Genomic DNA, 72,089 nt, shown 5'->3' on the forward strand with positions numbered 1-72,089 from the left:
GTTCCCAAATGTAAGCCCCGGGACCATCACACCCTTCCACAGCCCTCGAAGCACCTCGTACCTATTGTATCCCCATAAAGCTCTGTGCTTCATAATTGCAGCATTCCTCTTTCCCTTTGCTACCAATGCTTTCTCTTGCACCTCCATATATCTATCCCCCTCATTTACCCATACTCCGAGGTACTTGTACTCGCTTACCCTCGGTATTTTTTGGCCCTGTATAAAGACCACATGGTCTTCGTGATCATTGAATACCATCAATCCACATTTTGTTGCACTAAATCCTAGTCCTAGAGCCTCACATTCCCTTCCGCATATATCTGCCAGTCGCTGTATATCATCTTGACTGTCCGCAAATAAGACAATATCATCAGCATAAAATAGACCTGGAAGCTTCTGCTCAACCATCGTGCCGACCTGCTTGTGTGACAAATTAAATCCAATGTTGCTACTTTCTAGCGCTTTTTCCATCCTCACCATGTACAGCATGAATAACAGCGGGGACAAAGGACATCCCTGTCTCAGCCCCTTGCTAATTTCAACGCTGTCCTTGCTACTTATTCCTTCCCATTCTATACAAACTGTATTTTCTCGGTATATTTCCCTCAAAAGCTGTATACAGTCGTCACCTATGCCCACTTCTTTCAGTATATCCCACAAAATTTCATACGCCCCGGTAATATCTATATAAGCTACGTATAAGGGCCTGTTTTCTATTTTCGATATTTCTATACACTGGGTAAGAACAAACAGATTATCGTCTAACCGCCTGTCAATTCGAAATCCATTCTGAAGTTCTCCCAAAATATCATTTTGTTCTACCCACGCTTCTATTTTTAATTTTACTGCCTGCATCGCCAACCTGTATAGCACCGATGTAATGGTTAGCGGTCTATACGAGCGAATGTTATCCCTTTCTCCCTTGCCTTTATAGATTAAGTTCATTCTACTTTTTCGCCAACTGTCTGGTATTTCCCTCTCCTGTAAGCACTTTTCTACGGCTTTCAGCAGTGCTTCTTTAGTGTTATGTCCGAATTCGTTAATGAGGCTGACGGGAACCCCATCTAAGCCCGGAGTAGTGCGCTTAGGAATTTTTCCTTCGGCCTTCTTCCAATTGAAATTCTCTAGTACTACATCTTCGTCGGTTGCACTCCTTTGCGTACTTTTACTCACTGGGGGAATCCCCGGGGCGACCTTTTTAAACGAATCAGCTGTTATCTTTCGGATGTAACCTAGCGCTTCATAGCCTTCCAATTGATTTCCTCCTTCATCTACCATATGTTGTTGCATTGTGACAGACTTCCTACCCAGCGCTTTTAGGTGGCTCCAAAACATCCTGGGCGCGGCCTTCTTCTTTTCGCGAATCTCTGTCATCCAGCGTTCACATTCACCTTTAATTTTTGCCTCGACTAATTTCTGCACAATGGATTTTTGCTCTAAATATATTTCCCATATTTGGTTGACTTCGTCCTGTGGCCACTTCTTTTTTTTTTTTTTTTTTGCTTGTCTGTGCTCCCGTGATGCCTCACGTCGCTTCTCGATCGCCTCCCGGATTTCTTTGTTCCACCAACTTTTTGGTTTTCTCTTTCCTTTCCAACAAATAGTTTTCTTCTCTTTTTCCATTTCTTTCGTGATTACATGTAGCAGCTCACTATACTTCCAGTCTTTGCCTGGTAGTTCGTCTACTTTTTCCTCGACTCTTGCGGCTATATTTGTTATTTGTTTGTCATTTAGATACAAGCTGCCAAACTTTGATTCTATGTTCTTATTTTCAGTTTTATATCCCATTTGTAATATTATGCGTTTATGATCACTACCCAAGCTGTTAATGCCTTCCTCGTCTATTCTCATCTCTCTAAGTTTGTCATATATTCCTTCTGTCATGAGACAATAATCAATGCTCGATTGCCGGTTTCCGACTTCCCACGTGATCTGCCCCTCACACTTAGGCCCCACGTTAACTATCTCAAGACTACGTTGCTCGCAGAGATTTAGCAATAACTTGCCATTGGTGTCTGAATATCCGTCATGGTCATGAATGTGAGCGTTCATGTCCCCTAGAAGGATTATTTCGGCATCATGACCAAATTCTTTAATATCGGTGCTTATGCATTTGACTATCTCCAGATTCCTTTCTCTGCAGTTATTGTCTGTCCACAAGTAAGCTACACCTAGCCACGTTTTCTTTCCACCTACTGTTCCCGAAACTCACATGTGCTCTGAACACGTTTGTTTCACTCTATCTAATTTTGTTCTGCTATGAATTAGCATTCCAACACCCCCACCTCTCCTTTCTGAGGTGATCCTGTTACATCCTTGCCAAATATAATTGTCAATATGTGGTGGCTCTTCCAAGTCTCTAAGGTATGTTTCTGTAACCGCATAATCACCTATCTGTTCCTTGCTTAACTGCTGCTCAATCTCTAACCATTTTGCCTTTTTTCTGCCACCCTGCATGTTTATGTAACTAATTGCAACACGCGCCTTCTCCCTTCTTTTACCTTTTCTCTGGTTTTTCGCTATACTGCCTGTCAAAGAGTCCCCCTGGTTGTTTTCCTCATTACAAGCTACCGTGGGCACCGAAGGGCCCGCGTGCCCCCCAAAAAAGCTACTTTTTTGGGACGCTAAGGGAACACTAAGGAAGCGCAGCGCCATCTGGCACCAACAACCGCAACTGTTGTCGCAAGGGTTCTGCAAAATCCCGCTAGGCGGCAAGAGGTACAAACCAGACGCATGCCAGACATGCCAGACGCTACCATTTCATTGCTGCAAAGCATGTCAGAAAATAGCGAATGAGTGCTTTCTTATAGTAGGCTTTTCCTAAATCTACAATAGTCATTAGGTAACGACGGTGCAGGTTACGTATCTGCTAACACATGTAAAGACTAAAAGAGCTCTGCTAGAGACGTCACGTCTTGCTACGAACTCGAACCGCTCACTTTGTTTTTCTTTAGTAAAAGCAAAAATGAGGTTTGGAATAATCGTGAAACCTTATAACGCATTCGCAATGTTTCTATCAGATGATTGTCATGAATAATATACCTAACATGATACCTATTGGGTAACCTGGATAAAATAGAGATAAAATATTTTTAAGTCCCTGCTGCGAACAATGTGTACAACGAGAAGAGATTTAATTCAGAAAATATATTGATACACGTAACGAAGTCGATTATGATAATGTATTAAGCGACGGATTATAAAGCTTCGAACACAAGCTTTAGAACCATGAGTGCTACGGGTGTTGGTAACGTAGAAGTTCGAAAACCAGTTCTCTAGCAGACGCTCCCATAGCAATCGCATTTAGGAATGTCCCATCGCTTGTTAGCAATTAAAAATTGTGTAATTTTAATTTCATTGCTTGATTTGAAACCTTCTTTGTTGATAGTTTGTATAAATAGGGACACCTTTGTGTAGATATCATTAACCAAAAGAAAAGAAGTGAAAAAGAAAGAAGCCGATGGCAAGCCAAACGGATCCAAATCCGGGTGTTTTTCTAGAACACGTCGGAGGCATCCTGTCGCTTCACTTCCCGTGTGTGTCAATGTAGTCGTTGTTTATATTTGTGTCGTTCGTGTCATTAACCTCGGGCGGCGTCGATCGGCGTACGTTACGTGAACTGATTCAGTCCGCACCGATTCCAGCGAATTCAGGTCAACGATTGGATTCGATTGTCGCCGTCAACACTACCAACATCTTGCATCGGTTGCGGAGTGCTTCGTGAGTCATGGCTACGGCTGAGCGTCCCAACGCAATACACGGTAAGCGGCTTCTCGCCCGAGTACGACTGGAGGCCGATCGAGTTTGAAGAGCCCGTGGACGCCGATAAGATCTGCGCGTCATGTCGAGTGTTGTCGAGGGGTACGGCACTGTTGGGATGCTCGCACGCGCTCTGCGAGCCGTGCTACATGGCGTCGCTGGAAAGCGGACAGCGCTGTCCGATCGACGATGCTTCGTACGTCGAAGGTGAGGTCCAGTGGCTCTCCACGGCACCGAGGGAACTTGAGGGCATGCGCGTCAAATGCTGGAACGCCAAGCACGGCTGCCCGTTCGTGGCGACACTGAGCGACCTCCCTGCTCACTACTACCAGAAGTGTCAATTCCACGCAGTCTCCTGCGACCGCTGTCATGCCGAAGTTCCGAGGTCCGGCATGCGCGACCACCGAGACGCTTGCAGGAAGCATGACGTCAAGCTGGAGTCTCAAGAAAACGGCGGAGCCGCCGAGGCGTCCGGCATACTGAAGCCGGCCGGCGACTCTGAGAAGATTCCGTCACTTTCCCTCGCCGAGGTCGCGGACTTCCAGTACAGCCTGGAGACGAAACTCAACTCGCTCGTCGAGCACGTTCACAGCAGGGAGGTCTCCGGCGTCAGCAAGTCCGAACTGGTGACCACTGCGGTCAGTCTCCTGCGTTCAGTCGGCTTGCTGTCCCTCTCGGCGACTTGGCGACCGCGGGGTCTAGCCGTACTGGTCAGCAGGGTTCGCTACTTCACCAGACAGGTTCCAGAGTACGCGGAAGAAGTTTACAGCGCGCCTTCGAACGTCTGCGGCTACTCCCTGAGGCTCGGCGTCCGCTGCGAGCGCAAGCTGGTCTCGCCGGCAAAGTCAGCTAACGACAACGCGGAGAGGAAGGAAGACCTCGTGCTGAGGTTCAAGGTCCAGCTATGTCCGGCCCCCACCAACTCTGCGCTGCAGTGGCCCTTCCGCAAGTCTCTAACCTTCTCGGTAATGCATCCGCAGGATTCGACAAAGGAGGTCCGCTTCTTCCTCAACACGTCCATGATGTCGAGCGAGCCGTCTTTCCAGATGCCCGCCTCCGCTGACAACCCTCCTTTCACGGTCGGCGGTCCTCTTCATGTCAGTGCACTCGCTGGGTGCCAGTTCTGGAGCTACGGTACCTTGCAGCTGCGACTCAGCATGACTCTCTCATCTGGTGGACAGCATGAGGGAAGTGACGAGTGAGACAGTTTACGCAGCAGCTGAGACATGTCCAACTTGTAATGTAATCAGTTGACCTTGTCATAGAGGCCCACTCTTTCCTATATATATATATATATATATATATATATATATATATATATATATATATATATATATATATATATATATATATAATCTATCTCTTGAAACAATGGATCTCACTTTCAGCTGTTGAGGACGGAGCAAGTGCAAGCAGGGAAAGGGTAAAGCTGAGTAAGTGATAAGAGATAAAAAAAAAAGAAAACGACATGCCTCTGAATATGCATGCCTTGCAGGGTGTGTTTGTTTGCAGTCGTTTCCTTTTGGTATCACTTTACTCCAGTGAATCATCTTGCCCTGAAACACATCTTGCTAGTTTCAAATGAATACACAACAATGTAATTATTATGCAGTTCTGTTAGTTGCTTTCGAAAGTTCGCTGGCTCATTTTGAAAAGTTATTTTATACAGTTTCATTTTATGCCGTGAGTGTCGGGGTGCATTGGGCAAGGTATATTGATGAATATTATTTTCTGTTCTGCCCGATATAATTCCCATGCACCAGAGCAGCAGTGAACTACTTATTCAGCAGTGGCCATGCAAGCCGTGCCACTGTGACGAGCATAGAAATGGATGCGCCAAGTTTGACCGTCAATGAAGGAAAAAGGCTGCATTTTAACCTGCTGATAGTCTCAGTGCTATGTTGTCCAAAGTGAATTTCAAGTGTATATGCCCCAGTCGCAGTGCCTGTGAATGCTATCAAATGCTAGACCAGAAAAGAAAGTAGACTTGTGAACTAATTGCGCACGTTCAGTAGACCATGTTACAGAAAAATCTTCACGATGGTAGAAATTCTGTTGGAACAGTGCCACATAGTATTCTTAATTCAAGACAGTGAGCTGAGTGAGTTCACATGTTCAAAGGAACTGTGCGAAGAAAAACGGCTGGGATTTACACAACAAAGGTACTCCTCGTTTTTCAGCGTTGTTCATTGTTGAGCTTTCTATGACAGTTGGGCTACAGATAATGCGATGAGAGGGCATTCAGACGAACTGTGAATTTTTCCATGACACGGAGGTTCATGTTGTGAGCTCATATATTCTACAACAGTTGCGGTGAGATTAGAAAACGACATACAAAATAAATGACACCGATATTACGTGCACAAACCATAAATGCACCCACTGTTGCTTGAAGTGTTTTTTGTACAGCAGGACCATGTTAATTTCAGCAAAAGCACACAGCCAAAAGCATATCGTGCTCTTTGTGACTACATAGGCAGCATTTTTATGACTCGGGTCATAATTGATCATAAACAGCATTTCTGAAGACCAATACATAACATTCCTATGTCTTTTAAGATGGGCATTCTGTCAGAAATGGGAACACATTTTTCAGCAGTACTATGGCAATTTAAGTGAACGTGCAAAGCCAAAATAATCAACTTTTCCAGATGCGCTTCCTACGGCTTTATTTTATTTCGTTTGAAGCATGCATGTTTATTCATGAGAAAAAAAAGGTATGCATTTATAGTGGGAGCACCAAAGAAAGGATTATGATTATAGGTATGCAGATATTTTCTTTTGTAGTGAATGTTTTGTGATGAGTAAATTTCAGTATATTTGCCCGTTTGGTAAAACTAATCTAATTGACGCTTAGGATTTAGTTCTTGAGGTACGGTATTTGTCTGAATGTCTGCACAATATGTTAGCAAGAGGAGTGCAATTCCTTCAGTGCCAATACAACACTGCACGTTGAATTCATGTGTAAGTTTACTGTCTGAAGTCAGATACTCAGCTGGGATTGTCGAAATTAGTCATCACCGTAGGCATTTGAATGGAAGGAACATGCCTTTGAAATATGACTGGGACCTTACCTCTTTAATCATTTAGGGTAAATTTCTAAGGGAATGTCATTGGAAAGTACAGATGAGTAGCTTAAGCTGTGAAGAACTATAGTGACACAAAACGCAAAATAGTGAGTTCTCTATAGCATTCACAATCTATGCAGTAATTATCGGTTGGTTCATACTGCATACAATAACCAACAAATAGGAAACGTAATGTTATCAAGGACCGAATTTGTTAAACACAGAATGCTTTGTCCACCTGACATTTTTAGAAATGTTTTGTTCTTGCTGTGATGTTATATATCGTCAACCAGTTATTCTGTGATTGTGTTTTGCTCAACTTTTCTTTTCTAATGCATGGAATTATACCATTGCAGTCATTTTACGAATTCCACTTTTTATTGGCAATGGCTTTGTTTTATTATATGTGTATGGTGTTGTATCCTGTGGGTCACTGTGAAAAAATAACGGAAAGGATCAATGGAACCTGAACAGGGAACATCTAAAACTATAGTCAAAATTTATTAAGGAAACGTTCTTTTTCCATGGATGCATTCGTGCATCATTCGACTACTTTTATTCTCTTAACTATTTTCTCATCACATCTTTGACATATTTAAATAGCATAACTGAAGCATTTTTAAGGGTGCATTTTTATTTGTTTTTTTTAAGGAAACGTTTTTTTTTCCATGGATGCATTCGTGCATCATTCGACTACTTTTATTCCCTTAACTATTTTCTCATCACATCTTTGACATATTTAAATAGCATAACTGAAGCATTTTTAAGGATGCATTTTTATTTGTTTTTTTTTATGTCCTAGCGTCTTCAGTTTGCTGCAAGCATATCATGAATGTGGCAGCTATGCTGGCAACCACATTGTGTATCTGTATAGCATTCGTGTTCCTAGTAGGCTAGCAGACTTCCACGTGCTTTTGTGGTATATGTTTAGTCGGGCAGATTGCCTGCTAATAAGGCAGTGTACCTCAAGGTGTCCTAGCACAATTGATATGTTCGCTACATATATATCCAAGATAAAATGGGACGCTGTTTTCCGTGAAACTGATGCAGACACAGCGTATAATGTTTTCATCGAACGTTTTAGTGAAGCCTACAACAAGTGCTTTCCTCTCAAAGCAAAACGCAGACCACGCAAGGCAAGAAAGCCTTGGATTACTTCGGAATGCCTTCAAGCTATAAAAGTAAAAAATGCACTTTACCAGAAATTTCTAATATCTAGAGACAAAGAAGACTTGAAGACATTTAGAAAACATAGAAATACTACAAACTCTTTATTAAGGAAAAGCAAACTTGAATATTTAGCAACCTTTTCAGCCCTGAAAAAACCAAAACGTCCGAAGCCATCTGGAAAAAGTTAAACATGTTGCTCCACCCACACTCGGATGATAGCACATACCCGACTAAACTCATTGTAGACAACCGCGTTCTAACTGGTGATGACCTTGCTGAAGCCTTCAATAAATTCTTTACCTCTATTGGAGAGAGCTCGCACGACAATAATTTTGCGCGATTCATGGGTTCGCAAGTAGGCGAAAGTGCATTTCTATTTCCAGTGACTACACAGGAGGTTACGGCAGATTTCATGTCACTGAAGAATAGCAGGTGTTGTGACGTAGACGGCCTAGAAATCCGTCCAGTTAAGCATGTTATTCATGAAATATCTCCTATTTTAAAATACATCATTAACTTAATCTTCTCATTGGGCACGTTTCCTAGTCGTCTTCAAATAGCCAAAGTTTCTATTATTTTCAAAGGTGGTGACAAAAATAGCATGACCAATTACAGACCAATTTCTATTTTACCTGTATTTTCTAAAGTAATTGAAAAGTTGTTACATAAACGAATAGTGTCATTCTTAACCAAGCACCACATTATGACGCCTTTTCAATTTGGTTTCACAAAGCAGCGCTCAACAGAAACTGCCCTACTAATGCAAAAAGAAATCATACTCGATGCATTTGAAAAGGAAATATATACACTTGGAATTTTTGTAGATTTCTCAAAAGCATTTGACAGAATCAACCACATTACATTAATTAAAAAACTAGAACACTATGGTTTTCGGGGGAACTTTATAAATGTCATAAAAACCTATTTGAAATACCGACAGCAAAAAGTAGATATTAATGGCTACGCATCTAGTTTTAAAAAACTGTCACATGGCGTGCCCCAAGGAAGTATTCTGGGTCCCCTGCTTTTTAATCTGTATGTGAACGACTTGACAAACATCGATAACAATACAACATTTATTATTTATGCAGATGATACCAGCTTATTTTTTAAAGACTGCGATTTGCATAAACTAGTTGACAAAGCAAATAGTGTCTTGAAACTGCTGCACATTTGGAGCATAAGAAATTCGCTAATTATAAACACCTCAAAAACGAAATCTGTGCTCTTTCGTCCAATAAATAAGCCCGTAAACTGCGATTTATCATTAGTGATTGGCTCAGAATCTATTAAAATTGAACCGATAGTGAAAACTCTGGGAGTAATTTTTCACGAAAACATGCTATGGAAGGATCAGGCTGAGTTTGTCCATACTAAACTTTCTCGTACTGTAGGTATCTTATCGCGCTTACGTTTTCTCTTGCCACAAAAAATTAAACTCTTACTATATAATTCGCTATTTTTATCTACATTAAGCTATTGCTATCTAGTATGGGGCACCACATCGGAAAAGAACTTAGGCCGAATATATAGATTACAGAAAAAGGCTGTGCGCATAATTACAGGTGTTCCTCGCGATGAACATTCCAAACCCATTTTCGAAGCCCTTAATTTACAACCAATGCCTGAGATATACAATACAATTTTAATGAAGCGATATCGTACTTCCCGAAAGAATCACGACTCTTTTCTTACTGATTTAGCGCGTTTGACACCCTATACCTGCCCCTATAGCACACGAGCCACCGATGACTGGAAAATTCCTTACACACGTACTAACTATGGTCGCCAGATGATGAGCTACTTACTGCCACTAACCTTAAACAGTTTCTTACAGTAAACCATTTATACTGCTCCGTTCTGTAAATGTTTTTCAACGTGTTAATAAAATGCAAATCGGCATGGCCTTGAAGTACATGTTTTGATATTGTATAATAACTGATGATCTCTTGCTGCTGTTGCTATGTTGTCAAATGGTGCGAAAGCCTTCGTCAAGCCTTAATGGCTTTTTGCTTTCGCCCCACAGCATCACTGTTGTGACTTTTGTAATGTCTCCTGTGATGTCGGAATAAACTGAATTGAATTGAATTACTGGTGAACCCTATGACACGTATTACTTGACATAAGCATATCTGGAATTCATAGAGTTCCTATGAGAATAGGTGTATGCTTTGTAACATATGACGTGCATGTGTAGAAGTTACTAAATGCGTAGGTGTCAGAGCATCCTACTCATGTCTTGGCTAGTCGCAGCGTATCAGCAACTTCAAGTAACTAAACCCCTATTGTTTCCTTAACTTTGCGCTTTGCGATTCCTGCGATGTAGCGTGTCACGGATTGAAACCCTAAATTAACTTGAAGGCGAGGTTGTGTAATAGAAAAATAAAGAATACCGCGATTGAGCAAATAACATGACTTGTTCATGTTGCCACATATGAAGCTGCATCATAATAAAGCAAATTTCTTGCATTTGTGCCACTCTGCTATGGAACATTATCGTTGGTTTTTTCCTCTTGTATAGAAATTGTTGAGGACACGCTATGCTTGAAGATATCTGGAGCTTTTTGTTGTACTGAAATTGTCTGTAAAAAATGTAAAAAAGTAAAGTGCAGTCTCAGCTGCATAAGAAGTCGCTTGCTATGCATGTTGTCCATCACACTTGAATATCTTTAGTATTCTTGTTGATGTGAAATACTTGCAGTTTACAAATGACTTGTGAATGCATATTAGTTTCCATTCTACTACGTGTTTACTGTGAGCCACCACCTGAATGTTTATGTGCATTCTGTGCCGGTCCTGGTAATTTCGCAATTATCTAACTTTGAATTGCTGGCTCAGCATGTCTGGGTAAAGCATTACTTTTGCAGCAATCTCTACAGACAGTGTTGCATGAAAACGCAGTCTGAAATACCATCTCAAGTAGAAATGAAGTTATTGTGATAAGATAGTGCTATATGAAAAACCCAAGGCGTAATGAATATATGCAATGCCAGCCATTCCTAGGATGTTATTTTTAGTGCATAGTGATGTACCCCAGTTAAAATGTACGACGTTGTCATGAGAAATAAAATGTTAATTTTGAGAGGATGTGCAGAATGTGATTAAGCATATACATTCCTAGGGAAATATTTGTTCATCTGCGTTGGTTTTCCTATGACTTAACATGATGGCATTATTTTCATGGCTGGACTAGATTGGAAGCTACTCTGCATTATGGAGTAAATTTAGGCTTTAAAACATGGTTCGCAGCTGTCATTATACAGCTGCTCTTTGGGTAAAGATATTGATGAGTTCACTAAAACTTTTTCTAGAGAGAACTGCTGAACTCCACGAGGTAGCAGTGAGTACTCCTTTCCTAATTCCTGCGAAAATTTATTTGAAATAAAATAATGACATCGTGCAGGAGAGTGTGTACGTATATCTGGGATTTAAAATTCCAAAGCCATGATATGATTATGAGAGACGCCGTAGTGCAGGGATCGAGGGGTTCTTCACCTGGGGTTCTTCAACGTGCACCTAAATCTAAGTACACGGGCCTCAAACATTCTCGCCTCCATCGAAAGTGCAACCGCCGCGGCCGGGATTCGATCCCGCGACCTCCGTGTCAGCAGTCGAGCATCATAACCACTAGACCACCGGGGCGGGGCTGCAGAAGAGAGAGCATAGGTGGTGCGAAAAAAAAAAAAAACTGGACAGGAAGGAACTGTGTCTTATAACTGAGTTTGTAATGGAAAACTCTCAGCGACGAGCATTCGTGACGGGGCTGCCACAGGATTTTTCTCTGCTTAAACACGAGAGATATATGTCACAACACGCCAGAAGAAGCGATAACTGAAGCAGAAAGGGAGAACTCTCCTCCCCGGCCATTTCCACCAATTGTTTTTGCGTGTCATTATTGCACATTTTTCGTCTCTGTTATTGCAATTGCTGCTTTAAGTGGAAGTATTTATCTGTTCTTTTCGATAAGAGAGTGCACGATCAGTTTCGAGATATTCGTCTTCGATATGCGCCGTGGGCTTTCATGTTCCATTTAACTGTATAGCTTGCTATAGGCGAGTGGGGCTTCTTGCGCAACACCAACAACCAGTGTGTCGGAACGGAACGAAAACGAAAAAAGGAAAAAAAAAAGATAATTCTGATCGGAACGAAAACGTAACCGAAACTTTATTATTTCGTTCCGGAGTGAAACCGAAATCTATTTTATCGCTTTTCGGTTCAAGGGAAAAGTTGGCAATCGGGAACAACCGAGACATTGCAGCGAGCATTAATGCATATCTCAAGGGACAGTATTACGACGTATCTCATGCAGGGATTCCGAAGTAAACATGCTCTGAAATTTTGCGAAAAACGAGGAAAGTGCTAACTGGGTCTGTTTATATTAGCGCAAGTGGACCTCGGTGTGCCAGTCACACAGAGCAGCGTGGCGTCGTCGGCGTTGACATTTGTTTTATCGTAAGAGCGGTTTCGCATATCAGACTCGATGACGTGCTGATTCTGAGGTCATGTGGACTACCTCGAGGCAAAGCATTCAGCCTGCTGAAAGAATTCGTAACTCACCTATGAGAAAAACACATTTTTTCTATCTACTTTCTGTCGCTACTTTAATTTCAAATTCAAAATTTGCGCACACAAGTAAAAACCGTTACGAACCGTAATGGAACATTTTTTTTTCGTTCTGGAAGAGAAACGGAACGGAACTTTTTTTCAGTGGAACGAAACTAAAACCGAAACGAAAAACATTTCGTTCCGACACCCTATCAAAAGCTACACCTCAACAGAAGCCAGACCGCGAGGCTCTGCTGGGTAATAAAATTGCTAATCATCTCACGTGCAATGCATGCTCCAGACTCCTTGCATTAGCGCGCAGTATCCGGAAGGGGTGGAAGAATTATCAGAAGTAGGGTACCTGAGAACATCTAGGCACATTTTCAGATCAACAACACAATTGCAAAGCATCCCTTAATGCAATATGTTATAAGCAGTGCACTAATAAGCAGCCTAGATGAAGACGCTCCGCGGATTTTGAGACGGAAATACCCACATCTCGTTAGTAATGAGCGGGCCACTGATACTGCACATTCAAGGAAATGATCGACAAACACCACAGTCACTACTCCCACTAAACCCACATAAATCCATCTTCCACATGCATGGCCCAGTTTCAATACTTGCGGAACCTGGACCGAGTTTATTTTTCGTGAAACTGGACAGAGCAGCCGCCAGTACGAATACAAAGTTGCAAACGCAGTAACCAGCTGGTCGGAGAAATTTCAATATATTGAGGCCTTCTCTCGCTTTCTCCTAGAAGGGCCAATCAATAATAAAAGATGTCGCTTCAGAGTCGTTGCATAACATGTAACCCTTTAACGCTGGTGTGTGTTAAAGTGTTTTGCGGAAGTGTCTCCCTTTCAAGATGCCCGACCCGGGATAATGCCTATGCGGCGCCGTAGGCTTCTTGGCCAAACGCCGATCTCGTGTGACAGAAATACTTGCTTCCCTGCACGTGCATCGTTAATCTTCGTAGCGCGTGCCTAATGACTTTCCTTGACTTCATCAAGAGGTTACAGTGTTTGCTAAGCTAGCAAGGGAGGGTAGCTGTTGCCAAAGAGAGTACATAGGCATCCGCCTTTCGTTCTTACACTTCTTCTACAAGCTAGTAACGTGCATTTGTTCTACTTGAGAATGTCTTTCAGGTGTGGGATTCCGCCATAAATGATAAGTTACTGCGTTAACGACAAATCCTGCTCCGAGTGCACAACAGTTTTGGAAACTGCTTGGAAGAAACAACTTTAGCTGCCTCTTCCAGGACACGTGAAGTAACAAACCACTGGCGTAGCCCGGGATGGGGGTGGGGGGCGTTCGAGCACCCTGAAATTTTGCATGTGCATATATACGAGTACAAGCCCACATCCAAACACACGCACGAACACACGTATAGTAATGCGACTCAAGAAGTAGCAATTCAATAAAACATTGATGTCGGCGAGTTGGTTCACTGATGGTGTGGCAGATACTACGCTGTTTCCTCGCCTTTCTTTAAAAGTAATTTTCGAGCTTAGTCTGCCACTTGAAATGAAAATTGAAGTAGGACATTTGTATGTGCATTAATGACAACGCGCACTTCTACGCCTAACGGCGGGCTTTCAAAAACGATATATGTATGTATACAGAGTAGCGGATTTCTACAACATGGCGAAATATCGCATGTCCAGAACTGCGCTCACAGTTGCTACATTTGAATGTAATCCAGCGTTGCTGGTCAACTGCATAACGTTGGTGAGGCCGCAGGGAGACAGACGTCACGTGACGACGACTGATCGCTGTGTGGGATAAAACACACCCTCCAGCCGCTAGGCACGTCTCTTGGATGGGAACCAAAGCGCCTTGTATGGGAACGCGTTGTGCTGCTCTGCTGCCGCCTCAAACTCGCCTTCGCAGGGCGCCCAGGAGGTCTGCCCTCGGCGAAGGGGCGACCGACAAAGACCGCCGGCTTGCTTCGGTTCAATGAACCTTGAGGGACACTGCAGCGCGTGTCACAGCTGTGCAGGCTCGCCCTGACGCAAATGCATAGAGAACACCGGTGCACTTACTGAGGGCATCTCTCTCTCTTCGTGCCTTGGCTATAGAGAAGCTTGAATACAACAGAAGAGCGGAGGAGGAATAGACTTTATCAGCAGAGTGGAGTGGAGAGAATGGATGTTTATTTCATGAACAATAATATAACTGTTCGGGTTTTACGATATGATTATGTGGGGAGCCGTAGTTGTGGGCTCCGGAACATTTCGATCACCTGGGGTTCCTGAATGTGCACAAAAATCTAAGCACGAGGGCTTCTAGCATTTCGCCTCCATCGAAATGCGACCGCCGCGGCAGGGATTCGATCCCGCGGCCTTAGGGGGAGGAGTCGAGCACCGTAACTTATCTCGAACTTCGTTAAAACGCAAAACTGGAAAGAACAAAAGGAACGAAAACAAACCGCTCCTTTTTATCCGTGTCTATAGTGTTGCGCTGTAACGAAGTTCAAGATGAATCCTAACCAACTGGCCCAACTCGCCGTCTTGCGAGCATGGTAACCACTAGACCACCGTGACGGGTGTATTTTATGAGCAATAAAGATCACGAGGAGGGAAATAAAATGCTGCTTTTAGGTAGCATGACAGCGATCTCAACCCCTGTTGAAAGCAAATATAGCGCGAAAAATTAACACACATGGAAGAACAACGACCAGGACGAGCACTACAACCAACTGTTTATTACACTCTGCACACCTCAGCTGCTATATAAAGCGAAACGACGCGCATCATGCGTGTTAATTTTTCGCGCTATATTTATTTGTAAGGATGGTAGACCAACTAGCCCAACAAACTGTCCCTTTCTCACCCCCTGCATCTTGGACTTCGGTCAGCATTTGGCCACGAACCTACTATCAATACAGTACATCAATGCAATAGATACAATGCATACATACAGTTCGTTATTCTTCGATAGTGGTGATATGCGCTAAGGAATGGCTATTCTATGGCAGATTACTCTAGTTGGCAGCTATTGGTGTTCACCACGTGTTCGGAGGCCGCGAGTTGGCGCGAACTCGCGCCAGAATTGAAAAGCAGGTACCTTGACTAAGTACGTTGATTGTGTAAATTCGTTTCTGTTACGATTTGGAGGTGAAATGCATGACCTGATATCTCTTTTTCAACGGTCGTTGTATCTTTTTTGTTCTACATTGAACATTTTCGTTGCGTAAATGTCCTCGGTGGTAGCAAAGTACGGGCAGCATGGTACAGCTTTATGGAAATGCCTAATAAATAACCCTCTCCGAGATATTTCCAGCGCATCGTAATCATTACAGAAAAATGTGATATATTACCACTTTAGTACGACTATGTGCCTACACTTCTAAAAATTACTGCCAACCCTTTGCGTCGAAACTGGCATAATTTTGTGTTTTCTTAAACCGTGGATAAAACAACGCTTGCAAGTTCATGACACAGTGTGTAAGCAGAACAGCGATGAAATATATGTATCCAGTCATGTAGTAGCAGTGATAAGCAATGGTTTCATAAAAAGAACTTTCGGAAATCATAAATTGCCAAAGTATAAGCAACTATGTAGCCTGTTTCCGGGAATCTGTCTGGAAGCAGCAACCATGTCTGTAAGCCTAACAGTGCCCGAGTATTGAACATTGTTTATTTGCAGGAAAAAAATACAAAATTTCCCTGCGGGAGGCAAAGACTAAAGGCTAAATAGCCTGACGAGGTCTTGACCTCCTGATACAGTCTGCGTCAGTGCCACATCATACACATTTGCACATCAGTAACATACACATATACAAATAAGTGACATATTATACACATATTATGCACATTTCAGTAGTATGAGATATTACTTGGTTTTATGCTATCATGTTCAGATTTTTTTTCATACATATACATTCACAAAGATTTATACATTCAGAACGTGCTTACTTCTGCACACATACACAAAAATGTTTTACAAGAAACAGGCTTCTTTTACATAATATACATTCGGAATATAATTTTCATAAAGAGGAAAACAATATTGGAATCAAACGATTCTGTTTTAATATCATTGTTCACAGCAAAGAAAAAAAAAAAGGGAATCAACTAAGTATACCAAGTATTCCTTCAATGTAAATGCCTATCGGATTCCACTATGACGTTAGTTGAAAGAAGAAATGATTTATGATGAGATTTAAATTTTTTTGGTTTTCAGTTGTAAAGTCTATATTCGATTCGTAATTCATTCATCCTCAAATGTCGTGTTTCGTGTTTTGCAAGCTCACCAGTCGTCTCTAAAGTGTGGAACTGCTTTGCAGGATTACTTCTCAATTATTGAAGCGCTTTTTCAACGGCCTTTACGTCAGGTTAACTTAATAATAAGAATATCTGGGTTTAACGTCCCAAAACCAAGATATGATTATGAGAGGACGCCGTAGTGGAGGGACTCCGGAATTTCGAACCACCTGGGTCTCTTTAACGTGCACCTAAATCTAAGTACACGGGCCTCAATTGCGGTAAGCTTGACCAAAAACAAGAATGTTTCGAAATGCTTTAACCAAGTTAGATAATAATGTGATTTAGTGGAAGTGACATATGTACGGTCGTACATGTAGCAGTCAGCTGTGACTGGCGAAGTTTCAATTTCCTGAAGTTTGCGATGACCTTCATCCACGTACGTGACATATAGAAACGTCCTGAACAATGAATACATTCCACTCCTCCTCTTAAATGTTGCTTTGAAGGAGTTCTTTTAGTGTGCATAGTGTGGGGCCACAACAAGCAGTGGCGTCGTACAAAACCTTACTACTTAGAAAGTATAACGGACACGATATCACGAGCATATATATATAAACATTTATGCCGACGTTTCGACCTCGTCTTTAAATTGCCTTTGTCTGTTGTATTCTTGCTAAAAATATTCTCTAGTCATTGCCTTATAGTACTTCTACATAGAGCATGCGAGGTATTTGAAAATACATATTTTAATAGATTAGAAAACAAAGGTATGTTGTAAGATATATGGTGTAACATAGCGGGTAATAATAAAACATGAAATAATAATATACCTAAGTAATACGCGGTTCATGTGTCATATGTGGTCCAAGGTTTCATTAAAACCTTGGTGAATGGGGGTATATGCAGAAAAGATGCATTCGCGAAGAGAACCGCGATCAATCTCTTTATTTTAACGCCTCCGAGAGCCATGTTTGCGCACTTGCGAAAGAGCGACCGGCGCTCTCGTAGAGACCTTGACCCGACCAGAAATGGCTAGAAAAAGGAAGCTTTCCATCAGAAAAAAAAGATACCGAAGTAAACAACACCACACCATCGAAAAAACGAACAACCTCGCTAATGCAGTGCCGTCCGAACGCGCGAGGGGTGGCGGAGTGATGCCACTGGCGGCGGGCGTCGAAACATATCCAGAAAAGCAAGCGCAAGGCCACCACCATCGCTCCAGGAGACCCGCTAGAGCGATGACGAGACCTGACGTCACGCTCACGGGATCTGTGACGCCGTGGTGACGTCGCGGGAGGTCACGTGGCTCGTTAATGTAGCGGTAGCGGCGTCGCGCCAACGTTGGCCGCCGGCGCTAGCAGACGACAACAGAACCGTATCGCATCGAAGGCGAGCGCTCCGCTGCGTAGTCGTGTGTAGTTGTACACGGATTTGCTGTTCCTACCTGGCGTGGGCGACAAATTGAAGCATCTCTACTTTTTCGTTGGTGTTATTGTGGTCCCTTGGCACGTCTGCCTCCTATTTTGGCGAAGTGTCGTGGGTGCGTCTGACGGAACGCGTTTCGAAGCCTGCCTCTGGACCGGTGTTCGCGCAACCCGGAGGTGCTGCGCAGTTTAGGTTTGCTGGAGGTGAGCGTGGGGGGCCTAACCGTCGCCTGCTGATGTCATCCCAAACGCGACCGATGCGGCACGAACGGTAGCGCGCGGTAGTTCTCATCTCAGACCGAAACAGCCGTTTCTGACAGAGCAACGCCAGAAGAGAACTTGCTTCCACGCTTCGTCGCTTCGAGCAACACTACCGCGTTTCTTCGACCAGCCTGGCTTTTGTCTCTGCTAAGTGTTTGAGCGAGTGACGCCTGTCAATTTCGACGTCCGAGTCAAGAACGTCTGCTTAGTGTCGTCTAGTCGCCCGTGAACGGGAGTGTGTGTTCTCTCATCTCGCTTCTGGGGACTTCACGCTCCAAGGGTGAGTCATTTCTCTATCGATCAATATAGACAAGACTGATCCGAAAAAGCGACTGCTAGCGCTACGTTTCTTTCGTGGATGTTTGTTTCGCCATACATGACAGCTTTGGCGCGCGATATCATAGTTTTCTTTGTTTCTTGCATCTTTTTGCGGCATGTGCGCAGCGGGAATCTCCCAACAATAGCGACAGACTCTGCTGGTTTGTGCGTCCGGAAGCATAGAGGACAGGTGCCATGCTACCCCCCCCCCCTTCCCTCGCTCTCTTACCCCCAGCTAGTTGCGCAGCGGGTGTCTATCACGGCGCGAGGAATGCGCCACGCGCGTTTTTAATGCGAGACCGAATTTTCCGGCATGTAACGTGCGTGTTTGCTGAGCGGTGAATGATGACACAGCAGGGATATGTACCTGTCTGTAGCAGGGGAGTTGGAGTGGGTTGGTGTGTACTAATTTTTATTTAGGGGTGGGACCCTGTTGGGGGAGAGGAGTGTTCGGTGGGTGTTAGGGGTTGTGATGATGACGACTGATAAAGTTTTATGGAACAAGGGCATCTAGGCCAAAGAGTGGCATAAATTTCTATTTGTCGTATTTCTATTTTGTCGTATAGAGGCTTAATGAACTTTAAATAAGTGCAAAGAGCCTCGACGGTCATGATGAGATTTAAAACTTACTTAAGATAAGGGTCTCGACGGTCATGGTAAGATTTCTTACGTAAAAACTTGCTTAAGATAAAACGAAAAGTGGTGTATGAATCCATGCTACTCCGAACGAAGAACGGGTGAAGCGGAGACAGACAAGACGAGATTAAAAACGGAGAGTTACGCAGTTCGGTTGGCTACCTTTTTTGGGAGAGAGGGTAACAGCAGTAAATATGAGGAGGAGAGAAGACGAAGTTATGTCTTCACAGTTAAGTCTTTCATTCAGACCCGAAGCTTCTGAAAAACTCACTAGCACTTTCACAGCTTTTCCGGCTGACGAGTCAGCCGGGAGATGCGTCCAAAAGTTCTGATTTCCTTAAAGGGATGATTGTCAGAACTTCCTAGCGTGTTGTTTAAACCTTTTCTTTGGGAACTGAAGTGACGGCAATCGCGAAGAAGTCACGTAATCGTCCATTGAAACGCACATCTGCGATATTTGTGAAGTATAGGGCTTCCTGCTGTATTTACTAGATGAAACTCACCAAAAAGATTTCAAAGGAAATGAAATACTGATGTGATGTATGGTTGTAGAAAGATACACATGGTTTCTGTAGTGGCGAACCTAGTTATGAAACTCCTAAAGACTAGAGAACGTTCAGGTGGTATATTGCCTACGGAAGGCTGCAAGTCTCTGCGATTTAGTAAGTGTCTAACTAGTGTGCAATGCAAGAATTTTCGCCGATGTTCGTTCTTTCAGCTTCAAACGCCCTTGCGACTGCGCAAAATGATCATTTCTGGCAAGGTATTGTCTTTACTGCAACAATGACGCCGGCGCGCATGCAATATTTCTCCTTTGGTCGTTTAAAGTGTGAGTGAGCTTTCGGAAGACGAGGAGCGAGAAATTACGTCACAGAATTAAACGTATGAAACCGCACAAATATCAGTATAAGCCAAACTTGTGGGCTAGCAATCATTCTTATACGACAACACAACAGTCACCCGCCACGGTGCTCTTGTGGTTATGGCGCTCGACTGCTGACCCGAAGGTCGCGGGATCGAATCCCGGCCGTGGCGGCCGCATTTTCGATGTAGGCGAACAAACTTGAGGCCCGTGCACCTAATTTAGGTGCACGTTAAAGAACCCAAGGCGGTCGAAATTTCCGGAGCCCTCCACTACGGCGTTTCTCATAATCATATCGTGGTTTTGGGACATTAAACCCCAACAGTTATTATTATTAGGTAATACAACGATCGCAGAACCAGAGTTCTATGCAGCAAATTTGTGGGTAAATCTCTGGCATGATTTCCAGGAAACCTTCATTTTCAAGGTTCGTTGTAGGGAAAGTCATACAGATGATGCGGCTGGAGCGTTCGCATTATCATTTTTTTTTCCTCACTGCTTGTATGGGTTGACGTTACTTCTTTAGGATGTGCCTTTGCCAGTGTACAGCTGCTTTAGAACTGACAATAATGAAAATTTCGTTCATTCTGCAGACACTGGTGATTATCATGTGTAGACCCATTAGAAAATTTCGTGCTTACGTAAATCTACGAGCTAAAACACTTGACTGGTGTTATCGCTATCGCATTTCTCGTCGCCGACTGCGCATCGGAACGTCGTCCCAGTTTTGGTGTGCAGAGAACTCACGCACCATGCGTGTTATGATTGACGTCATAATGGTGAATGCTTAAACGATTGGGACCCTACAAAATATTTTGTGCCTTATTCATATGCGTATGAAAAGAGTGCGGACTTACAGAATTTCTTACTCCGTGGCAATTATCTTTTTTATTTCAAGGCAAAAAAAAAAAAGAAATACAATAACAATCACAGCCCACTGCTCTGTGGTTACTACACAGCTATTTAATCTCTATGTAAAATGAGTACTACCATTTCCAAGCAGTTCTGATAGGGTATCATACGTGTCATGAAGAAAAAAGCTGAGGGCATCGTCAATTGAAAAAGCAGCAGTACCAAGTTGGAAAGTCGTAAGCAAGTGACAAGCATAAGAAGATTATTAGGCACTACAAAAAACTGCTAGTAGGCATAAAATAGTCAGTCTGTCGACATATACGCCAGTTTATGCCAGGTATTTCGGGTAATTAGTGACCGATGGAAAGGAAATCAACTTGATGAGTTAGAGATTTTGCTGAGATTGAATGTCTGTCGCGTATTGCTTGGTAAAAATAAGAAAGTTCGGATAAATGTATGTCAAGGTTAACACATCGTGGAAGGAAGACGAGCCAGTGACAGAGAATGAAACAAAATCTTCGCTAACAACGTACAGGAAACGTCGACAATCGTTTTAGGGGCGAAGCTCCTTAAGGCGGCACCCGTTCGTCCCTCGTAGTCGTCGTCATCGTAGTAGTGCGTAACAAGTCTTACGCTTTGACCTCCAAGGTGGTGCCGGTGGGAGATTTCTCCTGTGCGTTGTTGAACAATAAAAAATTCGCAGCGTGCGCGTTAACTAAAAGCCGAATTCTTCTGTCTCTCATTCCCCATTAGCAGCCATTGGCATGTTCCAGAAGGAAACGTTAGTAGAAGTAGAAGTGTAAGTGTTAGCTAAAAGCCGACTTCTTCTGTCTCTCATTCCCATTAGCAGCCATTGTTTACCTCCAAGGTAGTGCCTGGTGAGATTTCTCCTGTGCGTGATTAAACAATAAAAATTTTGTTCAAAACGCCGTTGATTGATGAAATAAACCAACGAAAGACGCCAGATGTTTTGTAAAAGCAGAACGAAAGAACGCCAGATGTTTTTCTTAAAGTGTAGTAGTAGTAGTTGTATGTAGCCACCTCGCCCGATCGTCAACGGGCGAGGTGGACCGGCAACGGCGCGAGGACCCTGCCGTACGAGAGTTAAATCACACTAAAAGACATACTTTGCGGGCGATACTCTAGTGAGCTTTCAACTTTTCGTCTTAATGTACATGATAAAGAAATTATTTCTACGAAAAACGCAAGGCACACCTTGAGCAATATATTTGGTTTTGGGACGCTAAATGGAACCATGAGGCGATGCGAAGCCGGAGCACTTGCACGATCGCGTTCCGTTGGCTTTCGTTGGGCATGCTACCGACCTCGCGTCGTGGAACGCGCGTCCTGTCTTCCCTCTAGCCTTGCCTTTAATTCGCACAGGGCGAGCGGGGAATGCGGTCGCTCTTGGCGCTCTTTCGCTCGGGAGCGGACTTCTTCCTTGCATTTCACCGATCACAAGTGATAATGAAGGGACCACGTAAACCAACAGTACAATAAAAGTTTGATGTTTAATATATACACGATGTTTCACACTCTTTATATTATGTACTGGGCGCATTTCACGGAAGAGTTTCACGGTTTACAGATGATTCCCTCCGTAGCTTCGCCCCACTCATCATCATTCACCCCGTGGATATGCTGTGATTTTTTTAAGACATCCCTTTGGGATTCGTTGATGGTTCCTGTACTTCAGCAAATGACATTTTTCTTCCGGTGTTTAGCACCGTTAACATGTACCGATTTTACGAATGGCTTTTTTATCACAAAATATTTCGGAATATTAGAATTTCTTATCAGGGGATATTATGACTTTTTAACCTAAAGTAGTACTCAGCCTTTTACGACACATAGTTATTACAGTATTCAATGCCGAATGCATTGGTACGAATATACCTTGTAGGCTACTGACGGTGGTATATGTTTGTATCCGGTCGATGTTTTCAGGCGATGTCGTTTTGTGGTTGCACGTTGCCTTGATTGCTCTTTTAGGGGCGAAGCTCCTTAAGGCGGCACCCGTTCGTCCCTCGTCGTGCTCGTAGTAGTGAGTAACAAGTCTTACCCTTTGACCTCCAAGGTGGTGCCGGTGGGAGATTTCTCCTGTGCGTTGTTGAACAATAAAAAATTCGCAGCGTGCGCGTTAACCAAAAGCCGAATTCTTCTGTCTCTGTAGAAGTGTAAGTGTTAGCTAAAAGCCGACTTCTTCTGTCTCTCATTCCCATTAGCAGCCATTGTTTACCTCCAAGGTAGTGCCTGGTGAGATTTCTCCTGTGCGTGATTAAACAATAAAAATTTTGTTCAAAACGCCGTTGATTGATGAAATAAACCAACGAAAGACGCCAGATGTTTTGTAAAAACAAAACGAAAGAACGCCAGATGTTTCTAAAGCAAAACGAAAAAGACGCCAGCTGCTTAACGAAAGACGCAAGGTGTTTTCTAAAGCAATGGTTTTCTAAACAATGAAAATTCACAGCGTACATGTAAAATTAAAGTGAGCTGCAAGTCGTCATAACTCATCGAACCTTTAGTATAAACGCGCCCGATCTCACGTCGGTGATGATGTACTGGGCAGAATTCACGGAAGATTCACGGTTTACCGATGAACCTCCGCAGCTTCGCCCACTCATCATCATTCACTCCGTGGATATGCTGTGATTTTTCTGCCTTTCCCATATATATTGATTGCAACGTAGGTACGTTTCGTGTTTGTTCAGCCTACATCTCTCCCAAATTCATTTAGTTACCCAACACGTTATGTGACGCTCAGTCACGTGATGTGATTGAGCATGACATTGAACATGATTGATCGTGTGCAAGGCTGCCCATGATCATCGTGATCCTCGACAACCTTTCTTCATAGAACATTCTATTTATACTAAAATTAGCAGTAGACTGGATTCTGCTGGCTGGGGATGGCTTCTCTGCCTTTCTTCACAAGTTCACACAAACGACCGCGCGCGCGCGCGCGCGCCTTTTCACTTTCTGACACGTGAATTTGTTCTGTATAGCTATTTTTTGCTCCATGTGCGGCACGAAAGGAGTCTATTCGATGGCTGTTTCTATAAAAAGGCCCTTCATTGACGTATTGATCAGTTCATGGGAACGCCTTGGAGCTTTGGCGCGGAAAAAAAAAAAATGAGGTCAGTGGTGTTAGGCATGAGCCCCTACTGCTAGGCAACCTCATTTTATCCATGTCTCGCGAGAAGGCGAGAATGCTATACAGATTATCTATGAACATATGTCTATATCTATACATATAGCTATACATATCTATGTCATACAAATATGTGTACATGAAAGATTAGTGCCGAGGCAATGAAGCAACCCGCGAATGGAATGCCTTAAAGAAAGGTCGCTCGTAGGTTTCGTCATGTTTAGACGCCGTGTCGTTTCGTTCGCAGTCGTTTCACCAACACCCCGCCGTTGATGGTTTAACGGCTAACGTGCTCCTCTGCTAACGTCGAGGACGTGGGTTCGATTCTCAAGGGCGCGATAACGAGTTGACGTTGTGAACGCAGGGCGTACAAGAGGCAAACATACGTTGTTAGTATCGCTTCAGCAGGTAGCTGTGTAAACGAACGCCGGACGTTGGACAACAAGCTCAGGGCTGCTGACATGAAACAGAACCATTTATGCGTTCGTTTTCCTGATTGTTTGCACAGCGTAGTCCCGCAAGTGTTTCCCGGTCAAAACTCTCTTTCTTTCCCTCGCTTTTATAACGAAGGTGTATATGGCTAGCAGGGAAGGCGCCAGAGGGGGGACGGGGGGGGGGGGGCGGCAGCTCTCCGAAATTTCCGCCTCCCCCCCCCTTCCCCCTAGCCCCCCCCCCCCCTTTCAAGAGCAAACATAGTCAAAACACACAACACACGAGATTCCTGTCTTCCTGCTCCCCCCCTTGAAGGGACTCGCTTGTCGTGGTAAAAAAATCCTGGCGCCGCCTCTGACGGCTAGCTTCTGGCGGATCGTGTCCGTGGACAAAGGACGCGTAGAACAACAATGTTCGGCGATCTGATTAAGTCGATTAATCTAGCGATTTTGGGGCGAAAAGAAAAATGGACACTGCCTAAAAGTAAACGTAAAGGTGTATTGCAGGAATGACGTGAACACAGAATCACATTACAGAGTGACGTGAATAATTTTGCCTCAAAGACAATACCACTTGCATAACAAACGAACGCCATGCCATATTTTGTACTTTCTATACAAAGGGCTTTCTTATGTTCCACAGGATTCATGTTGAGGATCTCACTTTGGCCGCCGTTAATGGGATAATATGCGCCAGGCGCAAGAGAAACACCGGGATATTTGCGTGTACGTCCCTTTATTCGCTGAATATAGTCAATAACGATAACATATAAATTCACTATAGCAATATTCACTATACCATATCCTCCATAGTCACAGCTTCGCTGGCCTCCATCTTCACAGTAGTGGAAGGGTTATAAATATTTTTGATATTTATTTTCAGCTAAGATGCATCGAACAAAAATTACTGTGCTACCAGGAAAGCTCCTAAAAAGGGTTACGTTACTATCTTTTATGATCAAGCTTTCGATGCCCGAAATTCACTATCAGATGCGAGATGGAATATCTGTCATTCACGTTCTGCAATACTTGAGTCCGTGTGTGAGCATTTTGCGTACCACGAAACTCTACCAATTTGCCCATGTTCCCGAGTATTAGAGAAGGAAAAGATCACAAAGTGCACTAAATAGTTGTCGGACGCTGGAGCATTTTTGCCAATCATACACGAAGTCTGCGTACCCGCCGTGGTGGTCTAGTGGTTATGGTGCTCTACTGCTGACCCGAAGGGCGCGGGATCGAATCCCGGCCGCGGCGCCCTCATTTAGGCGGAAGCGAAATGCTAGAGGCCCGTCTGCTTAGATTTAGATGCATGTCAGAGAACACGAGATCGTGGAAGTTTCCGGAGCCCTCCAATGCGGCGTCCCTCATAATCATACAGTGGTTTTGGGACGTAAAACCCCAACAAGTATTATTAGTTGCACATACGGAATCCATTGTCAGCAAAATGACGACCCTTGCGGTCACGTCGCCTGTCTTATAGGTTTGAAACAAACAAGCGTTAGAAAACACACTTCTTAATACTGCAACGTGTCACTCAAAGATAAATCCTGCTTTCTATATCGCGCATACCGTCGTCAGTGTAGCGGTGCACTTACGCCAATGAACTATGAAAGCAAAAAAGTAAAAGGCTAACACGGCTGACACTGCCAGCGGACGTCGCTTTCATTGCACAAGCGCACACGTCCGCCGCTGTAGCGTTTGCCCATCTGCCGTTGCTATGGATCTCGTGCCGTCGTTAGGCTGCTGCTGTTGCCTGTGGAATTCGCACAGACACGGCGCGCGTGCGCGCAAGTGCTGCGCCGATGAACGGGCCGTATGCGTGGGAGGCACACCGTATGCCGGGCACTGCGGTATACTCTGTTTAATTAGTTGCGTGCAGCGCGGGTCAGGGCCTCGGGCGCATACCCCTCACAGAGTGACGTTGATGCAGTTCCGCTCTGCGACAGTCGCCCGTGGCGTCGACTGCTCATCTCGCTTATTAGAAGCTGCGAGCAACTATAAAAAAAAGAACAAACAGAAGGAGCAGATAGCCACGTGATGAGTCATGCATGTCAAAGTTGATCTGATCTCGGTCGCGATTGGCCGCAAGGACATTCGCGCAAATGAATTCGAACTACGCCGACGTGCGCTGGCTTAGGGCGCATTATTATCTTGTACTGGGACGCGGAGGTCTCCAACCCATACTGTTTGAAAATCAGCTTGTTGGCTTAAACAGTACACTCTTAATTGATTGATTGATTGATTGATTGATTGATTGATTGATTGATTGATTGATTGATTGATTGATTGACGATGGCGTCTATTGGGGCAAGGGCAATGCGTGGCCAAATAGCGCCATAACTATGAGTGTTAGCAATTATAAGTGGGATGGAAATGAGAAATGGAACGAGGCCGTAAAGAGGCGTAAAGTCATTCCCTCGAAAACATGTAAAATATATAAATAATAATATTATGGCAACGATACATGGAGTATTGTTGCCGTAAAATCCTAGCGCCACCTTCGGATGGACTTCACCTTGCAGTTTTGATTCTTTACGCTCGTAGCTCCAAATAGCAGGTTCCGGTGGTAACCAGTACAGCTGCGGTGTCAGAGCACATTGACTAGAGAGGGTAGAAAAGGCTCAAACATAAAGGAAAAAAAAAACAGATATTTGGCAGCCACGCCGTTTCGCTTTTTATAACATGAGAACTATCCCATGCATGCTGCCCTTGAATAAGGACAGCATGGGGCTGCACGCGTTTGGCAGTGATGGAGCGTCGCCCATCTCATCGAGACACTTCCAAACAGACGAGCCACATGTGCAGCGTACTACTCTACTACTCCACTGCACAGAACTACCGTCACTCGCTATATAAACGTATAGGCTGACGTCACACTACGCCAGTCTATACGTTCATCTCTTTTGTGTTTGGCGTACGTGGTCGCTGTTCACGTTTCCTGTCTAAGCAGTCGCCGGTGGATCTCTTTCTCGTCGCTAGCTCTGCAACGAGTGTTAAGCCTTCTTTTCCGTCAGAAATTTGAAAGCTCCGCTTGGAAGAGGCGTAGTCGTTTCTTTTTGACTCCGGAGTTGCGGCCACCGATTCACGCGAGATGTGACATTTTCAACCGGATGCATCGCACAGTTTAGTTGGTGAGTGTCACACCACTACGAGATAAGTCTTGTGCAGAGTTCTTATTGAACTTTTAGCTTCTGGGGAAAGCACGGGGTCGTGCATAGCAGAGGTATTCCTCGGTATGTGGCATACCGCGGTCGAAAAAAAAAGTGAGTTGAGAAAAGAGTGAAAGGAATAAACAGACGCAGTTAAAAGTTACTAGTGAACGTTACCTGCGTAACAGCACTCTCATGTAGTCACCTTATGGTGTTCAGCACAAAAGGCTAGTTTACACAGAAGGTAAGTGCGTTGATTATTTCGAAGTACCCACGGTTAGAATATTGCGTTTTCGTATCATATTCTGCTTGGCGATATTCCTCTGGTTATCATGAGGTTTCCGACATGATAACAGAATAGGAACTCTAGAATCATAGCGTTCATTCGTGCTGTCTGAGATACACGAAGTTACATTATGAAGGTCATATTGGTCGGCATGTATTCTCCGTTAATATTAATTGAAATATGATTACGTTTGTAAATGCAACTAACCTGAAGCAAATTTAGAACTCTTGATTACTAATATCTTTGCGTTTACGGCTTTCAGAGCAAGCAATTCTACGAAAGTACCATGCATTGGGAGGTGGGCATTGAACCGCGGCCACAATGGGCATAGCGTTCGTTATATTGCCGCGTTTACTTTTCATTGCCAAGGCGTCTGTCACGAACTCGCACGATACACGCTTGCAAAAAAAAAAAAAAGAAACAAAGGGAAAGCGGAAGCGAGGCGGAACCACGGACAATGGAAGCGTTGCGTCAGTGATAACAAGCGCGTCATTGTTCTTTGACGAAGGGGCTGACGATGCTGAGATGAGTAGAGACTGAGAATGAAGCGATTCTATGAATAAGCGTGGGCAACGCCTGTCGCAGTGAAATTGTACTGGTCTTGTGGTAGCTGCTGGACAAATGCAATTTTCTTCGAAGGTCTCAGCCAAAGGTATGTAATTCACCGGTTAATGATGCCGGGTTCCCTGCATAGCAAGAAACAGATCAAACAAAGACTGTGATTTAAGAACCACGGCTTATTGCCTTGAACGATGAGTCGGTCCTTGAACAGGGTGAGTCGGTTGAGCTCACGTTTCGGCAAGTGGTCTTGTCTTTTTTTAAGGAAGTCGCTGCCTTCTTCAGTTGCTGCCTTGAAGACAAGACAACTTTGTCGAAAGGTTGACTCCAGAGACCCCACTTGTTCAAGAATTATTCCTCTCTTCAAACCTCCATCGCCTCCTGAACTTCCGATAGATATTTCGTGAAGACTTTCCTTCATAGGTCACTTAATATATGCGTGGTCTATGAAAGAGTAATACATATTCCAGGGGCACAAGCGCATGTTCTGATAGTAGCGAATGAAGATTAAGAAGAGTTAGTGTTCTTGTATAGTTCGCCAAAATATTTCTGAGCTTCATGAATGCAGGACATGTTATTAATGTGTGATTCCCAGTGAGGTGTATTTTATGCATTGTTTACACTCCAGTATTTCTTTTCCTCTCTAGAAATTGTGAGCCAAGTGTGTGTCCTTTGAGAAAGGACATAAGATCACTTCTATAAAGCGTACTCGCTGGCAACACAGCTTCGATTCTCACAGAATATAGACTTCGTAGAACTAGGGCTTTATCGTCTACCCTTGGGTCCATTCTCTCTTGCCACGAGCCACATAATTCGTCGGGGTGTCATTTATAGTAATTGACGTCGGGTATTATGCAATTGGAATTAAACTCTGATATATACATAGCCCTAGTTTTGCCGCACTTTCGCGAAATAACGTTCATTCTAGAATTTTTCGTGGAATCGAGGACATTTGGGAGACTCAGGACATGATGAAAAACTCTGCCATGGCAGTGACCTTCAACATCTCATATACTGTGGACATGTATCCTTTCTGGTTTCTTCTTGAAAGCGGTGTCGTTCCATGGCAGAAGCATACCCATTGTCCGAAGCGACCATAATCATAAGTTGTAATTAGGCCCATGATTCTGAACAGTCCTGAATACGGGGAACTCTACAACTGAAATGCAGCGGAGCATGGATGAAGAATTATACTGTTGCCATTAGTATCCCAGCTCGAATTGCTTCCACTCATATGTACAGGGAAACACATGAGCCTATTATTTTCAAGGTTTTGTCGAATTAGCTTTTGAGGGCAAACAAATGCTGTTAAAATGAGGAAGCTGTCTCATGCTGTTTGCTTCACTTTGTCTTCACATTAGCTCATCACGCCTCAACGAATATGGAAAATGACACAGCGCGTTGTGTAATGGGAGTTAGGCGTGCACATCGAGTGATAGAGAGAGAATCGTAAAAGAACGACAGGAACGTTAATCAAAGTTCTCCGGTGCTCTACCCTCATCCTGTTCTTGGGAGGTGGAAAGGGGATGTGAAAGAATGAACGAGGAGAGGGGCCAGCGACCACTGTACAAAGGCAAAGACAACACAAAGTCACTACAAAGTTACCAAAGTCAGTATGACTGTGGCACTGTCCAAGTACCACACAACAACCGTGTCAGTGAAGCATCACAATGCGTCATTCACAGACTCTGAAGGGAACTATATAGGGTACCTCGTCCGCATATGAACCAATAGACAAAGATCGACGATGTCGGATACCTTCCATATCCTTTCCGAGTCAAAGTTTACCTCGTCGAGTTGTAAGAACGCGCTCGGCATTCCAAATGAGTGGCCAGCGTAAGGCGGTAAATTGCGCATGACACACACACACACTCAGCGTTCGCGTGGATGGTGCTGATTCACGGCGGTGCGTGGGGCGGCAATAGCTATAGCGTGGTTGTGCTCTGGATGGCCGTTCCAGTCAACAAGGAAATTGCGACATGAGCCCCGAATACAACCGTCGCCGCATAATAATGAGCTTTCCGTACGTGTAGTCGCGCTGCCGTGGCACTCATCTGCCCGACCTTGCTGCCCTGGCATATATACACACAGCACTGCTGCTCGCTTGGGGAGTTGGGTAACGCGCGTGCAGAAGCCGAGAGAAGTAGCTAAAGCGATTTCTCGTCTTTTCATACTGCTTGCTCGGCCGTGTCTGTAGTGGAGGGTGAAGACGATTCGAGTTAACATCAGACGGGTAGCTGTCCAAGGGGCCTGCTGTCCATATTCTAGCCGAGGGAAGTGACGTGTGCTGACACTGTAGCGAGATGAATTCAAGCTGATTAATTGGTGTCGTCGTTGTTAGTAAACGAGGTCAGACTCTTGAGTTCTAGTACACAGCAGAAGCTTAAAAGAAATACAAATAGACAAAACGTTATCTGGAAGTCTGCAGTTTGTACCGTCATGCAGTATTTTGGAACAGGACATCTTTCAGAACAGACATTGTACTGGGAGCGGCCTGCTAGGTCCTCAGCAACAGCAATATATATTTTCACAACAGCAGTATGTATTATCACGGAATAACGGCTGAAATTCAGGGAGAAAAATTCGTAGGCTTCAGCAGTACCCGGGGAATGAATTAGGGCGTAAACTCACTCTAAATAACTTTCCTCTACGCTTCTAAGTACGTGCAATATCTACCTCCGACACTACGCAACAACAACAAAGGAGCTACACAGGCGACAACGGACGGCACGATGGAATTACTAGAATGATGATATTGTTCATGGAAAAATAATTTTAGACGACTAAGCTGACGTCACAAAAAAAAAAAAAAGAGCGTGGCATCAGCCGTAAAGGAATCCGTTAAACTCGAGTACAACAAAATGACGCGGAGAGTGGAGTTGTTGACACGTCTTGATTCACGTTTGTGCCCTTGGAGGGCTGCAGTGAATGATAGAGAGGTAGAGTCAAGTTCACCATGTCTAACAGAGAATCTCAGCAGCAGCTATTGGTTATGCGCGCAAGAACACACCTGAACAACTCTTGTTCTTAATACGTCACATAAAGAAGCGGTCCACAAATTTAGTGCGAGTGTTCCCGGCAAACCTGATCGATATGTGCACTCTATCCATACCTTATCTATCCACATGTGGGATTCGATGAGCAACCTTGGGGACATTCCTATAACATAGGCAGATATGTAGATATATGTATACGTATATTTATGGGTTTCTCCGTTATCGAAACAATGGCTGTGCGAGGATCTCCTGTCAAGTGGGGAGTGGCCCCACATTTCGCACAGCGTACGTAACGCCGATGCAACGCGCTTTCACGGCAGCTGATACCGCCAGTGGTGAACTGATAAATACGTGCTGCTCCACGCGGGTTCCTCTTCGCACTCGCACGCATTATTCGGCTACGGCACTTGAAGCTATAGTCTAGCACATTGTTATCTCGGAAACTATGAGCCTGTCACTTGCTCGCTCTCTTGTCCTCTCAGAGCTGTCGGGTGTTCAAGTACTTTTGACATATTAGTTCGTCGTTCCATGCTGTCGCGTAGCAGTGCCGAAAGGCAGAGGGAGAGTGCCCGCTTATTGAACGATTCTGCTCACCGCAGTAGCCTGAAGGGTACACCACTGGAGAATCTCGTAAAGCCGGGTCGTCTCTAAAGGTGGGTTTTGTTTGCCTCGCGGTCTCGACACGATATATTGTACGCACACTTGCGTACCGGAGGAGGAGAAAGAGGAAGGAAAGGCAGGAAGGTTAACCAGACGCGCGTCCTGTTTGCTATCTTACGCTGAGGAAAGGGGATTAAGGAATGAAACGATAGGGAAATAGAAAAAAAGTGAGCATACAAGGAATTCGCGTGAGCTTAAAGAACACTGCTACGTTCCACAGAACTGTACGCTGGATCTCGGACGTGTCTCGTTCCACTGTAGATAGTCGAGCCAAGGTGCCGTACTGAAGGCTTGCAAGTACTGGACATAGAACATCGACTACCTGTTGCACGGACTGAGCGTATGGGGATTTCAGCTTGCCGACGAACACGCGAAGTGTTTCGAGCAGTGACTGAATCACTATGATGATTGGTTTGTCTTCTTCAGGCAACTGGTACGTCGGAGATACAGTGTTCACTGTTGCCGATGTGCACCGTGAATCTGCATGTTGCGGAGACTTCGGCAATGTAGGCCAAGCTGCGTCAGTTGCGGCCATGCCTTCCTTGGTGTTCTGGTTTGTACCGGCTGTCGCCGATCCGTGTGGCTGTGGCTTTCGCAATGCAGGCCAAGTGCAATGCACAGCAACCGTGCCTTTTGATGCATTTTGTTTTGTACCAGCCGCGTGGAGTTCGGGTGGCAAGGGAGGTAGTGAAGCAGGGCATCCAAGGGCCGCTACAGGATTTTTATATGCCTTACGTGCATATACACACTCTAACTCTGACTTTTCTTTGTGAGTCCTTAATTGGCATGTGTATGACTCATTTTAAAGAGATACGTGAACTCTCCTTGGAGATCACTAGACTCTCTTCGGAGAGTTGTCGGAACCAAAAGAGAGTCAAGATGTCTCTTTAAAGAGAGTCATACACGGGGCATGTGTAAGGACTCACGGAAAAGAGTAACACATGCTCTTGCTTTAGAGTGCACGCCAACACTTACAAACGCACGCACGAACATACATAAAAGGGTGTCAAAAAAACCCCCTCCCCCACCCCCCTTCGTACAAAATTTCTGGCATGCAGCGCAGCGTGATCGAGTGTACAGGGCACACACAGACCTGATTTGGGATGCTTTTGGCCAGTTATAATCTTCAAAAGTTACTACGAAGGAAGGAGCGATCGAGAACAGAATAATCTTATAGCGTTGCTCTGATCAAAAGTATTAATACCCTGGCCTCATGTGAGCCATTCAGTCCGGCGATGTGTTGAAGAAAACCTCTGGGACCTTCACCGTAATCTAAGGACACGGGTGTTTTTGTATTTCGTTACAACGGAAATGCGACCACAGCCGCTTTAAAAAACCACCGTGGGCCAGCGAGGTTCGAAACGAACTCTTGGCATCCGACCGACAGATATCGTGCACATTATTCTGACGCTATTCCTGCTCAGAGTGCAGCGTACGTATTGGAATGGGCCACTTCCCACACGGGTACAAGCGAAGGAGCGGCACATGTACGAAATATCGCAGCACCTGCGTACGTGTGGAGGTTGGAATGCGTTCCACATACACGTAGCGCTGCCAAAGCGTATATTGTTCTCGCAGGGTCAACGGTCGCATAGCCCAGCTCCCAGGTTAATTATGGCGTCCCGCGCGTCAATGTCAGGCTGTCACGTGGAGTGGGGCACGGCAGTCTGTCAGCCCCTTTTGTGGACCGTCGATATACGAGGAATTCTATCCGTTCGATTCTGGATCACCGAACACACTTCATCTCGTGTCGGCTCAAAACAATACGCAAAGAAATGTATTTAGCCGTCACAGCGTTAGTTGTGCTCCTGTCCGGTTATTTGCTTATCGAAGAGGTGACTGGTTGAAATCTGCAATAATTAACTGTCAGGCTGAAAGGGAAAGCGCAAAACACAAAGCCCTAAGGTATTCATTACGAAGCACACTTAGCCGGCCTTGTTTATTTTCTAAAAGATGTAGTATACTGAATTCTAATATACTTTTAACGTATTTATTATAGATTTTTAATCAATTGTTTTGTCCAGTCCGTCTATACGTTCCAAGACGTGAAGTGCAACTTGCGTCGACCAAATATCGCCGTACATTCATGCTATGCTAGCTTCAGTGCCCTTTTGAATTAACTGAATGCGTTATCAGGACATTATTAATGGGTTTGTGCTGCAATATTTGAAGATCTGCGTTTCTGAATAGCATACTGAATGTATGACCTCCGGGATGCCAAGTCAGAGATAGCCAGCGTTGGTGAGGACTTGATGATGTTGGCCAGTGGTGGCTAAATGAAGGCTAATGTTAGCTAAATTTGTGCTAAATGATTAACTGTTAATGTTGGCTATATGGCTATGCTCTGTCATAACGTTTACAACAGCAACAGTGTCTACAGCCATTGCCGGCTTATGTTGGCTAAATGATGGCTAAATGTTTGCCAATGATAGCTAGTTTTTGGCAAAAGTCCGCTTGTGTTACAATATGTCGTTTAGTGCTGGCTATGTTAAAGGGACACTAAAGAGAAACAATGAATCGGCCTAGATCGATGAATTGTGCTCTGAGAACACCAATGTCGTTAATTTCGCCATCATAGGTTTATTAATAAAGGAGAAAATCAAGTTCGAAGCTTCATTTTTAAATTTCACGCCGAAATCTCCCCGCGTGACGTCACGGATTTCAAGGTGTATTTATCGTATTTTGGCGCCATTGGCTCAACTAAATTGCCCCAAACTTGGTATGGTAAGTCTATGGCCACCTCAGAGGACAATGTGCTGAATTTTTACTGATTAGGAACTACGTAGGCCTAGCTAGTATGCGCCTTCAAAATATGACGTCACGGCGAATGGCGCGGAAACTTCAAGGTGGCGACGCCACCCACATTTTCTTTTTGCGCGATTCCTCGCTTACGAAGCGTCTTCTCACAGGAAGCGTGGTGTTTTTGGTATCTTGAAAGAGTACTTTACTAATATGTGAAAAATCGTTTTGCTGTTTAGTGTCCCTTTAAGGTGAGTGTTGGTTAACGTTGCACAATCTAGGTTAACTTTGGCAGTCCGCTCTAACAGCGCCAACATTGTATTCGTTTGATCTCAATCGTATGATTGAGTTGTCTGCCAATTTTTGCTGCACTGTCATTTCGACTTCTTCGTCTCGTTCCTGGTTTAAGTTCGTGCGCCGTCGGCAGACCCCAGCGACGCGGCCTCACGACCAGAGGAAAGCATTCCTGCCGACTCACGCGTCCTCCCGGCACCGATAGGCGTCTCCCGATGGAAGTCGTGAATTGTGTCTTACGCAAAGAAGCTTGCCGCTTGCTAGGCAACACGCGCACGCCTGACCGTGAATCGGCAATGGCCGCGTGGCTGAGCACAACAGACGTCAATAGATAAAACGCCGGCAAGTAAGCAACTGCAAAAGCAAAAGCGTGTTGCGGACAGGGACGAACATAGAGCGATTTTTTTTTCTTTTTTTGGTTCGTCGTGCGCACCCTAGCTGCTGTTCTCTCGTAAATTCGGTTACGAAGAAGTTGCGCGAGCGCTTTTGTTCCGGTTACGTCTTTTGATTTTTTTTTTACTTGCGCCTCTGCTGTATCGCTAAAGGTGGTATTATCGCTGGACGCTTCCTGCTTCGGTGTTATATGTTTTCTGTGTGCGCGTGCGTGTCTGTGTTTGTTTTGAATGTTTCCTTCTGAAGTTCATGAGCGCGGTTCCTGTTTCTCGCTGGAAGATCGAAATGGTTGTTCACCTTTTCGTCTTTCTGGGATACTTTACTGCTATGTCAAAAAGTTGTGGCATCTGCCTTTGCGCTAGCTACTCCTAATGAGAAAATGACTATTGGCTCAAGAAAGAAGGAACATATTTTCCAAGCACAAGAGACAGTCGGATATCACAAACATTTACTCTGTACTACACGCGATCAAAGGAAGGCACCGCTGAGAGTGAACAGTCACTAAGGAACTCGAGCAGTTCCTTGAAGAAGTCAAACTATACAAAAGAGTCTGAAAACAGGCACAATAACTTCCGCGCATGTATGCGTAAGAAAACAATAATACTCAGAAAAGTAATACCATTCAGCAGGTAACGTTTAGCGTGCGCCTAATATGCTTGTGTTCACAGCAAAGGCTCAAAAACAAAAGCGCTCTTTTCTGTAGTTCCATTGTTGGCAATCGGTTGTTTGAAATGCGATTAGCAGCAGCAGGAGGAGATAGATAAGGGGAAATAGAAAGATTAGGTTGGGATATTAGGTTACGTTAGGCAAATCAGACACGTCTGCGGTTTTCGACCCTACCCAAGGCAAGTGCGCTAAGAAAGGAAAAAAAAAAGACAGCAAGATTAGTGTAGAAAGTCCCACCAGTTGCGAACAAGTGAGCATACTGACCATGCCTACACTTGTTCAACGTTGCAAACTTCTTGAGAAGCAGTGCGACCAGGCCGCCCTGCAGAAGCAAATCTTGAGTGCTGCTCTATGGCAGAAGACGTCAAAACGCCCCATTATGCGCCCATCTGAGGATAGGCTGCTCTTCGCCGTCAACGTTATTGAGCTTTTCCGGCGTTTCCTAAGAGGACATTGAGAACAGCGAATTCCTTCGCAATACGCAGCGAGCCCTTGATGTTTTGGACGTTCTAAGTAACCAACCCCTGAATACCTTTGAATTTTAGGCGTCGCAGTGGTCGAGTGCCTCTTACGTTCTGCTGCCGAGTTCGAGGAAAGTGTTACCCGTCATGGTGCATCTCTTTACCGCAAGTTAAAGTGCCCAGTTTGAAGACGTTAAGCCCGGAATTCCCAGAACTTATTTATAAGTTCTTTTCCAGCCTCAGGAGCTCTCTTGCATTCTAGATCATGCGTAGGCCAGTCAGTCGAAAGCAACAGGATTCCGGCTATAAAAAGCAAACATCGCAACGAGCTACACAGGACAAACGCCCTTTGAATACCATGTTAATGAAACAGTGGTATGGTTGTTAAGTGTTATTTTAATAAGAAACTATGCGTCTTCAGGTATCGCCCAGACATTCCGTAGAAGTTCAGGAAAACATGGAGGCTTGAACAGATGAAAAGTCCTTGAACAGGAGTTGACGCTGGAGTCGAAGTTTCTACAGGTGGTCTTGCGCCTTGAAGCCGACAAGACCACTTGTCGAAACTTCGACTCCAGCGTCATCTCCTGTTCAAGAATTCCTCGTACATCCCGTCGGTCTTTTACGTTTATAGCGGTAGTTCAGCGTCACGCAAGTATGCAAATACAATGTTCGGTGGGCAGTCAGTGATGTAAGCTTCTTTCGAGCGCAATTCTTGCAATAATCGTAAAGACAAGGTTGAGAAGAGGAGTTTTGTTCACGCATACCTATTTCTGGCAAGGTATTTTTTAACGCTGGGGCGCGATATCTGTGTGACGGGCGCAATAACTTCACTCCTATCGGCAATCTGCATTTGCACGTCTTTTCTTCCATTACCAGGAAGGAGTTCCCTTATGTGTCCGGTCACGCCCACCGGTTCCAATCTGCACCGCTGCCGCCGCCAGGTGCAAACGGGCACGACGTGGCATTGCTAAGCCGCCGCTGTTACAGCATCTTTCTTTCTTTCTTTCTTTCTTTCTTTCTTTCTTTCTTTCTTTCTTTCTTTCTTTCTTTCTTTCTTTCTTTCTTTCTTTCTTTCTTTCTTTCTTTCTTTCTTTCTTTCTTTCTTTCTTTCTTTCCACTCGGGTACCCTTCGTGGCGTCTATCGGATTCCTTGACGCTTGTTCCGTGTTTACCACCGCTCGCACAGTTCCCTCGTTGCGTGTTTCTATTTTTATTTTTATGTCGCTTTGTCGTAAATCTTTCACTTGCGTCGTTTCCTCGTTCGCCAATTCTTTTTCTACTCAGGCATGAGTTCGCTGTTTATTATTATCCTTTTTTGTAAGTTTAAGCGGTTCCATGCTCATTTAGCTGCAATCTCCCCAATCTTGCCAATTAAAAAAAAACGAGAGGTAAAGAAAAAAAGCTACTTGTGTGCACACAAAGTTGTCTTCTGTTTCACTCCTCGTCAGCTACATGCCTCATTATTATACAGCTAGAACTTATCTAACTCGCTACAATGATTCAACTATCATAGGGCTTGCGAAACTCTTGAGTATCAGGTTGTTTTTGTTCTTCATGTTGTTATACTTCTATCACATGACTCATGTACACTATTGATTATTGGAATCCGGCAGAGATAGCAAGATGATAACGGACGCGCATAATCTAAGGCTGCGTCTTCGTTCTCCATTGAAGGCACGTCCGTTTTTTCGTCTATTTCATTTCGTTTCCACTAACGTCACAATTACTGCACTGGTGTTAGTAAACTATAAATAAGCTCCCATATGCTTTCCTTGCCCTTTCTTGAAAGAGGGAGCGAAAAGCTGACTGGTTTTGTGACGGAAGAACACGTGCGTTAGACCACGTTAGTGTTTCGCAACTAACTTCACCAAGTCACGTCCCTGGTCGTCAGTACAACCGTTTCTTTCACCATCTCTCGTTCATTTTACTGGCCGTGAAGAGAGACGATTTTCGCGCTGCTCGCCCAGCGAACCGTAACACCCCCCCTCCCCCAGCTCTGTTCGACAACGCGTGCCTTTCTTACATTCCGCGAAAAAAAGAAAAAGCGCGGACTCGCACTTCCTCCACGAGTCCGTGTATTTTCGTTTTCCGCGTGCCGGTGTATTTTCGCCTTTGTTTTTCCGTGGCCCTGGCCTTCCTTCAGCTCGTTTGCATACCAGGCGCTTTGGGGCAATACACGGCGAAGTTTGTCAGCGCCGTGCCTTGCTTGAGGTGTTGCTGTCATGCCCTTGAATGCTTTGCAATGCGTTTACGTGCGATAGAATGCAGTAATTACTTTTGAGCGCGTCCGCACAGGAAGAGAAAGGGAGATGAGGGGGGGGGGGGGCATGGGTTCAGCCGACCGCCTTATCATGTAAGGGGCGCCAAGTCTGCACAATAATTTGCTCAGTCGGACCTCTTCCGCCATTGTTGAAGGTGGAGGGTTATGGCCATGCTGGTTTCTGACGAAAATGGAAGCCCAAGACCCTGATTTTTCATTTTAAAAGCAGTTTGCTTCCCACCATCGTGTCCGAATAGCCGTGGACCAAGGGCAGTCCGTTGTGAGAATAACATTATCGGCTCATTTCGATTTATGCATCCATTGCGACCCTTGATTTTTTTTTACACTCGGCCAACCTGGAAGAGGGGGGGGGGAGGGGACGGCAGCGGTGAAACTTCGCCCCCCCCCCCCCCTTTACTTCTCTCCTAATGTAGATTCCTGCACGCGCCCATGCCACTGCTCATGACTAGTCCATGCTTCGTTGTCACGATCACGCTCGTTGTTTTTCCTCCTGGCAACTAAATGTTGCGTTTAGTAGATACCGAAGATTTTAGCAGGAGGCGCCATCTGCATCTTTGTTCTTGTTCTAACGATACCATGCGCTTTCGCGATGCAGTATGGTTGTATAATTGTTTGGAAACATCTTATCAAGTTCGGCCAATAGTGAGTAAGCAATTACATGCTTTGTAACGTTTGTTTCAACGTTATTGTCCTCAGTGCAATCACCGTCCTTCCAGTTGACCATAGCCTATAGTCACACAGCGCTATGTCTCCTTCACTTGCTTGCATTTAGATAATCGCGAAAACATGAAGAGATGCCCGAGTGATTGTAATTAAATATGTGAAGCGAGTATTTCTTTTGCGTCACAATGTCACGAATAATATGTATTATTTTGAAACTTACACTACCACAGTGTGTGTGTGCCCAAATTTGTCGGCAGTATGCTGTTCTTTGTGGGATTTTCGGCAAATGTGCATTTGAACACGTGGAGCTTATGGTGCCAGACGGTTAGTCAGGTGACTTATTTAACCTCAACACCGTAGCAGTCATGCATTCGTGTATTGTGAATTAAACACATTGACATGACATGACATGACATGACAAGACCTTTATTGGAGTCCTGAGGAACTCGAAGTTATTTACGCATTAAGTGTTGTATCGGGCTTAATCAGGAGCTATACCTCATCAGTTAAGCTATTGTAGTTTTGGTTTGTCTGTCGCGCAGAATTTTAAATGTTGAATAACGCTGACTTGTTTTCTGTCCTCCCAGATTGCGGTTTACGGCGCAAGGAGGTGAAACGAACGAAGAGCCATGTCCTCGCTGTTCACGAGCAGCCGGCTGTCGGACGAGCTGGATGACCTTCGTAGTAGGCTTAACGACCAGTACTCGCGGCTGGACCGCGAGTACCGGTGCTACGAGAACAGGTACCACGACATCCGGCGCCGGCTCTTCGACGGCAGTCCCCTGAAGCCCTCCGTCTGGACCTCCCTCACTAACGACTCCGAACGCTTCTGTCTCCGGCTGGATGTTGGCCACTTCGACAGTGAGGACCTCGAGGTAGGCAATGCAGTACAGCAGCAACTCCGTCAAAAGGCGAACATCTTCCTAAAACACTTCTTACGGGACACTGGACTAGATAAGCGCTTCTGATGAACGGCTGTGTGTGGCTAGATACGAAGTGATGTGTCCGTGTACTGTGGGTAGAAATGTGTGCGTGCGAACGTTCTATTGCAAAGTATACTCCTGCAAGCGAACTGTTCATTGCCATGTTAGCTTCTTTATTTGTTTGAGTTTGCTCTGTTTTTTCTTGACTTGTTCATTTTTGTTTTTGAGTGACCACCCCTTTTTCGCGGAGTAGAGCCACAGAAATTGAGTAGCCGATATGGTACGAACCTCAACCTCTTCACGACAGGCCAGTTAGAACAGAAAAGAACAGTACGTCAATGTGCCCAACACGACATATGTGCCCAACACGTCAATGCATAATTCCAAAGTAGGCGTATAAAAAGGAATTCGCTAAATCTAACAGTTGCCTTCTTCCTTCCGAAGTTGTTCTTTACTAGATTTCTTCGTACTATAGATTTAAATCGCTAACACGACAGGGACAAGAAAGGGCACAACACCAGTGGTTTCTCACAACTGAAGGCTTTATTGCATAGTAAAAAAATATATACTCAACCCGCTCCTCGCGTACTACCCGTGCATGCGCACCGTTAGTTAATGCAAACACAGAAAAAACATAGGCTTGCCCCCCCCCCCCCCCACCCCCCTTGAACTATCTTCTCTCCTTGAGCAGTGACACTTTTTTGGCAGATATGGCCAAAAATGGGTAGCTGATGCAGAAGGACGCCCTAGTGTTTATATGGACAGCTTCTGCAAGTTCCCGTGTCGTGCGATCTCGGTGTTTGAACAAAATTTCTGTCACTGCTCAAGGAGGGAGTTATTTCGAATGGAAGAGGGGGGAGGGGGACGCAAGCCTATGTGTCTTCTGTTTTTGCATTAACTAACGGTACGCGTGAGCGGGTAGTACGCGAGGAGCGGGTAGGGGTATATATATTCTTATTATACAATAAAGCCTCCAGTTGTGAGTAAGCGCTCGTATTGTGCTCGTTCTATTCCCGGCCGTGCTACCGCTCTAAATATGTAAGTGTGCACCATTACCAAGTAGCTCGCCTTTCCGTTTTGCTTCACTTTATTCATCCGATTGCGGCACGAGTAAGTACTCAGGAGCATACAGGAGCGCGGGCTAAAACTCGGATACAGGAAAAGGACGGTGCAGCGCTCGTCCTGTCATCTCTTTTCTTGGCGTCCTTGTCTTAGCTCGCGCTCTTCTTCTCTCCTGAGTATGTACCAACACGCCAAGCTACAAGTATAACTAGTACCATGAACAAACTCCGTAGAATTATCGCAGTGAATAGGGAGAAGCACACGAACGCTGCCATCTTACGCAAAAGATAAAGACGTGTGCAGTAATCTTAGCTAAGTGAGTTGGCTAAGCAGCTTCACTTGATCGAGCCTGACGGCGCGAGCAGTTAAGAAGTACAAGGCGCAGGTGAACGTCAAAGCGGATAGCACTGTCGCGCTCAAGACAGCCTTGGCGGTGACTACGTCCTACGGAAGGTACAGAAGGTCATCCCAAAACCACAATGTCATTATGAGCGACGCAGTAGTGGAAGACCCCAGAAATTTCGGCCACCTAGGGTTCTTAACGTGCAGCTAAATCTGAGTACACGGGCCTCTAGCATTTTTCTTCGGATGAAAATGCAGCCGCCTTGGCTAGGATTTGATTCCGCCACCTTGCAGTTAGTAGTCGAGCACCATAACCACTAGACCACCGCTTCGGGCTACCCAACTGAAGGCCCCTAAAACTGTTTAAGGTAATAGTCATCAGACGGCGACCGAAACGAAAAGCAACCGTCGGGGACATGAAAAGATGTAACGCACTGTATTGGCATCGAGTCTTCATAGGCGACTTCTTATCGGTACCGAAACCCGTGATTTTAAAGTAGTCTTACCGAAACATTGGCAAGCAAAACGATGCGAAGAATATAGTCGTTTCGTGTATAAGCTTATAGATCCGCGCAGTCTGGCCAGCTGGCCGCGAGAGAAAGAAGCAGCCACGTGGCTCGAAATGCGCGAGCCCCGATGTAGAGAGAACGCTCTGGCTGATCAGCTGGCTGGACACCGCGGCAGCTGCTTCTCTTATGCCTCCCGCCTTCACCTGCCTCCTCAATGAAGTAACGACGACGGCACGTCTATGACGCACGCCGTCACGTCGCCACAAGCTGTTAAGGTTAATCGGGGTTGATTTCACGTGTTGAAACAGAGTTCATTTTGTAATGGAGTTTTTATGTTGCTTTGCAAATCCTTTAGCGCCTCTGTGGGTGCCTGCCAGAACAGACAATCGTAGAATGCAGACCCGAAATGTCGTTTGAGCGGAAGTCTATGAAGGCTTTATGAATTTTTTGTTAAGTAGTGAGCTGTTAGACAAACTATATTGCTCTCGTTCTTCACCTTCTTTTCTGTATGAGTGTGTTTACGCCGACTTGCAGGAGTGCACTTAACTGGGCTGGCTGTTACATCATTAATACGGGATCAAACAGCGCTGGACATCAGACGGTGAGAACGACGGGCAGTATCCTGGCTGGCGTCCTCTCACCTTCCCGTGTCTATAGTGGTGTTTGTTCCCATCTTCACGCCTACTTCTCTCCCCTTTTAGTTTCCCGTTTACCCTTCCCCTTAGTGTATGGTAGCACACCAGACGTACATAGGGTTAACCTCAACGTCTTTCCCTCTTCTATTTCTCTCGCTCTCTGCCACAAGAACTCCTTCAGCTGCCTTAAGTCTTCTGTAAACGCTGTTGACTGTTCCAGTGCCTCATAAACACCCGGTGTGAATCACGCAGGTCAAGACAGTCGACAACCAGGTGGTGATCCACGGCAAGCATGGAGACCGCACCGACGAGCTTGGGGTAATCTCGCGCGAGTTCACGCGCAAGTGCACCTTGCCCAAGGACGTGCAGCCCGAGGCGGTCAAGTGTTCCATCACCTCGGACGGTTTCCTCATCATCGAGGCGCCCAAGCGCAGTGACAAGCCTCACGGCCAGGAACGGGTGGTGCCCATCACGGTGGTCGACGGCTCCACCAACGCTGCCACCACCAGCACCGGCACCAACCACCACACTAGCGCTCCAGGGCCGTCCGGCAAGAAGACCGTGACGACGACCACGACCATGAGCTCCGGAGGCACGGGAGGGACCGAAAGCCGGACATCATCGAGCACGCACACGGTGACGACCACGTCGTCCAAGTCGTCTTTCCTTAAGAACGGCATGGGACCCGGCGTGAGCACTGGCGCTATCAGCAAGGTCAAGTAGAGGAATACCAACCCCGGTCACGGCAGATCTTGCCAAGGTACCACCGTGGTGATTGAACTGATGCCTGGCTTTTTGATCGGGCTGTTGGATTTCCTAGACGTCGCTTTGTCACTTCGCTGATTTCTGTGTTGTCGAATGCGCCTCTCAAAATTTAGACACGCTGAAGTTTAGGTTCTATTACGGCTTCGCACACGGAATGCTACCTGTCTCCGCTGGTTTTATATTTTGTTCTAGTCTGTAAGAGTTTAACGTTGACCTTACGATTGCCTTTGTTATGAGGCTCCATGTACGCTTGCAGTTTTCCGATGCGTTTGGTTGATCATACTCTCGTGATAGAGTGTCTCACGGAAGAATAACTTTACAAGGCAAAAGAAGACCACCAAAACACAGTCATGATGATTAGTTTCTATAGATAAAATATATTGCCGGAATTAAACTGTAAGAAATTCAACTTCGAAGTGATCCCGATTTGAGGTTGTTGGTAAAGCTCGAGTATAAAAATCAGCGCGAAAAGCGGATACAATAAAGACAGACCGCACAGCACCTGTAGTCTGTCTTTGTTGAGTATTCTGGCGTTATTTGCAGCATTTTAGGAAATCCAAGAACACGCAAGCGGTGATGCTGGCACGACTGCCCATGTGACATGCCAGAAAGGCAGTTATAACACGCGTTAGAGATAAATCAAGGATTGAATTGTTTAAGTTGTGTGTTTGTTGGGCTTAAGTGGTTGTAAGCCACTGCTTCAAAAACCCTGCCCAACATGCGATGAAGCTGTGATCCGTCGTGTTGGAAACCCTTACGGGAGGCATTTATTATTTTATGATTTGAGGCAGACCATGCTAACAGAGAGCACTGGGATAAAGAATAAGCGTTCCGTCGAATCTTATGACACATCATCTCAATGGAAGCACCTCCATTAAATGCCAAAATATGATAGCCATGCGGAGTGTCGCCCTGAGGCACTTGTTTTTCTTGCCTGCAACAGCGTGTGAAATTTTTAGAAGTTGCAGAAAAAGCCTAATCTATAGCAACCAATATATCTATGGAGCTCTTATGTATTGTTGATGATCATTGTAGCTTTGTAGATGTCAAAAATTCGTTCACCTTGCGGGCCTTACACCACAGACTTTCAGTAAGTGTAGACTTCCTGTATCATCAAGGCGACTTCAGAATTTTGACTGATGATAACAGCGATGAAAGCAAAGAAACAAAAAAAAAGAAGTGCTGGCAGAAGCCTACTCCGGAATGTTATCACTGCGTTGTTGTTCACTGCATGCTACTGAGGAAATCTAATAGATTCTCCGTACAACTTTATCTTTATGCATGTTGTTTGTTGTTGAGCGAAAATATCTTAAAAAACTTACGCACATTTTTTAAAATGTTACAGCGTGTCCGTCGAAGCACTACTGTAACAAACCACTTCTTGTTTGTGTGTTTGAACTTGCCATGTTATTTAATTATGCTTTCTTATCACATTATTTTTTCAGCACGTATTCACACAAAGAGGCACGCGCAGGTAATCTAGTTAACTTCGTGAAATAAAATAAATGTGTATATGCGTTGCATGATGATCATTTGAAGCTTCGAAGCACATTCAAATATTACAGAAACCATATGAGCTAGTGTTGAAGACTACACGATATGACAAAGGTGCTAGGCTTACGTAATTGCATGTGTTAAGTTTCATACTGGCGAAGTACATTGAAAGGGAGCATGCTGAGTTGCAACCTGTTCATGTCGTGCGGGGCATCTTCATAAGTGATGTGCATGTAAGTCCTAACAGCCGAAGGTTTAGTACAGCTCTGGATGATGATATATACATTATCTGGCCAGGAAAAGCGGTTAATAGGATATTAGTGGCGTTACTGCTTATAGAAGACGCACTGAATACTTATCACTACATCACGCATAGTGTTTACTAATTAAAACAAGACAACAGACATCTCCACTATGCTACATATTTCACGCATTTTAAAATAAACGCATAAGCTGTAGACTTTTGTAGTAGTATTATAACATGACATGCAGTAAGCTTAGTATATAACAGGGTATGATGCTCGAATGTTTGTTGGCAATGTACAGATTGACCACCGTTAAATATGCAAAGGGGTTATAAGTTGGCATTACATATTTGGGGCATTAATATTTATGTTCAAGCTCGCATTTCTTTGTACTTACATTTTAACATAGAAACAAAGGTAATCATTGCAGACGTTGGTTTATTAACTGAAAGGTAATATGCGTAACTTTTAAAAGTTTATAAAAGCTTCATTGGAGCTTATTGGAGAAAAAGAAATTAACGCTCAATTTCATAAGTACAATAGTTGTATCATGCAGGAGGTGCAGAAATATAATTTGACTACAGGACTTCTGTATATCGAATACCCTTAACATTAATGGAACTTATATTGATAATCCTGGTGCTAACGTTCAATTCCTCATGAACTGGGAAAGAATTCACTTGAATTCGTGCAGTCTAAATAAAATGTAGCACACATTGCTTTTTTTTTTCATAAGCAGTGTTATCCTTCAAACTTGAAATTTCAGTTCACGTGAAGGTAGGCAATCTTAGATGGCTGTTAGACAACCACAGTGTTCGTATAAAACAGATATATTGTACGGATGAAACTAGACGACAACCACGTAAAGAGTTTTGTTCGCAGTTAAAATTTGAGCAGTTCTTTGCCGGCCACCTAAACTTTTCGTCGTGTGGGCGTTACTCATACTTTTTAATATAAAATTGGAGCAGTTCAACTTGCTCGAAAATTTGCCTAGCTATGAAGAGGGCACTAGCCGCATCGTCAACTCAGTAGCTTGTCTCTAAGACGTACAGTCGCCGCAATGCTTAACGCTGACACGCGTCAAGAATCTTCGCTTCTGCTGCAGAGGGCATCGGCAGGACATAGGAAGATTTCGAAGATTTCCAGCTAGAGTGCCTTCAATGTGCTTGAGTAGCGCGTCTTCTCTCTAACGCATTTCATGTTTGGTCTTTACGCCACCTGTTTCCTAAATTAAGCCGCTATAAATCTGTTCTTGATGTTGAGGTCAGCGTTTCTAGAAACGCTGGTTCAGATGAAATCTGAGTGCTCATTTGCGTAGAGATTACCCGCACTGCTAAGAAAACACGTTCATGTATGAGATCGTGTTCTGCGCTAGCTTCACTTTCATACTTACTGTCAGAAATACCTTGCTGCGATGAGCCTCGACTTTCTGTGGTCGGTAACTGTGTCATAGAAGTGCTATCTTATGCTGCAGACTACGCTCTCTACTACATTGTGTGGTTCGTTGATTGAAAACTTGGACAACGTTGTACTTTCACGCTACCTGATCGTGTAATAATACTACGGCTTATGTGACACATGAGCACTGATAGCCAAAAAAATCCAAGCGTTTTTCACCCAGCTTACAGAACATTTTTGTTCTTTTGAATGGTATCGCCACACAAGTGTTCCGACAGATGACTGTGCTGGAGGTACTACTGCTTCATTTATGATGCCAGAAAATGTTGTTATTTCTGTGGAACAGTGCACAAAGATTTGTTGTTCCTAATGACATGAAAAAGCTTACACTACGTTACGGCATTGGTTAAGCGCACCCAACGTCCACAGTGAAAGCAGCTGTTTTCGAAGCACCTTGTATTTATCGCATCGATGTTCAAAAACACGTGCAACCTGAATGCCAAATAAACAACGTTTCGAAAACCTGGCCCGTGGTTTTGGCTGCTGCGATCTCCGCGCAGGTATCGCTGCCACGATATCACGTCGATGCAGCAGGCTTTCAAGCACTTGCTGTTGCGTTATCCAACTTTAGTCTGTAGAACCATAATGTTTCACGATAGTACACAATAGTTCACGTTAGTGCAATAGTACATATTGTTTCGCATAATGTTTCCCAATAGTAATCTGGCTCTAATGTCTACGGATGACGCTTCAGACAGCATGTGAATGATGGGTATAGTACATGGATTTTCCTAAGCGTCGTCCTTCCGGTTCCGTGTGGCTCCATGTGGTTTGCAGCTTATTTGTAACCATAGAGTTTCCTAAAATTAACTAGAGGGGACTCTGGCGCTGCGATCGTTCTGCTACCATGGGAATGATGGGTAGTACACAAATTTGCCTAGTCTTCGTGCTTGCGGCTTCAAACGTACTTGTGGCTTTGTTTATTGCCGTGTTTTGGCATTCGTTTCGGATAAAAGAATAGACCGTTGTGAACTTCGTGACCATGTTTGATTTGGTTAGCCTAAAAAAGTTAAAGTGGTGAAGTGGAACTGCTGACTTTTGCTGAATTTAGTTTTGCGACAAAGCGGATGCAGCCGACGCGGAGCCAAACGGAGCCGAAAGAACGAAGTTTAGAAAAATTTGTGTACTACCCATCATTCCCATGCTGGCTGAAGCGTCATGCGTTGCAGCTCCCATAGACACTAGCGCCAGAGTTCCCTCTAGTAAGTATTGTAGGAAACTCTATGTTTGTAACAAGACGAAGTTAAGCAGTCACACTTCACCACCTTAATCCTTTTAGGGTGACCAATTCAAATAAGCTCGCGAGGTTCACAATGAGCCGTTCGTTTATTCGAAACAAAAAAAAAAATGAAAACGCAACAAGAAACAAAGTCGCAAGTGCGTTCGAAGCCGCAAGCACGAAGACTAGGCAAACGCATGTACTATTCATCATTGCCATGGGGTCTGAACGACCGCAGCGCGCTACACTGCCCCATAGCAAATATTGTAGAAAACCATGTGTACAACTGGTTTTCTCATTGCAAGACAGAAGTGCAGGAGGAGATGCAGATGCAGGATGCTTGAAGCAATTAGAAAATGTCAAACAGGGAATGTCATCGGAGCCAGCGATTAGACACGAGGAATTGCCTTCGTCAGGATTGGCCTGAGGATGACTATAGTCCTCTTTCGCGAAACGTGGACTCCGGCGGCTCTCCTCGTTGGGCAAGTTCTCATCAGTTCTCTCACTACAACACCTCATGGAACGATGCAGCACCACACTACAAGTGTTGCACTACTTCAGGGTAAGTACGTGAGTGGTCTGCACACGTTAGGGTAGTTAAACACACACACACACACACACACACACACACACACACACACACACACACACACACACACACACACACACACACACACACACACACACACACACACACACACACACACACACACACACACACACACACACACGCACGCACGCACGCACGCACGCACGCACACACACACAATAGTAATGGATAGTAACGCACACACGTGACTATCCATAGTTATTTTTATGAAGAAATGTTTTCTTGATTCACAGCTCAAAAACATATTGACAGCTTCGCACTATTGGTGCCAAGCCTGAAGGAAGAGCGGAGCTGGGTGGCCCTTCTTGTTTCCTTTTTTTCCCTCTTTCTTCCCTCTCCTATTTCTTTGTTTCTCTCTGTTTCTTGCATCTGTTTTTCGTATCTGTTTCTTCTTATTCCTTCGTTTATCGCTTCAACTATTTCCTTTTTTTCTCGCTCTTTCTGTGATTCTGTCTCTTCTTTCTTTCTCTATCTGTTTCTATTTCTTTGTCTCTTTCTTTGTTTATCTCTCTTTCTCTCTCTGTCTCTGAGTTTTTCTGTCTTTTTACCTTTTTTGTATTTAGACTATCTCTATTCTTCTCTTCCTCTTTCTTTCTACTGCTTTCTCTCACCTGCTCTCTTTCTCTCTCTTTTTCACGTTTTCGTCTTCGTTTGGCACTCGCCCCTGCTGTACGCGGTAGTGGAGTTTGCCCAATTCCTGTGGCGCATACCCACCTGAGGCTCATGAAGAGAGCGCGTGCCTGTTCATGATGATGATAGTTTTTTTACGACGAAGCACAAGTTACTGATACCTTAAATAGTTTCGCTGTTAAAACCGTCTTTGTCATTTGACCATTTCCTTCGGCGTTTATTTTTCAGCCGATTATTTTCAAAAGTGGGAGAAAATACTTTGATACTGCGAAAAAAAAGCTTGGATTTTTTTGCAATCTGATATTACGGTGATGCAAGCATGATAGAGTTTCCTACAATACTTACTAGAGGGAACTCTGGCGCTAGTATCTATAGGAGCTGCAACGCATGGCGCTTCAGCCAGCATGGGAATGAAGGGTAGTACACGGATTTGTCTAAACTTCGTTCTTTCGACTCCGTTTGGCTCCTGCATCTGCTTTGTCGCAAAACGAAGTTCAGCAAAAGTGAGCAGTTCCACTTCACCACTTTAGCCTTTTTAGGCTCACCAGTTCAAATGTGGTCACGAAGTTCACAACGATCCATTCTTTTATCCGAAAGAAAACCAAAACAGAGCAATGAACAAAGCCACAAGTGCGTTTGAAGCCCGCAAGCACGAAGACTAGGCAAATCCGTGTACTACCCATCATTCCCATGGTGGCTGAACCATAGGCGTGCGCACAGGGGGGGCCGGGGGGGCGGCCGCACCTGAGAGGGGGGGCGCAAAATCTGCCCCGTACCTTGACCCTTCTAGTTAACTAAGAGGGGGGGGGGCGCAAAATCTGCCCCATACATTGACTTAGTAGGGAGGGGGCGCTGCGATGAACCTTTGCCCCCCCCTAATGGGGAACCCTGCGCACGCCTATGGGCTGAACGATCGCAGCGCCAGATTCCCCTCTAGTTAATTTTAGGAAACTCTATGGCAAGCATTTACAAATTTTCATAATAATAATATTTGGGGTTTAACGTCCCAAAACCACGATATTATTATGAGAGACGCCGTAGTGGAGGGCTCCGGAAATTTCGACCACCTGGGGTTCTTTAACGTGGACCTAAATCTATGTACACGGGCCTCAAACATTTCGCCTCCATCGAAAATGCAGCCGCCGCGGCCGGATTCGATCCCGCAATTACAAATTTCCAGACAGTTGGTCAACCAAAGTTTTACTGCTTAGACTGACACAGACATACCTAGATTGTCGCAGCTTGAGAGCAAGTTACTATAAAAAAAGCGGCGTTATCGTGTCGAATGGTTATTTTCGAAATGTTAGCTTAGCGTCCCTTGCGCCATACAGCCACGATGAGCCGACTGTGGCACTGGCGTCGCTTATCACGCGTGTGACTCCACCCGTTGTAAATGTCACGGTCGTTAAGGCTACGGCGCCAACGTTACCTAACGGTGCCATTACTCCGTCTAAGTCGCATAATTAACGCGTACGTAACATGTCTGTAATCTACATATATAGAAGGGCCCCTCTTTAATGTGCAATGTACTAATCTCAGTCGGTAAAGGTACGTACGGCTTCTGATCTATAAAATATAGTGAAGAATATGCAAAAGTAAATACCCCCCCGGCACGGGAAGAAATGAGCCGAGCTAAAGCTTAATTAGGTGTTTCATTATTGCGTGGGTCTGCTCATTAACCCTGCTTCAAATATTCAGCAATCAGAGACAAATGTATTCGTTTGCTTAAACGCTAATTGGAGCATAAGACGAGCACTTATGGTCACCCTCCTCCATTATAGGATAGTTCTTGCCTTTTGTCTGCCTTGACTTTATTCAACGAAAGTAAAATATTTACAGAATAAAAAAAGTATTTTAAAGCTACAACGCTAGAATTATATAAACTTGGGGCATCGCAAGTAAAGTGTAGGAATTTCTTCCTGCTCTCCGAATGAAAATTACACTCGTTTAATCTTTCATCGTTGGTGCTTAACGCCCTCATTTTGAAAATTAAAACGCAATGAGCAACGCGCACTGCGAAAGCTAGATATGCCTTTTAAAAATGAATGTGCGCAAGGAGATATTGGCCCCTATAGTCTCTCAGAGGCTTACCTGAGGTTTACACATACTTAACCAACTCAATCCATTCATGACAAAAACGTGTGCACTTGTTTAATTAGAGAACGATACATTTGTTATTATAAAAAAAGCTCACAACTCGGCAATAATCAAAGTTCTGGCCTGATGCTGATCATGGGCAAAGGGAAGTTGTAGTAAGGAGTGCGAGAAAAAGATATAGAGTAGAAGGCATTCAACTTCCGAAGTAAGGCAAGCACTGTAAAAAAAATGAAGAAAACATTACAAAGAAAAGTCCAGCTCACATGGTTTGCCAATTGCAAATTTCAGGGGAGTGCGGAAAGTTGGCCAAAATGCTCGTTTTTGTTTGATCGCACGATGTAGCGTCCCACCATGAGTTTTTGAAGCCGCATTGCTCCACTCAGATAAATGAGAAAAAAAAAAACGGGAGTTGGGCGCACATTTCGGACAATATTGTCATTACTACGAGGACAGTTTTGAACCTTGCCAACATTGGATTGAAACACAATGTTCTGAGAAATTTATTCCCATTACAGTATTGACGAGTTGGAAGGAGACATTTTTTAGTATAATGACTGCTACGAGGAAGCTCGTGATAATCGCGTTACGTCGCTGGAAGTCTGGCCGCTGAAGGTTACGGCGGCTGGGGTGTAAGTGTTCGAGTCAAAATTACACCGGTATCACACGAACTGTAGACGCCGCGAAAGAAAGTTCCTGATACTTAGCCCTAAATTATCGCGTTTGCCAAGATGCAGCCCCATTGTTTTGCTATCAACAATTATTAGATACCAATATTTATTGTCAGAGCAATGTCAATCCAGTAATCATTAAGGCAGCATAACCTCCCGAGGCACTGAGAATACTTTACCTGACAATATACTACAACACGGACACTTCCAAAATCAGTAGCCTGTATAATAAACTTCGTTGAAACAAGAAATCTGAAGCATGTCCGTCTCCACACTGCTTTTGTGCTTCGTAATTTCACACCTACAGCCATTCCTTGTTGAGTGCAACAACTTAAGTGTTCGCAGATGGCGAGTTTTTACCATATTACGTTTACAATAAACTACGCGAGTAAGTTACATATTCGGTGCTTTCTTCCACATGTCCGAAATTACGGCACCACGCGAACACGAAATCCTTATCGTGAAAGGAACGCTAGTACTCGATACGCACACGCCCAAGGAAAGCCTTGAGAAAAAGATGCATTCCCTAACATGACAGACCACTAAGTAATTCATATCGCGCTCTATACCTCAGTACGCGCGCGACTATTTTCGACCAAGAGCCGTATTCCTCGACGGAGGCCGCGGTTAAATTTTCACCACGGCGCACGCAGTTATGCACGGGCTGGGACACGTTCATTTCCTCCTTCACGACGATCCGTGCATAGATATGCAGCACGTATGAGGAGGTGGTAATGACTGAAGCACCTTCCTCGAAATAGGCTCGCTAAGACTCCCTTTCTGCATTCCTGACGACACGGAGACGGCAGGTGACGGCAGTAGGCTGATTTTTGTGTTCTTCTTCTTACTTTCTTCCTTTCGTCATTCCCTTAAGGAAGCTTGGAAGCGCCCCCGCCCCAAAACGGGTGTGCGGTTGGTCTAACCTTTTAAAATGTCAAGGTTTTTCGTCCCGCACAAGTTCTGCGTTTACTTTGTCTGGCGGCCGGTAAAGGCGACAGGGTGTGGTTCTTCTAACCGTGTTATAGTAAAACTACGAGAATATTCATCCCCAAGACTGTCTACGGCAATGTTTAAGCTAGTATTTCCATGAAATAGACTTCTTGGTTTTACCTCTAGAACCTAACAAAAGACCTGCAAAAGCTCACTCTTAATATGTGACTGCGTATTAATTACGTTACTCTGGTACAATATGAAGATAACCTAGAAAAGATCGACTATGGCCCCGTGACTTTAACTCGGATGCTGCCATGGCGGCCTCCTTTTCCGGTGGAGGCGAAAATACGAAAAGATTTCGGTGACGTTAAAGAACCCCAGGTGGTCGAAATTTCCGGAGCCCTCTAATACGGCATCGCTCATAATTGTAGTTCTGGGACGCTGAGCACTAACAAGTATTAACACAGATGCTGAGTCCCCCGTACCTACATATCGAAACAGCTAAAAGCACTGGACTTCTTGTTCATATCGAATCTATATATCGAATCTAGTGGTCTTCTAATGCAACTTTGTTCCTGCAATCAGGAAGTGCGTGTTGTACACATAAGTGTTCCTTTCTTTTATATATATATATATATATATATATATATATATATATATATATATATATATATATATATATATATATATATATATATATATATATATATATATTTATTTATTTTTTTCAAATTTTACTTTAACTGTCGATACTGTCCATTCATTGCCTGGGGCAGCTATTACAAGATCGGCATTTTATTCATTTTTTAACCCATCTTTCAGCCCACACTCTTCTAGAGCCTTTTTCTCCCGTGCTCCCCTCTCCCTGAAGAATAGCAACTAGGTGAATGCACGTTGGCTGAACATTCTGATTTTCATAAAGAGCTTTCACTTTATCTCACTCTCTCAGGTTGACATTACTTATAGAAAAAGCAATGAAATTTATTCGCAAAGTAAGTCAATTACTGGAAACCCGGACGCCTGGAAAAGAGTTGCCTTCCACACAGTCAGCATAAAGTGCACGTTGAGTTCAATAAGGTCGTACGGTTCTCATCTTAATGAAGACAATTCATGATTTATCCAAGGCGTTCTGCCTCATTGCTTAGCTGGTGGGACCGCTTGAGACCATATTTCATAGGAGCACGGCGCGTTACCTGCCGAGTTATCAAGGCTGGTATCCCCCGAAATCGAGACAAACACCAATAAATGATACAACAAAAGTAATTTATTTTACAGAAACAGAGGTAGGAGCGTGACATCATCTTTCACGACAAATGCCGTTTGTGTTAGGAAAACCTAAGTGAGATGGTAGACATGCTAACATTGACTATGTGTTCGACAGTGAAAAGTGACGTGGGCTCACTGACAAATTGGTTGCATAAAAAATAATCGAAACGATGTTGCGATGATTGTAGCTACAGAGTGAGGAGCTCGAGAAATGCTGGAAATAACTAGACACTTAAGGATTCCGTTCGTAGAACGCTGCGGGTAACAGAGATTGCTGTTCCCTGCCAATGTTTGCCCGTTTGGTCTTTGATGAAATGGAGTTCTAAATTTCTCAGAGGACGACGAAACGATGACAAAAACGGGAGCGGCATGGAAGGTATTTAACAAGTTTAACAACGTTAGGTAGGCTTGTTGTTAATGCTCGTAAACTTAATCATCAGTGATGCCCTAATTTCAACCAGGAGGACGTGATACGTTTCACCGGAAGTGTGCTACCGTTGTTGGGGCTTTTCCCTATAGATTGCATGAGAGCTCGGTGTCAAAACGTCTATACATGTATCGCCCTGAACTGCAGTTTGCATGACAGCAACAATACAGGTCAGCCTACGGCTGTTTTCCCGCTTGAAGTCTATAGCTGGAACGCTGTTGTTGACATCTTTGGTATGGTTGTGACAAACGAGGTGGTTTCCCGAGCTATGTGTGCAGCTCTTAAGAAACACTTGATCCGATGCAAAGGAAGGATACAAAAAGCACATACGCGAGTAAAGAGTTAGTCTTCATGGCGCCTGTTCGCCATATTTCATCATGAGATGTTATTTTGGAACTGAATAGAGTGAACTTTTCAACTTTCGGATACATATTCTATTTATATAAGTAATTATCTCGGCTAGAAATTCAGAAAATTGTAGCTTTTCACTCGATGAACATAACAAGTACTGCGGAAAGGTTAGCTTCGGCGATAAATGTTTGCAATCGCTAGAATACTACGTTGCATCTTTAAAGGCGGTCATAGGTACACACTGGCAAAAGATTCAGTTCACATAACTCAAACCCGCTTCGTCGGCTATCCCGGCACCGCCCACGATGTAGTCTTTTAAAGACATACAGATGATGTGATCAAAGGCGCGTTCGTTCTTTGGTAGATGCCCTAACACTTACACTTCAATCCTAGAACGTACATGGTTCATTACTAACATAAGTCGGCATTTTGTGGTCAGTAGCGTCCTTGGCCTCTCTGATTAAGCTACTAAGACGCCCTCACAATCTTTTCCCCATAGTGGATTGAGGTACTGTTATTCCTGAATATTATAATGACATAAGGTGCGTCTCAATGGCATAACAGCCGATGTGGCACATGGGAGGGTGGCGTGCTCTTGCTACTTAGAAACATGTGATAGGCTTTGCAGAGTAGAAGTCCATCGCCCCACACCTCACGCCGTAGCCTCTTCTCGACAACGGCTTTTCGATTCACGCCATCGAGATCAAATCGAGTCCACCCCTTTCGCGATGACAGCTACCGTCGCGCCGACTTCACGGATTGGACACCATGCCCGCCAGGAGGCTTCCCAGGAGCACCACGTCGGCTTTGCACGTCGGCACCGCGCACTCTTCACCCGTAAGACCCCTCTCGAACGCCTTGCGGTAGTGGTTCACGCTCGGCGAGCCGTCGAACTCGTGCCTCTTGAAGTACGCCGCCACGTCGCGTCCGAACGACTTGAACTTGGTCGGAGCTTTGGCCACGTGGCACAGGAGCGCCGAGATGCAGTCCTTGTCGTCCAGCGCCCGGATTGCGTTGAAGTACGCGTCCTCGGGATGCTGCTCCGGCGAGGAAGGGTTCACGGCCTCGCGACGTCCGATCCAGCCGAAGGCCGAGGACGCTCCCGACGTCAGCAGCCTCAGAAGCATTCCGGCGATGCCCAGCTGCCCGGAGAAGAGAGACTGGATCAGGCCCATGGCCACGGTGCCGATGCCGTTTTGAGCCGTGGACCGTTCCGTCAGGGCTAGAAGAACTACAAGTACCGCGACTGCGGTGAAGGCCAGGCTACGGGTCCTCATGGTGTTTCTTCGTCACCGTTTCTTCGCAGCGGTTTAGGTTGGATCGATGAAGAGGTGCTTAGGTGGGGAGATGCTTGGTAGATTTTGCAAGGCACAGAGTGGACCCATTTCTTTATATAAACGTCGGAACCAGGAAGATGAAAGAAGAGAAAGAAGGGATGGTGGTGGAGAAGAAAGTGAAAACAGGCCGCTATAACGACGCTCTCTCCCTCACCGTCGTACCGCTGAAAGCGAGCAAGGCTTGTTTTGCTTCGGCAGGAGGAGCCAAGGTTAGGCGGGCGTAAGGGAGGATATACGAAAGAGGTGCCGATTGTTGGGAGGGTAGGCAATGACCCATTTGGGGCGCCAGCGAAACTGGCGTGCGTACGCGAAGTCGTCGCGCCTTTCTCTCATTCTCGAATATGCGCGCGCGTATGCACCAGGAACAACCAGGTCTCCTCCGACTGGCAAAAGAGATAAAAAGTTAAAGCAGATAGGCAAAAAAACGAGGCTTACGGGGCAGTACCAGAAGAGAGGAGGTCGGGCGGCGCGGCAGGGGATGCGAGGATAAGGTGAAAGTGGATGCCGCGGAATATCGCGTCATGAAGAAAACAAGAAAAAAAAAAGAACAGCGAGGAGAAAGAAAAAATGAAGACGACGACGACTCAGACGAAAACGACGGCGAATGCTGGCCCGTCGAGCGACCGCATGCTTGAGGCACGCAGGTTCCTTGAACCGTCTGGAAAGTCGATCTTACCCCCGGAGGGCTTGGCGTTTAGCGCCCCTACACCACATCGTTCTGGTCGTTTTATTTTTCGCGGGCGCGATTACGCGGGGCCGCGAAAGCTTGGAGCCAGAAAGGGGGGGGGGGGCAGGGGAGGATGTGGCTGTTTTCTAAAGGCGTCCCATTTCCGTGTATGCAAATAGGTGTGTCTGTGTCTCGCGTTGTCGAAGAAGATGGAAAAGAAAGGCTCTCCATTCTTAACTTTTTATTATTTTTTTAATGTTACCTCTGCTTTCCTACCTTTTTGCTTCTATGGCTGTTCACCAACGTTTCGGGCTGAAGGAAGAAGGCGGTCGGAGTGTCAAGCGCTTACTCGCGGGTTTTTGCGTGAGAACCCGTGAATAGAAATGTGCGGGACTTTCCCCTCCCGTCGCAAGCATTCGCGCGGTCGCTGAACAATGACGGAAAGCAACATTCGCGAGTTTCTTTCTTCTATCTTCTTCTTCCTGCCGAAGTCACGGTAAGTGGTCTTGACGACTTCCCCTGGTCCGCAATAAGTCTTGCGGAAATGAAGGCTAAGGCCAACTCGGAAAAAAGAAATTCTCGCCTGAATGCGTGGCAGTCGGGTAAGCTAGGCAGACAGGCGGAGAATCCTATTTAGGGGGGCAGTCCAGGCTTACGCGTCTGTGTCCGGTGCGAAGCGCCTCTCCCCGTATCGGATGGAAATAGAATATCCAGCAGCAGAAAAGCCCGGAGGAAGTTCCCGTTCGCCCGTTCCGCGCTCGGCGAGGCGTTCGGCGTAGCTGGCCGTGGTGGCCGGAGAGGCGTGGCTGCGCATTCATTCGCCAAAAATAATGTTTCCCGTAGTACAGATTCCGTCTCCGCAATCTCCCGTCAAAGCTGTCTTCCGAGTAGACAGCTTCTGTCACTTCCTTAGGAAGCAAACGTCGCGGAAAATGACGTTTTGCAGTCCGCAGATAGCCTGCATATCGTCCCGAGGTGGCACATACCTAGCTTGTGTATTTATTGTCCCAGCATCACAGAAAACGCCATAAGTTATTATTGTTATGTCTTACGATAACTATGGAACATGTGTTCGTTGGTTGGCTTGTGGGGTATATTCTGCAAAGCCACCTAGGCTAAATTTCGATCAGGCTAAAAAACCCTATGTCGCCTAAAGTATTCGGAGCCCTTCACTACGGCGTCTCTGATAGGCCGAGTAGCTTTGGGACGTTAACCAAACTTAAACAGGCCAACCAAGAGCTGTTCTACAGTGATCTTGAGCCATAATAATTATTTTCTAGGGCTTTACGTGCAAAATACACGATATGATTACGAGGCAGGGCGTAGATAAGGGCTCCAGAAATTTCAACCTCATCGGTTTCTTTAGCTTGCGCCTAAATGTAAGTACACGGGTCTCCAGCATTTTGCCACTGCTGAAATGCGACCGTCGCGGCCGGGATCGAACCCATGTGCCACCGCGACGACAAATCATAAGGAATATCTATCAAGTCGGCACGAACGTGCAGTTGCCAAGAGAGAGGTTACTGAAATAAGTATTGAAATCTACAGATAGACTGCAGATTGTGAATAGATCGGTTCAATGTAAAATGGAAATTTCTTGTCGACTAGCACATACGCTTTGTCACGCGTCCTGTGGGGATAACTGCGGCCAGTTATGATCACGGCTATAATAAGAGTAAGCAACCATGAGCAGCTTATTAAAAGACAAACATGATCAACGTTAACATACCAAATATATAGATAGTCTCAGACCACCTGAACTGGTGTCCTGTGGAAGCACGGCGCAGTTGCTTTGATCGTTCATGTACTGAGCAATGTTCATAGCACCTTAGGAGCAACCTATAACATATCAACTTTGCATGTAGCCTGAAGAGCGAGGGAAAAAATATGCTTGGCATAAATGATGTCGCCTATTTTGCCTTAAAGTAGTCTACTACTGTTAGCGCTGAGAAGACAAAATATGAAAATAAATTTATGGCATGTACAGGTTGCCTGCACAGAGAGAGTCGATTGTTTATTGTAACCGATCCAAATGTTTTCCTTCAAAACTTTGTCCCGCAGTTGTCTTCGCAGCTGCGATTAGAGAAAACACTTGGAAATATTTGACGTCACGCGTACAATCGAAATGCTGCTGAGGATTAACGCAGAATTTCCTTAACAATTTGTTTGACCGTTCCCTGTATTCTCTTTAGTATCACTTACCTATTTTGAATCGCTTGCCTATTTTATCTTATTATTCCAGCTGAATCATTAAAAAGTCTACAGTCGTGAAGTGAAAAATCGACTCGAGCAAAGTAATATATCGCTGCCCTTTAGGGCTCCTATATTGCACGATAAAAAAAAAATGACACGTTTTCAAGGGCAGGTCTTTCACCTCGACCGCCATCCGCTATCTGATTTCGTTCGAATACTCGAACCAGTCATAAAGGAAGCTTTCCTTTAACTCAACATCCACACTCGCCGAAAAAATAAATTGCACCTGCACCTCTAAGTGCGTGAACTTGAAACCAGCCGTGGAAAAAAAGTGAATGTCTCTCTCTAAACTAAAGATAGAAACACGCCGCTAGTGCGTGATACGCATGCAGATAACGAACGTCTGATAATCTAGACAAACACGTTCGCGGGCGGCACTTTCCCTTCTTTGTCATCAATTATCTGATTATTGCCACGAAGAAAAGAGCTGTGTGCAGGAGCTCTGTAAAAGAAGCACGAAAGCTGGAACGAGGAAGCGTGAACAACGGAATTACGACACGTCATCTCGTTGGTTACTGCATGAGAAGAATTGCACAGACACTCATGCAAGCATTCACTTATTCCCGTTTGTTTAGAGTGTTCTGCTACGGTCTTCGCAATTTTGCTTGTTCAGTTGCTACCACCTTTTCAAGGTGACCTCAATACGTCCAACCCTCTATTTCTGTGCACCGAGTTTGCATTGCCACGTTGTTATTCCTGTTCCTGCACGGACAGGTCCATCCGTCTCGTTTGCGTCGGGAAAATACCACTGTAATCGGCCGTACACTTCCACTTTTGTGAATCACGTGAGAAACACTACTGGATTTAGACGAAAGAACGTGCGATGAGGCAAAATACAGTGTACTATACAGGGGAGTGCTCGGAGCAGCCGCGGCACAAATGTACAGAAAGTGAAGGCCAAACAGGGTGAATCCGCTCGTGGCGCTGCGATCGCTAGTGTGCAATGTGTCGTAGTTTAAGAGCTGCACGCGGCTCTGTCAAAATGGTGCCGGGGTAGAATGCCCGCTTCCCACTCAAAAGGCACGGGTTCGAATCGCAGCGGTAGATGGAGGGTTTTTATTCTTAGTGTCACCTAGTTTAGCTGTATTGGTTTTGCTGCTGTCTTTGCTTGTCTTTGCTTGTCTTTGCACGTCTTTGCTGCTGAAGGAAATTCAAGCACAGTAATGTTAAGTGTTAATTGCTCATGGTAACAGGCCAGTTACCTGCTAGTAATAAATAAAATAAGGAGAACAGAGCTGTTAAAAATATCCAGCATTCTCACAATCGTTTCATCATTCTGAGAACGACTAAAAGCTTTTCCGCGACGGCGAAACAGCGACACACATGCCGCCTTCCTCGAACGCAGTTTGCCGAAACACACAAGTTGCCGAACAACTGTGAAATAGCGGCCGGGAGAAAAAGAAGTGCTATCCCTTTGCTTCTTTCGTTTCAAAAAGAAAATAAAGTTTTTACTTTCTCACTTACCAGGTCAATGCTGCCACCTGAAGCTACACGCAAACTAGCGCGCAAATGGGCGCACCTTGTTCAAAACGCCCAAGCGGACACTTGTTCAAAAACGGCTTGGGAACAGTTCGGCAAGGACGAGCTATGCTCGTCCAAGTGGGTTAAGAGGTTGAAAAAACCTCGCGTAAGCTACGCTCCTACAGTCAGCTTAGAAACACAACCGCGTCTCCCATAGCTTGTGTCGCTTTGGGACGTTAAACCCCGTAAACCGCAACCAAACCAACAACGAAAGAACAAATTTCATTATATTCGAAGCATTAAGAATGCCAGAAGTGGATGTCAAAGCTGAGAAGAACAGACCTACGTTACCGGGGTGTTATCCTGGACCCTGTCAAATCCCGCCATCTTGTCAAAGTCCGTAATGGCTGAATTTTAAAGGGACCGACAACTGCCCAGAACATGAAATGAGATGACTTCACTGAAGGAAAGATTGTCCGTCGCATTGACACAAATCAAGCCTGTTTTTTTTTTTTTTTGTGAGAGATGAATTTATATTTTGATTTGTTAATTGAAAGACGCGAAAAATGACCTATGACGCGTCTGGTGGCAAAAACATTAACGAGCCAATGAACCCGGCCACGTGACCGTTGATTGCTGTGGGCGGTCGACCATTTGTTTGTTAGTATTGAAATATTGTTCGTTTCTGTATATTAAAAAGTATTACTTCATAAAAATATACATATAAGCCTGCGTTAGTAGTATGCATTAAAGTAGCACTGCCTTCGCGTGACGTAATGGTCCCATACTCGTCAGCGCGTCTTGAGCAACTTTTCAGCGTGCTCACGCAACCGTGCACGCAGTTTCCAGGTCGCTAAGATTTTGGAGCGACATAGTTTTGTTACGTACACTTCGTCTCAGAAATGACACGCACTGGTACTCGGCGCGGCCGCGCATATGCGTAGTGACGTTTTCGTTGACTTGGCTTGGCTCGTGCATCGAGAGAGTAACGACGCCTGGACGAGCCACCCATGACGCAGGCGCAGGCAACCTTGGACGCATGCGCACACAATGCGGTACAGATGCAGGAAAGGTGTATAATGCCACATCATGTCATTGTAACAGCTTTTTGTTTTCAAAAACAGTTGAAAAGCTATAAATAAAGGTAGTTAAGCATAGTTACAGGAACTCCTGCGAACGCAGAACAACCATAGCTTTCACAAATCGCGAGAAGGGCTGGCGGCATCGCTATCAATTCTCAGCGTTGCTGGAGGAAAGGTACCTCCGTGTTTGGAGCCTTTCAGATCAAAAAATAGTTCTTGTAAAATAACTACGTGCTTTTGCGATTAACAACTGCAGCTACAAACACTGCGAAGGGTGAGCTTCCTGTCGCGCCGCAAAAAAATGGGTCGAGAAAAATCAGTTGTCGGTCCCTTTAGGCCAGTCGCAGAAGCCGTAGCAGCCCTTCGGGACAATCAGACTTGACCAATGGCAGAATGTGACAGTGTCTAGAATAGCGCCCCCGGTATGGAAGTAGAAGGTGTGCACAGAGGTATCACCAGACGCCACTTCCATGAAGATATGAGAATTCGTTCAGAGAGGAAAGTTGCTGGAGCCAACGCTTTGGATAGATGGAGTTAAAGACAAGCCTCCACGTTGAAACGCTGGCTTCGGCAATACGGCAATATTCCTCGTTCCTTTTGCCTCGGAACCGGAAGGCAGTCGAATGCAATCCGAGTCGATTACCTATGGCTGTGAGGCCTCAACAAGACCGGAGTGCCGGTACGGTTGTATAGCGAAGATTGGAAATAGATGTGTGTGTGTGTTTGTGCGTGTAAGGAAGGCGTTCCTTCTCAATGTAATGCAAAGATTGCATAGCGGTCCATTCCAGTCAGAGCTGATACGACAGCTGGCACGATGGCGGCAAAACAGTAATGGTTGCTGAAGTCGTGTGCCTCTTAGGCGTGTAATATGTTTCCGCCACTAATACGTTTCCGCTAAATTATGTACCCCCTTTAATGCGCGCTCGTGCATGTAAACGCCAGGGCGTATATATATATATATATATATATACATGTGACAAAGGAGACATGGTGTCAGCCACAACACTAGTACAGAGTACAGTAGAGTAGACGCTTGGAACCGTGGCACAAAACCAGTTTATTCTTGTTCTTGTTCACCTATAGCCGCGGCTCACATTTACACTGGGAGATTGGCCAATAATTGAGTGGTTTTACAAAATATTATAGAACTTTAGAATAAAGGAGGTTATAGAATAGTTTGTTCTAGTTGTCTTCATCTTCCTCCTCTTTGTCACCCACATTCACTCGTGAACCATCACATGTACACATAAAAAATGCAAAGATCTGAGGGGAGGGGGGGGGGGGAGATGGCTTGGACCCTTCAAAGCGCACCCCTGGCTGCTGCGCCACAGGTTCATGTATAATGACATCCTGCAAGCGTGAATGTTCAGCCTGTAGCGAAGCGTTCGAACTTGATAATGGGTCGTCCTCTCGAACACCTTCTAGTGGGTCGCCCTCTTCGGCTCGAAGAGAACGCAGCTCGCGCTGAGAGTCGGCCCCGCCTTGACTGTCGCTGTATCGTCAAATATCGTCGCCGCTAATAAACCTCTTTATAATTTGGTGGAGGTGCGGGGTATCGATCCCCGTACCCCTCGGGGGGATCCCCGAGGGGTACGGGGATCCCCGATCCCCGTACCCCGTAGCCCTCGGTACGCTCAACAGCCGTCGCCCACCCTTCTGCCTCCCCTCCGTCGAGCAATCGAGCAGGAAATTGCGGAGGTCATGCCCGAGTACCACCAGCACCATCCGGCTCCTGCACCTTTGAGCTACGCCCAAGTTGTCGCAAGAACGCCCCCACCAATCGCTACGGCTGCACCACACATTTACGCCGAGTCCTCCGCTCGACCTCACTCTTTCGAAGCGGATGTACCGGTAACCTACGCCGACGTCACGCACAGGCCACGACTGCAGCCCACCATGCAGTCCTATCAGTTGCCGCCCCGTCAATCCCGTCCTGCACCATGGGCGGGCCCTGCCCCAGCGAACCGATGGCGCACACCTGACAATCGCCCCATATGTTTCGCATGTGGTTACGCCGGCCACGTGGCGCGCTATTGCAACCGCGTGCAGCCGCCTAGAGACGTGTCGCCTGCCACCGGCCAGTCGAACCGCCCATATTACGACCCACCTACGCCTCCGTCGCCGACGCCTCGCCCAGCTGTATCTACCCGCCGTTCACAGTCACCACGACGCCGCTCGCTGTCACCGATGCGGCCACGTCCGGTCCCACGCGATCAGGAAAACTAGTCGTCGCAGTCCACGAGGCAAGGGCTGCGACGCTATCGAACTGCGAAAGCCCTCAGCGAAGCCCATCGAACGTGATAGACGTTTTTGTGGACGGTGTTCGCGCCTCTGCCCTTATCGATACTGGAGCCGCCGTATCCGTTATGGACGCTAAACTAAGCCGCCTGCTACGAAAAGTGACGACGCCACTTTCCGGGCTCTCCCTCCGTACAGCCAGCGCCCAAAGTATTCACCCGACGGCGGTATGCACCGCCCGCGTCCTCATTCAGGACGCTCTGTACGCCGTCGAATTCATTATAATTTCTTCATGCTCTCACGACGTCATCCTGGGATGGGATTTTCTCGCCCGCCACGACGCCGTCATTCATTGCGCACCAGCCGAAATAGAGCTCTCACCATTCTCAGATTTGACGCCGCCAGACAGTTCATCGGCTGCGACCAAGGTATTCGTCAAAGACGACATCACAGTTCCTGCAAATTCGTCAACGGCTGTGTCAGTCTATTGCACCGGTCTCTGCGACGCCGTCGCACTCCTTTCTCCATGTGACCGCGTTTTCACTAGGAAAGGCTTGCTGGTGCCATTTGCGACCGTGGAAATCACCCAGGGCGACACGGATGTTTTTGTGACCAACCCATCCCCGTTCATTGTTACGTTGGTGCGAGGGGAATGTCTCGGCAGAGTGGAACCCCTCGAAGACGCACAAGTTATGGACACACCCGACGACACGCACTGTCCCAGTTCCCGTACGCTCAGTGCTGTTTCCACGTCCGATTCGTCACCTGCTGATGTGTTTAGGTCCTCCATTGCTGACAACCTCACATCGGTCCAGCGTTCCCAACTTCTCTGCCTGCTGGAAGAATTTCGTTCTTCTTTCGATATCGGGCAAACTTCTCTTGGCCGCACTTCCGTTGTTACGCATCGCATCGACACTGGCGCCCAACCACCACTGCGGCAACGTCCATATCGCGTGTCTCCCGCAGAACGTCGGGTCATTAATGAGCAAGTCGACGATATGCTTCGACGCGACGTTATTCGGCCCTCGGACAGCCCATGGGCGTCTCCCGTTGTTCTCGTTGCGAAGAAGGACGGTTCCGTGCGGTTCTGTGTGGACTACCGACGGCTCAACAAGATCACTCGCAAGGATGTTTATCCGCTGCCGCGAATCGACGACGCGATTGACAGCCTGCAAGGAGCCGAATTCTTTTCATCTCTTGATCTGCGCTCGGGGTACTGGCAAGTGCCCATGGCGGATGACGCTCGACCGAAGACAGCCTTTGTCACGCCCGACGGCTTGTACGAGTTCAACGTCATGCCGTTTGGTCTGTGTAATGCGCCCGCCACCTTCGAGCGCATGATGGACACCGTTCTGCGCAACTTGAAATGGCACACGTGCTTGTGTTACCTTGACGACGTCGTGGTTTTCGCTCCGGACTTCTCCACGCATCTCCAACGTCTGCGGCATGTTTTGACGCGTTTGCGCAACGCCGGCCTCCAACTGAATCTGAAGAAGTGCCGATTTGCAGCACGGCAGCTGACAATCCTCGGCTACGTCGTGTCCAAGGACGGAATCCTTCCCGATCCGACCAAGCTTCGGGCCGTGGCCGAATTTCCCAAACCTACGTCCGTCAAAGAACTGCGCAGTTTCGTAGGACTGTGTTCGTACTTTCGACGCTTCATACGAAACTTTGCCACCATCATATCACCGCTGACGAAGCTCCTTGGAGGTAACGGACCCCTAAAGTCGTGGTCGTCCGAGTGTGACGACGCGTTCGCAAAGCTCCGTCGTTTGTTGACGTCTCCTCCCATACTACGCCACTACGATCCTACGGCCCCAACGGAGGTACACACGGATGCCAGCGGTGTAGGCCTCGGCGCTGTCCTTGCGCAGCGCAAACCAGGGTTCCCCGAATATGTCGTGGCATACGCAAGCCGTACGCTTACCAGAGCCGAGACCAATTACACGGTCACGGAAAAAGAGTGCCTGGCGATCATCTGGGCCCTTACAAAGTTTCGACCTTATTTGTATGGCCACCCATTTGATGTCGTCACCGACCATCATGCACTATGCTGGCTGTCGTCACTGAAGGATCCCTCAGGCCGTCTCGCCCGCTGGGCACTTCGCCTGCAAGACTACGACATCCGAGTGCTGTACCGCAACGGACGCCAGCATGCTGATGCCGACGCCCTCTCGCGCTCTCCCTTGCCTGACGACAATGCCCCTTGCTCAGTATCTCACATAGCTGTTGCTTCAATCGACGTTCACACCATCGCTACCGAACAGCGCAAGGATAAATGGATCACCTCGCTGATCGACTTGCTCACTGATCCGTCCGCAACACCATCCACTCGCGCGTTGCGTCGTCAAGCCCACCATTTCGCCGTTCGCGACGACCTACTGCACCGACGCAATTACGACGCCGACGGCCGCCAGTGGCTACTAGTGATACCCCGCAGTCTGCGTTCTGAAATATGCGAGGCCTTCCACTCTGACCCGCAATGCGCGCACTCTGGGGTATCCAAAACTTACCACCGCATTCGACAACGATACTTCTGGCGAGGGATGTACCGCTACGTGCAGAAGTTCGTTCGCTCCTGCCTCGATTGCCAACGCCGAAAACCTGCAACGCACGTGTCGCCACCAGGTCTACAACCATTACCTTGCCCTAACCGTCCGTTTGGGCGCGTGGGCATCGATTTGTACGGACCACTTCCTCTGACTTCGGCTGGTAACCGCTGGGCCATCGTCGCTGTTGACCATCTAACGCGATACGCCGAAACCGCCGCCCTCCCAGCGGCTACAGCGCGCGATGTTGCCTCTTTCCTACTACACCGATTCATACTGCGTCACGGACCACCCCAAGAGCTTCTCAGCGACCGAGGCCGTGTCTTCTTGTCGGAAGTCGTGGAAGGCATTCTCAAAGAGTGCCATGCTGTTCACCGCAAAACTACTGCTTACCACCCGCAGACGAATGGCCTAACCGAACGCTTTAACCGCACGCTCGGCGACATGCTCTCGATGTACGTCGCCGCCGATCACACCAATTGGGATGCCATTCTGCCCTTCGTCACCTACGCCTATAACACCGCCCCTCAGAGCACTACTGGTTTTTCACCCTTCTTCTTACTGTACGGAAGGCACCCGTCGCACACCATGGACACGATACTTCCCTACAAGCCGGATCGCTCTGAATGTGCGCCTATTTCTGCCACAGCCAGACTTGCTGAGGAGTGTCGTGAGCTCTCCAAGACCTTCACTACGCATAACCAACAGCGGCAGAAGAGCATTCGCGGTGACAACACCACTTCTGCGCCCACGTTCCTCCCTGGAGCGCTCGTTTGGCTCTCTGTCCCTACCACTGCAACTGGCCTCTCTTCCAAACTACTGCCCAAATACGAAGGCCCCTACCGTGTCGTCGAATGCACATCCCCGGTCAACTACCTCATCGAACCCATAGAACCGTCTTCGGACATGCGCCGTCGAGGGCGCGACATTGTCAACGTGGAGCGCCTGAAGCCCTACCACGACCCCCTCATAGTGACTAGTTGCTAGGTCGCCAGGTGGCTCCCTTTTCCTACCCGGGGGTAATTGTAGCGAAGCGTTCGAACTTGATAATGGGTCGTCCTCTCGAACACCTTCTAGTGGGTCGCCCTCTTCGGCTCGAAGAGAACGCAGCTCGCGCTGAGAGTCGGCCCCGCCTTGACTGTCGCTGTATCGTCAAATATCGTCGCCGCTAATAAACCTCTTTATAAGCCCAGTGCACGACACCCGCCTCTTGAGCCTGTGGCCCTAGATTCAAAATGCAGCACCACCAAGAAACCTATTTGGTTTCATTCGATGATTTCATTATAGAAATTTGTCTGATATAACAGAGGGACGGGCGAACACAGTTTTCTCGCTAAAATTTAAAAGGGAAATGAAAAGGAAAATGACCGCCTGTGGAAATGGTAGATGCCACAGCGTCATAAAGACGTGGTATATTTGGTGTATTGGCTTGTCAAATCTAAAGCGCAACCACCTCGGCGAAGTTCTCGTACCGAAAACTGCACATTACACGCACAAATACTCAAGAAAGTTATCAAGTGTGGTGGCTGTCAGCGTATCGGAACTGGCAGATCACCATTGTGACGAAGTTGTGGGTTCGGATACAACTTGTGCGAGTTATTTGTGCGCCTTTGATTTGGCTTTCGTTTCACGAAGACTGCCATCTTCAAGGATTCACAATTTACTTCGCAGTTCGCGAAAGATGCCTCTTTAACTTTCATCCACGAACAAATTTTATCGCGTTTAGATTCCCCCAGATTGTTGTCTTTCTTGTGCCACTTTGTGGACATTTTAGATGACTCTCGAAACTAAATGCATACAGAACACTAGCGCGACCAAAGGTGGAATACGCGCACGTGATTTGGAGCCGTTGCAAGCAGTACTTGATTGTAAAGTACAAAATTTAGCTTTGAGGAAAAAAGGAAACTCAAGAAAGGCAAGATTTACTTTAAAATACCCCACATTTTGAAGTCTCACCGGCTTCTCCTTCAGGGGTGATATAAACCTTTTTTTCCCTACTGCTCGCATTGCTCTGCCACTGCACTCTGTTCACTGTTTAATTGACAGAGATAGTTCCTGTGTGGTCGAACTCTTTCCTGAAAGTTCTTGGTTTTCCCAACGTACGAGGCGGGCCACTCGGCGCACGTAATCTTGTATACAATGCTTTGAGCTTTTCCTGCAGGTGCGCCATCTTTGGGCCGAGGGATGAAACTGCTCATGGTGGTGGACGGACAACAGACAGCAGGAAACATGAACCGTACCACGGGGACACTGCCCTCCCTCTACTGCCAAGGCTTACGAAACGTCTCGGCAAACCTCGCACTCACGGCAAGCAGGCGTATATCGCTCTACATTTCGGACCTTCTCACCCCTGAAGAATCCGGCCAGGCTTCGAACCATCGGGCATTTTAAAATAAATCTTGTTTGGAGTTCTCTTTTCCTCAGGTTTGTTACCCCAACCAGGCATATATCTGCGGAATATTTACCATTGACTCAACGTCTGGCTGTACGTTTCATTTATCCTGTTTACTCACGCCACTCTAGCGTAACCAACTTAAGGAAAAGGGCTAAGCTACCAAAATTTGAATAGCACAGAATCTTATTTATTCTCAACCTATAACACTTGTTCTTGAAGTTCGAGTGCAACATTGTAATACACATTGATTCGTATGATATTTTTGTGTATTAACAAATTTCCGTATAGCGGTGGTAATGTCTTTCGAACGCTTTCCACTTATGTATGGGTTATCCTTATATAACTGTACCAAGCAATTCAATGCACTTAATTTTATTTCTCTTGCTTCAATTTGTATAAACTCGTGCATCAACATGGGAATGGCCTGCAGGACCTGCAAACAAATAAAAATAAACTACGCATTTCAATGCATTGTCTCCTAGCAGACGGGAATTTTATTCTTTTCCAATTGATTAAGTAAAAAGCCCATGGCTGCTTAGTCGAGGGAAGCGTTCCATTCAATAATGGTGAACGTCTCGTCTTTCTTGCCCGCGAACCTATTGTTGCGATTCCGCAGCTTCTGGGCGAGATCGTCGATCTCGTTCTGCTCCAGTGTTGGAAGCATCGGCGGCGGCGTGACGGGCGTCGCTATCGGCGCCGAGCCTCCCAGGAGCATGACGTCGGGCAACGCAGGCCCGGGTGACGAACTGAAGCTCGTGCCACCCCTCTCGACTCCTCCGGTGACGGTACGCAAGGTGGGTCGGGGCCTGGCCCGCGCAGCCACGGCGCCACGACCTCGTTTAGCATTGCCAGAATGCTTTCCACCTGCATTTTGTGTAGAAGAAAATCAATCACTCACTGATTTACTCGCTCAGCCACTCCCCCACTTAGTCAGCCACTCGCTCACTCCCTCCCTCCTTGACTCAATCACTAATTCACTGACTCAGCCACACGATCACACAATCAGCCACTCCCTCACACCCTCATTCACTCACTGACTCACTCACTGACTCACTCACTGAGCCACTCCCTCACACATTCAGCCACTCAATCACTCACTCGCTCAGTTGTTTCCTCACTCACTCACTCACTCACTCACTCACTCACTCACTCACTCACTCACTCACTCACTCACTCACTCACTCACTCACTCACTCACTCACTCACTCACTCACTCACTGTACACTGCACCGTTGTGGTAATTTTGTTACCCGTCTCTGAGCTCGGTAAATTTTGGGAATGAAAGAACAAATACCGCCTAAAGAAATGAGCGCTTTGTAGATACACTGGAAAACAGTTTTATATTCACTGTTTTCATCAATGGTTACAGCACAAAGTTTTATAATTATTTTATCTAACTTGGAGTGGCATAGCGGAACACGGAACAACTGTCACTTGACCACGGAACCAACCACTTGGTCACCGTCGTCCCATTTAACGTGCTAAAGCCAAGATGTGACGATAAAGCCTGGCTTAGAGTGGGGGAAGGAACTCCACAATATATATTACCACCTGGTGTTCATCAACGTGCACCTAAGTTTAGGTATAAGGCCGGAGATCAAACCCACAACCTGGTTCCAAAGAACGCAACGCCGTATCCACCACGTCGGTTCAGCTGTCGTTTCTTCAGCACTATGCTGTGTGGGAATCGAGAGCGCCCTCCCCTTTGGCGCCTCGTTCCCCAGCTAGTGCGTGTGGTGGCCCCGCGCGGCTCGAGCGCATTAGGGCGACCATGGCTGTGGCGCCAGGCCTCTTTGTCGGTTGCGAGCCATGCGTCGGCTTCCCGGAGCGCGGGAAAGCATTCGCACATGTCTGGACAATGCTCCGCCGCACATCACGCTAGCCCATGTGACTGCGCTTCGCCTGTCCTCATAGGCCGCCAGTGACAAGCCCCTCTCCCATGAGCTCGCTTCTGTCTGGCGCTGGCTCGCCGCGTCACATGTTCTCAGGCCTGCACGAGAGGTTGACGCGCTGCTCTTGCAGGCTGCATCTCGACCGTGCGCTCAACTGCTGCCCTTTGTGTGACAGTCGTAGCGCCGCTGGCAAGCGTACTCGACCGGTCTTGCGGGATTTCCCTATACGGCCTTCAAGCCCGTGACAGTCGCACGGTGCTGCATCTTGCGTTAATAAACCCGTGTTTGTTGACAACCTGACTCGAGTGCCTTTTATGCGCACTGTCGGAACGTCGACGAACCCGGCCGTAGCGTCTTTGTTCGCTGCGGCAGTGGAAAACGTCGCGTCCCTTACCGGTCGCCTCGTAGGGTAAGCTTCTCGCAAACCTATCTCAACAGCTGTTCCTTGGATTAGGATAGGAGCTAGACCGTAGAACTGCCTACGATGGCGAGCTTTTAAGAATACAATTAGCGCTGCTCAGGATTATATGCCTTACCTGTCATGCTGCTGGAACTGCGGCCTGTCGGCGAAACTCCGCGCCCTCTTCTGGCCCTTCCAGAGGGTCCAGGACTGGCACCGAAGACAGTGCTGACTTTAGACGTAGAGGCGCTGCTGTCCGGGCCGTCAAACAGGAAATCTACCAGTGAATCGTTCTCTTCCGGTGGTGGGAATCTGTAGCGCGTTGGAATAAATCTAAATATCCA

At 45.9% G+C, this 72,089-nt stretch overlaps 3 protein-coding genes across 3 annotated transcripts in view; 2 read left to right on the forward strand and 1 right to left on the reverse strand.

Moving 5' to 3' along the window:
• The first annotated feature begins 3,492 nt into the window (after nt 1-3,492).
• LOC119401620 (uncharacterized) lies at nt 3,493-5,055 on the forward strand. The gene has a single exon (XM_037668522.2). The coding sequence runs from the start codon at nt 3,909-3,911 to the stop codon at nt 4,959-4,961; it is 1,053 nt and encodes a 350-aa protein (XP_037524450.1). The 5' UTR covers nt 3,493-3,908; the 3' UTR covers nt 4,962-5,055.
• Nucleotides 5,056-18,110: 13,055 nt separating this feature from the next.
• On the forward strand, nt 18,111-47,735 carry LOC119401621 (alpha-crystallin A chain). Its single transcript, XM_037668523.2, has 3 exons — nt 18,111-18,718; nt 40,425-40,712; nt 43,561-47,735. The coding sequence occupies exons 2-3, from the start codon at nt 40,467-40,469 to the stop codon at nt 44,029-44,031; spliced, it is 717 nt and encodes a 238-aa protein (XP_037524451.1). The 5' UTR covers nt 18,111-18,718; nt 40,425-40,466; the 3' UTR covers nt 44,032-47,735.
• A 22,201-nt stretch (nt 47,736-69,936) lies between these two features.
• LOC119402651 (uncharacterized) overlaps nt 69,937-72,089 on the reverse strand; it is a 6,314-nt gene continuing 4,161 nt past the window's right edge. Inside the window, exons 3-4 of the mRNA XM_037669770.2 lie at nt 71,882-72,057; nt 69,937-70,317 (exon numbers count right to left, since the gene is read on the reverse strand). Coding sequence (XP_037525698.2) covers nt 69,989-70,317; nt 71,882-72,057 — 505 coding nt within the window. The 3' untranslated portion in view covers nt 69,937-69,988. The remainder of the gene's footprint in view (nt 70,318-71,881; nt 72,058-72,089) is intronic.

This window comes from Rhipicephalus sanguineus, chromosome 8, assembly GCF_013339695.2.
Source record: "Rhipicephalus sanguineus isolate Rsan-2018 chromosome 8, BIME_Rsan_1.4, whole genome shotgun sequence".
NCBI lineage: Eukaryota > Metazoa > Arthropoda > Arachnida > Ixodida > Ixodidae > Rhipicephalus > Rhipicephalus sanguineus.

Bases quoted from the DNA above. Each gene is read 5' to 3' on its own strand.
- LOC119401620 (XM_037668522.2), top strand. From the start codon at position 3,909: ATGGCGTCGCTGGAAAGCGGACAGCGCTGTCCGATCGACGATGCTTCG.
- LOC119401621 (XM_037668523.2), top strand. From the start codon at position 40,467: ATGTCCTCGCTGTTCACGAGCAGCCGGCTGTCGGACGAGCTGGATGAC. The intron at 40,713-43,560 runs GTAGGCAATGCA...TGAATCACGCAG, and splicing joins TCGACAGTGAGGACCTCGAG to GTCAAGACAGTCGACAACCA.